Source organism: Pygocentrus nattereri, chromosome 2 (genome assembly GCF_015220715.1).
Source record: "Pygocentrus nattereri isolate fPygNat1 chromosome 2, fPygNat1.pri, whole genome shotgun sequence".
Taxonomy (NCBI): domain Eukaryota; kingdom Metazoa; phylum Chordata; class Actinopteri; order Characiformes; family Serrasalmidae; genus Pygocentrus; species Pygocentrus nattereri.
Window position 1 is genome coordinate 49172446 of NC_051212.1, and position 58875 is coordinate 49231320.

The following is a 58875-nucleotide window of genomic DNA, read 5'->3' on the forward strand; positions in this document are numbered from 1 at the left end:
AAGTGAAGCTTTTAAAATGGGGGGCCATAATTAAAGTGGGGTCCAGGCCAATAATGGCCAGACTATTTCAGATATTTTTGGGCATATGTATCCTTACTGACTAATTTGGCAAGATTGTGTAATAACAGCTTTATGATATAAAGAGTCACACAGCTTGAGTCAGAATACAGTCGTAAGACATTTCAATAGATATGAACAGTACATCAACCAGGTATGAAGGAGCTGGTCCATTTTTGGCTTTGTAGGGAAGCAGCATGGTTTTTAAAATAGTGCAGGCAGCTACAGGCAGCCCATATATTGGAAGTGCAATGTAAATCTTATACAAGCAGAATTATAAGGGAAAATAGCATGTCTAAAATACACAAAAAATTAAAATAAATAAGCAATGGCTTTAGAAATGAAGATTAAACTAGAAGATAAACAACCAGAATGTGGTTACAACGGATGACATTCCAAATGCAAGGGCATTACTATCGGCCAACTACCCCAACTGCCTCCACTCTTCTGGGAAGGCTATGCGAAGGGATTGAAGGGTGTCTGTGCAAATCTGTGCCCATTCAGTCAAAGGAGCATTTGTGAGGTCAGGCACTGATGTTAAATGAGAAGGTCTGGCTTGAGATCATTGTTCAAATCCATGTGCAGGCCACTGGAATTCCTCCACACCGAGCTTCTCAAACTTTATGGACCATCTTTTGTGCACAGGGACACAGTCATGTGTCAGGAAACAGGAAAGCACCTTCCACAAAATGTAAACACAAAGTTGGATGCATATAATTGGAAGGGTGCCGAGTCCAAAACCCAGAAAAACATGCCTGACTCTATCCCTCCTCAACCAAACTCGACTGTTGGCACTATGCAGTGTGGTAGGTAGCGTTCTCCTGGCATTCACTAAACCACATTCACTCTTTCAGTTGGCCCGACAGTGAAGCATGATTGATTGCTTCAGAGAACCTGTTTCCACTGCTCTCGAGTCCAGTGGCGGAGTGCTTTACACCACTGCAGTCAATGCTTGGCATTGCACCTACAGATCTTAGGCTTGTGTGCAACAGCTTGGCCATGGAACCCATTTCATTAAGCTCCTGATGCACGGCTCTTGTGCTGATGTTGATTGCAGAGGCCGTTTGGAATCTGTAGTGAGTCGTGCAGCAGATACTTGCATCGACACTTTGTGTGTTTGTGTCGACAGCTTTGCTGTAGAAGCTGTTTGGTTCCAAGAAGCTTCCATTGTGTCCCAGTGTATGTTTGGCATACCTGTCCCAGTGGTATTTGATTATGGCTACAGAGGGCACAAATGTAGAAAACTGGACTACATACTTTCCTTTTAAGTGTCCTTCATGTGGGAATCTTTATGGGCTCCCTCACATGCAGATGTAATGATCCAATTTCAACTTTGGACTCATAATAAAGGAAATAAAGGACTGGTGTTTATGCTTTATGACTATTAGTAAAGCAGTATTGGTCAGTCTTGTTGAGAGATGGGTGGGATTTAAACTTCTCACTAGAAATAAAATCCAGCAGTTTTTGTCCAGGGCTACACTGAAGACAAGTGACTCAAGAGAAACAAGCAAACATGAAGTCCTTGTCTGTGGCTGTTGTCGTGCTGCTGCTGGTGCTGTCGTTACACTGTGAGTCTTCCTCTTTTTTATTGTGATATAACTGTGAGCTAAACATGACATGCCAGGTGAAGTGTATATACTTTTGGTCAAATATGAATACAGAATGTTTATACCAGTTTTGAAACTGAAATAATGAAAACATGGACTCTCACTATTACTTTGTGGTTCTAGGTGAGGACAGTGTGGTTGAGGGAAAATGCTGTTATAATGGAAACGGACTCTGTAAATCACACAACGAATGCCGGAGGTTTGGGGGACATCCTGCCATTAGAACAGAATGTGGATTTTTAAGGTAACTTAACTTCTGTCACTCTTCATCATTCATTCCACAAATCTATAAGCGTGCGGTCGTCATATCACTGAACTATATTCTTTGTCTTCAGGTGTTGTATATAGCCCATGGCAAGTATCATCAGAGGTTCCGTGGCTCGATCCTCCAAGATCAAACTCTTATAGGACGTCACAAAGCATCAGAAGAAGATTATATTCACTAAATCAGGAAATATTTATTGTAATTATTGTGTTTTTTTTATACATAAACTTTGTTAAAGATTTACTGTAATTCTGATTTTCTGAGGTGTTCAATGCAATCCTTTGTAAATGTTGAATTAAATGAGTTTACTTAAAGAAATAAGACCATGTGGACTATATAATGTGTTAACTGTATTAATCACTCTGTGGCAGTTAATAAATTGTGTTTTACTGATGTTTGTCTGTTTAATATTATATTAAATATAATAATCACCTTCCAAAATGATATCAAAAAAATTTAATAATAATAATAATAATAATAATAATAAAAAAATCAATTTAATCAAAAAAAAAAAATTCCAATCACTGACCTACGCAAGTTTAACGCAAGGACAGATGTGGCCATGAAACATATTACAGCGCACGTTGTTGTGTGGAAAGCAAAAATATAACATATATTACTTCATTTGAGAAATAATGGAAATTCTACATTCTATGAATGGTCCACAACAAGTAAAAACTAAAAAAGTTTTAAAAAATCTTGCACAAGATACAAAAACCTCTAACACTGAAAGTGAAGGTCCATGGGTGATATCACAAAGGAACCACTCAAGGTTGCTGCACAATTTTCAAAATCAGATTCAATGCTTTTTAATATGTTTTTAAGTCCTCAGCGTAACAGACACAATGCAATTTCCACTGCATAACAACACACAGTCAAATATGGCATCAATAACTTTCTATTTTATTCAAACCTTTTGGCAGAAACACTATTTCTACAGTAAACAGAAGTCAGAAACAACTTGAGAGCACTTAACACTACTACTACTACTAAAAATAATAATAATATTCAAATATTCAAAAACACAATGATCCTTACATTCTCAATTCGGTATCAATTCTGCTGTCCTCTCATCCTTCAGTGGCCATTATAGACCACTGGGCTGCTGTTGGCTGGATGCATTGATTGGTGGACTGTTCTGGATTAGTTTAATACACAACATGACTCAGTTATTACACTGTCTTTCCAATTAATTCTAAAGTAAAAACAGGTTGTTTTATTACATGCATAACACGATTCTAGACTGTTATTCTTTGTGGTTTACTCTACTTTTTATGCATTTAATATTGGCTTATCATTGAATTTCATGGACTGATCTGAGGATTCAGCTACCGGTTTGTTTAATATGCACTTGAATCATTTTATTTTTTAAATTAATTAAAATGATTTTTATTTTTAACTATATACTCTGAACTGACAGCTTTAGTTTGGACTTCTTACATGAGCTAACCATCTTGTAGGATTATGAATATGCTTAGATTTCAGACTGAACTTTCTTTCCCCTTTCCATGAGGCTAACATGGCACACTCAGCTGCCTCGAGGATAAACAATGCAGGAATGCATTTAGTACATAGCTTTTAAAGTTATGTTGCTCAGGGTCAAGCGGTACAAAACATTTTTATGTCACTTTACATGGCCACGTTTAGATGAAAGGTAGCTGGCAGAAAACACTACAGCACGGTTCACACAGCTTGAGTAGCCTCTTTAAAAATGTTCCAGCTGTTGTTCCAGACATTTAAATCACTTTGATACTATTTGAAAGTGTCCCTCACTTGTGAGAGTTATGATTAATGTCCGATTATAGCCCTTCGACAACAGCGGAGTAAAGAGAACGCAAAAAGGAAACTAAAGATAAGATAAGATGCCTTTATTGTCATTGCACAGTGTAAAATGAAATTGAGCAGCAATGCAACGGCACTTTCTACACACAAAACAAACATATGGCTAAAATATATCAAGTGCAGATTCAAGAAAAATAGTGTAAAAATCTTAAATATAAAGAAAAAGGACTATAAAACTATATATTCTAAACAGACAATAGACAATAGACAAGTGAGGTAGCAGTTAGTTATTGCACATTCCTGGACAGCTTATAGTTTTATAATATTGCACATCTTAAGAATTATTGCACAGAAAGAATATAGATTATAGATTAGAAACTCGAGAACAAATAGTGCAGTGAATAATAAACAGGACAGAGGTGAAGTGGAACGCTGGAACAGCGTCCAGTGTCCTAATGAAGGCAGTGCCAGTAAAGAGCTGTAGTGGTGCTCAGGTCACCTCTACTGAGCACAGTGTTCTACAGAAAGTCCTTGTCAGTGTGTGTGTTTGGAAGTGTTCAGTTCCCGTACGGCTCTGGGGTAAAAACTGTTTTTAAGTCTGTTTGTCCGGGATGGGATAGACCTAAAGCGTTTACCAGAGGGCAGCAGGTTGAACAGATGATGTCTTGATGGTCAAATGTGCCCTTCAGGATGTTGGGTCAGAAATAGGTCAAGCTTTTTTAGCCAATACATGACTTTTAAGGACCTGCAGGGGACCCTGACTATTATTAAGGGAAATAAATTAGTAAAGTTTGTATTATGACCTGATATTTTACAAAAATACAAGAACACAAACATAACTAAGTCAGTATGTAGACAAAACCAGACAACAAGGCAGTTAGATCCACCTATTCTAACAGATGACACATTTAGAACAGCTTGCATAAAAAAGTTGAACCAGATATTTTTTGCTTCAATATTAAGTGCAACTGTCAAAGTGGTGGCCCCATAAGTGGGAGATTGGAACTTAGATCCCCAGTGATGCCAAAGTCATCCACGGCTAGAAGTCCAAACAAGCATTGCTGGCCTCGCTCTCTCTAGGTGGAGAGGCTGGCTCTCCTTTTTCCCCATTACACTTGAGAACCTACAATGGAATACAGGGTCAAAGTTTTGGTCTTCAGCAACGTCAGTAGCAAGAAGAAGGCATGATGGTCATACATACAGTAGACCAACTTAGCTATAAATACTAAATGAATGCACATTTAAGTCCTGCCAATTCACAATTCATGCTAAAGGGACACAAGTATGGGTTAAAAATGTGTGGACTGTCATTTACAACTGACTATCTAAAAGACTGGCAACTTACTAAATGCAGCAATAGAGTGGATGTACAAACCCAATTCCAAATCAGTTGGGTAGTAGGTACAGTAGGTAAAAGGGAAATCCACAGGAAATCTACTGGAAATCCACTCTCACCTAATCAAACAAAACCAGTACAAAGAGATCATCATCATCATCATCATCATCGTTGACCGCTAGTCCAGATAGGGTCGCGGTAGCAGTTGGGAGAGCAGAGAATCCCAGATGACCCTGTCGCCCGCAACTTCCTCCAGCTCATTCCCGGGGACCCCAAGCCGCTCCCAGGCCAACTTGGAGATATAATCCCTCAAGCAGGTCCTAGAACGACCCCGTGGTCTTGTCCCGGTAGGCCGTGCCTGGAACAGGGGTCATCCGGATCAGATGCCTGAACCACCTCGGCTGGCTCCCCTCAATGCGGAGGAGTAGCAGCTCTACTCTTGAGCTCCTCCTGGATGGCCGAGCACCTCACTCTATCACATAGCGTGTAGCCCGCCACCTGATGAAGAAAGCTCATTTCTGCCGCTTGTATTCGCGACACAAAGAGAATATGTTTCATGTTAATTTAACCAATTTTAGTGATTTTTTTGGAACTTGGAACTTTTTTGGAACGCTCATTCGGAATCTCACGCCTACAACACATTCCAAAAAAAGTTGGACAACCGGTGGTGCAACCATGCTTGGGTGTAAAAGGAGCCTCCAAGAAAAGCTTAGTCCTTTATAAGTGAGAATGCCTTTCCCACTCAATGATCATAAACCTGGCTGTTTACTCCAACAGTTCAGCATGCAGAGGGTATAATAGCGTAACAGGGTCAGCACGTGTGGCTGCTTACGATAACAACAACAAGGAAGCTTTTATTTTATTGATGTATAAAACCACTTTTACATAAACTGTTGGGGACATGACACCATAAAAAGACAGGAGCATAAGTCAATTGTAGGTTTATCTCGGTCTTCTAGTTTTGCTGATTATTCCCAATCCCAGTCTAAGGTCAGTCCAGTATAGTGCATTAAAGACAATTCACAGTCATAGAAATAAAGCATAATATATACATACACACACTCTCACCAGCCACTTTATTAGGTACACCTTGCTAGTAAGAGGTTGGACCCCCTTTTGCCTTCTGAACTGTTTTAATTCTTCGTGTCATACTTTCAAAAAGGTGTTGGAAACGTTCCTCAGAAATTTTGGTTGGTTATTTGAGTTCCTGTTGCCTTTCTATCATCTGGAACCAGTCTGCCCATTCTCCTCTGACCTCTCACATCAACAAGGCATTTTCGTCCACACAACTGACCGCTCACTGGATATTTCCTCTTTTTCGGACCGTTCTCTATAAACCCTAGAGATGGTTGTGTGTGAAAATCCCAGCAAATCAGTAGTTTCTGAAATACTCAGACCAGCCCGTCTGGCACCAACAACCATGCCACGTTCAAAGTCCCTTAAATCACCTTTCTTCCCCGTTCTGATGCTCGGCCTGCACTTCAGCAAGTTGTCTTGACCACCTCTACATGCCTAAATGCATTGAGTTGCGGCCGTGTGATTGGCTGATTAGCTATTTGTGTTAACAAGCAACTGAACCTAATAAAGTGGCTGGTGAGTGTATATAGCCTCACATTTCAAATGTGGCTACTTTAACTGTGTTTTGGTGGCTGATTTAACTGCAGCCGAACTCTAGCACTGCAGATATTACAAAAGGCTTTGGGCTGCTTTTTTTTTTTATTCAATATTCGTTAAAGTAGATTATTTTCTTAATATTTAACACCAACATGATAAAATTAAGCAACAAGAGGTATTTTTAACATTATTATTGGCCCAGTCTGACCAGCTCTGGCTGATACTGTTATTACCTCCAGTATATAAAATGACAGAACAATGTGCTTTAATGTCTGTATACTGACCCCAACACATTTGTTCCCTAAATTAACGTCAGTTATTAATTGTTTTGCATATTTCTTTAACCCCATTTGAGCAAGAGTCTGGAAAATGTCATGGCTGTGGCTTTTTTCCTTTTCATGTCTTAGTCACGTGTGAATCCCACTGCTTCCAAATTTAAATTACAGCAGCAAAGTGTTTTTATCAAGGTCCTTTCAAATCCTTCACATGGCAGATTCTGTTGTCAGTTCTGAACTTTGGACTTCTTATTGCGATGATAGAGGAAATAAGGGGCTGTTGTTGACGAATGCTAAAGGACACGTTCTTGAGAAGCGGGAGGGATCCGAACTCTCCGATGCAAATAAAAGCCGGCCGCTCTTGACCAAACTCAGCCACACTGAGAATCCTGCTGGACGAAAATCAACCCTGTGGAAAGATGAAACCGACAGCAGTGCTTGTTGTTGTGCTTCTTCTGGTGCTATCCCTTCACTGTAAGTCATTTTTTAGCATGTTAGTATTTACTGCACTGAAAAGTCTCTAAACCTGCTTTCTTTAGCATTTATGTTTCTGAAAAACACGTGGAAAAATGATTCAAACGTGTGGCTGCCACACTGGGATACTATGGAAATGTCTAATAGTAAAATTCTTCTCTCTTTCCTGATCTCAGGTGAGAAAAGCCTGGTTCATGGATTGTGCTGCAGAGGTGGACGTGGAGTTTGTAAAACAAGGTATCAGTGCCAGAGAATAGGGGGAACATATGCTTTCAGCACCGAATGTGGCAGGAATGCTGGGTATGTTATTTTTTTCACAGTCACATTTCAACATCTTCCATACAGGCACTGTAAAACAATGACATGATAAAAACAGCTAATCTGTCTCTCTAAACAATCTCCCTCTACACAGATGCTGCACATAGCAGCTCACGCCACGAGAAGACTGATGGCGCCACTTTCTCACTGATGCTTCATGGAGAATTTCTTCTAATGAATTAGAATTAAGAATTATTTCTGCTTTTACATACATGTGAAATGATGATTTAAAAGTGTTGTTGCACCAGCTAAATGTTTTTGTCCTATGTATTTTATTTTTATTTAAAGTGCAGTTGTAGTGTCATTTCTTTAATCTGTGTAGTCAAAAACATCTTTATTCAACTAATATCAAATAAAAATTGTCCTTATTAACGCTTTCTTGATTGTGCACATGGTCTCTTTATTGGTTGCCAGTGTTTTGTTTTCCAGAACACAAGACTGTGATATATTTTAAGAACTCATTGGACATTTAATCAGCTTACGTTCTTATATGCATTGTAAAAAGTGAATAAATCATCCACACAGAGACCCCTTTACCATCATGAATACTGGCTTTTGAACAGTGCACTGATAACAAGCTGAGTGGTCTTTAGCCCGGACGACACAGCGTCCATGATTTCCAAAAAGAATCTCAAATGTTGATTCGTGGGATCTTAGGACACTTTTCTACTTCCCCTCCGTCCATTTTAAATGAGCTCAGGCCCAGAGAAGGTGGCAGCATTTCTGGATCCAGATTACATATAGTGTCTTCTTTACATTTTAGAGTTTTAACTTGCATTTGCAGATGCAGTGATTCACAGACAGTGTTTTTCAGAACTGTTTCTGAGCCTATGCAGTGATTTTCCCTATAGAATCATATCTGTTTTCAATGCAGTGCTGCCAGGGGCCTGAAGATCATGGCTAGTAAATACTGCTTTTTGGCCTTGTTCCTTGCATACAGAGATTTCTCCAGATTCTCTGACTCTTTTAATGTTATTATGTACCATATATGATGAAAAGCAAAAGTTCTTTGCATTTTATGTTGAGAATTTGATCATGCAGTCTTTCACAGAGCGGTGATCCCCTCTTCACCTTTACTTCTGAAAGCCTATCTGAGATGTTCCTTTTATATTCAATCATGTTACTGACCTGTTGATGATCAACCACCAGGTGTTTTTTTAGCATTACACAACTTGGCATAGGCATATATTGGCATATATTTTTCAAACAAAAAAAAACTGAGTTTCAACATTTGACAACTTGTCTTTGTACTACTTTCAATCAAATATAGGGTGTAAATGATTTAAACAACCTTGCATTTTGTTTTTACATTTTTAACAGTGCCCCAATTTTTTTGTACATGGGGTTGTAAAAAAACACTGCCTTTACTAAAGAACTATCTTTTTAAGTGTTTAGGTGTAACTAATCGAGAATTAACTTGGGCTCGCTGCTATACCTGATGTCAGATCTAAAGATATTGAAGGTACTGTATGACAGTATGAGAGTTCCGATGACACTGTAGATAACAGCATGAAAGTAAAGAGGGGGAATCCATGAAATGCTACACCATTACTGAGCAAAATGGTTTTCACTCATTCGCACAGTGTGGTCAGAAAAAAAATACTGTTGACAGTCAACTGTCAGTTATATTATAACAAGTGGAAGTGATTGGGAACAACAGCAATTCAGCCACAAAGTGATAGGCCACGTAAAATGACAGAGCGGGGTCAGTGGATGCTGAGGTTCATTGTGTGCAGAGGTCACCAATTTTCTACAGTCAATCGCTACAGACCTCCAAACTTCATGTGGCCTTCAGATTAGCTCAAGAGCAACGCAGAGAGCTTCATGGAATGGGTTTCCATGGCTGAGCAGCTGCATCCAAGCTTTGCATATTTGACAATTTCATGCTCCCAACTTTGTGGAAACGGTTTGGGGACGGCCCCTTCCTGTTCCAACATCACTGCACACCAGTGCAGAAAGCAAGGTCCATAAAGACATGGATGAGCGAGTTTGGTGTAGAAGAACTTGACTGCTCTGCACAGAGTCCTGACCTCAACCTGATACAGCACCTATGGGATGAATCAGAGTGGAGACTGCAAGCCAGGCCTTCTCGTCCATCAGTGTCTGACCACACAAATGTGCTTCTGGAAGAATGGTCAACAATTTCCCTAAACACACTCCTAAACCTTGTGGAAAGCCTTCCCAGAAGAGCTGAAGCTGTTATAGCTGCAAAGGGTGGGCCGACATCATATTAAACCCTATGGATTAAGAATGGGATGTCACTCAAGTTCATATGCGTGTGAAGCCAGACGCGCAAATACTTTTGGTAGTATACTGTATCTGACATTCAAATAATAAAATTCTGCACTTTCTAACAAACAACAATTAGGCTATGTCCCAGAAATCTACAGTTAAAGACATTATTCATGCTATTGTAGTATAAGACTGGAGGAGCAATTTGGGGTTAAATGTCTTGCTGGAGTAGAAAGACACCTAAATATCTCTGGTTCTTACCCATTTAAATCTTATTTACATATTTCATTTTGACTCTGCACTGCTTCTTGAATGTGTCATTGTAATATAACTTCAATGTGGGCATATCAGTAAATTATCTCTCTTCTGTGTAATTGTTACAAACCCAAAAGAGTTTGGGCAGTCAGTGAAATGCCAATTAAAACAGAAAGGAGTGATTAGTAAATTCCATTTGACCTGTATTCAACTGAAGACACTATAAAAATACAATATTTGATGTTTTATTGCTTTTTTGAAAATATATGCTCATTAGAAATATGATGCCTGGAACACGTTCCAAAAACAGCTGAGACAGGAGCATGTTTACCACTGTGTTACACAATCATTTGTTTTAAGTTTAATAATCATTTGGGGATTGAAGACACCAAATGATCCAGTTCTGAAAGCAGAATTTTAAAAAAATCTTTAACTGAACATCTGCTGAACCGTACAGGACATTCACTGTTATATTTTGTGCTTCAAAACATCTTTTCAATAGAAGACAGGCTGCCCAATCTAGCCCTCAGGCCTTCTTATTATGCTACCATCCTATTGTAACACATGCAGGTTTCTTGGCATAGCCATGCTGAAATAAGCATGGACATCTCTGAAGAAGATGACGTTTAAAAGGCAGTGTGTGCTTCAAAATGTGTGTCTTTCAGCATAAATAATGCTTTTACAGATGTGAGTTACCCATGCTATGAGCACTAATACCACCCCCCACCCCATAACACGTCAAACCATGGCATTTGAACTTTACACTGGTAACAATCTGAACAGACCTTTTCTTCTTTGGCCCAGAAAATGACATCTGTTATTTCCATTAACAAATAACTTTATGTAAGAAATTGGCAGCGTTTCTGGACTTTGTCAATATATGACTTCTGCTGTGTACTGTACTTGCATTTGTGGATGCAGTAAAGATCGGTATGTATCAACAAAGGTATTCCTGAGTCTGGCAGTAATATCATTCACAGATGCATGCAGGTTTTCAATGTAGGGCTGTCTGAGAGATCAAAGCAGTACACATTTGGCTGTACATTAGCTGTGCTAATGTTATACTTCATACTTATTTTAGGCTAAATACTCAAAAACTATGACAGCCACCATGGTGCCAAAAGCTCGTCAGATCAGTATCTGCCCCTTAGTGATATTAATCACAACTGCTATGTTCAAAATTACATCAAGACTTAGTAAATCACTCTATGATACCAGAGATGCAAGTTTTGGGAAATTCTTCTAACTAATATTTCTTCTTCTTCTTCTTCTTTCGGCTGCTTCCTTTAGGGGTCGCCACAGCGGATCATCTGCCTCCATCTTGCCCTATGCACTGCCTCCTCTACTTTCACACCCACCATCTCCATGTCCACCTTCACTACATCCATAAAACTTCTCTGAGGTCTACCTCTTCTCCTTCTACCTAGCAGCTCCATCTCCAACATTCTTTGCCCAATATATCCACTATTCCTCCACAACACATGTCCAAACCATCTCAACCTGGCCTCTCTGGCTTTATCTCCAAACTGCTCCACCTTCACTGTCCCTCTGATCTGCTCATTTCTAATCCTGTCCATCCTTGTCACTCCCAACAAAAATCTCAGCATCTTTCTTCTAACTAATTACTAACCGTCACTAATTGCCGATTAATCATCATCAGCAAGTCAAATTCATCAACAGATCAATTAAAAAGGCCTGTTTTAGTTCAAGTCAGCATTTGCTCAAGTTGTCAGCATTGGTCTCACTTTTTCAGACTGCTTTGTCTCAAGACAAAACAAACTGTGTGCCAATCGCTTGATGCACTGCTATACCCATCTAATATTTATGACCCATTACAATTTGGGGTCTAGCACGTGGCATTGTCCATGCCAGGATGACAAACGTGAACAGCACGAAGCAGACTGGCAGGCATGATGCCACTGAGCTGCAAACAAACAGCGAGAGTTTACTTGAGAGGGTCATAAACTCTGTAAACTTTGATAACAATAGGGCTCAATAAAGTCTTATTACCAAAGTCTAAACGTGTGGATACACCACATGCACACTGCAGGAAATGAAGAGTATTTTTTTGAAGATAATCATACAGACACCCATGTGCAATGAAAATGTGCAAGAGAGAGGCCATGACTTGTACACTATAATAATCCATTTGTGCCAACGAAAGTACCTCGACATTGGGTCGCCCCTTTTCAAATACAAGACATTTTTCAATATTTAATTCCTTAGAACTTCATTTCTGATACTCTCCAGCTTTCTCAATCATTTTACAATCACAGGTCTGTTCATCGTCTGAATACAAGTATGCATGTGTGGCGTGGCGGCGTGGTTGCTCAGTAATTGAAACCAACCGAATGAAGTTGACTACGCCACCCCAGGAACTCACTCCCAGGGAACACTACCATATATATTAAATAGGCCCACAGAGAGCCCTGATTGGCTCACCAATTAACACAAGGAACGGCCAACAAAAGGGGGCACACAAGTGCAACTGAAAGCATACTGCTACAATCTACCCCTGCTTCTGGCATCGTCGCCCCGACGATAAAACAAAAATCCTAAGACCAAGGCCTAAAGAAGGCCGAATCCGAACTAGACACCGAAGCAACTGAACTTATGGTCCCACTGTTCACTGCTCGGGGAAGATGATGAATATTGGGATGTTGATCAGCTGTAGTCCTTAGAGTCCGTCGGGTTACCACATTAATACAGGGCTGCGCTTCTGCAGGAACTGTTGACCTTAATTGCCCGCTAGTATTTGTGATACAAGACTCTTCTGGGAAAACAGCTGTAACTAAAGCAGGGTCGACAGGGGCAGAAGGGCATGGTTGGGGCGAGGGGGCAAACAAGGATGATGGCAATCCTACAGGGGGCTGGGCGGCTTCAGAAACCAAAAGAAACAAATCGTCACTTGTTGGGTGCTCTTCCACAGCCCGACTCTCTTCCTCTAGTAAACCACTTTGTGGAAAACCACGAGGTTCACTCCCATGTCGGTGCTTCAGGAGAGTACGATGTACACACTTTACCAAGTCGTATTATAACAAAAGAGTAATTGTGGAAGACAAGCTGGCCAATCCCTCTTTTGTGAGGGCGGTAAGGTGCGGAGAAGGTTATGCAGGGTTCGATTAAATCGTTCACACTGATCGTTTCCTGCAGGGTGATAAGGAGTAACCGTAGACACCATAGACCCAGCGTCTATTAAACAAGGTACAAGTACTCCACCAATTAGTACATCCATAAGGGCAAGAAGACATTAACCTAGACCTTGCCCCAACTTCACTTGAGCCAGCTGACCCCCCACCCAAACTGTGGCTCTGCAGTTCGGTGGGAATTAGTTTTCCACCAGAGAATGGGATGACCTTCTACCCCCACTAGATGAAGAAACCACCAAAGGAGAAGGCCGACGACGAGGGGGAACCCGTTCCCCATCACAATCCCGGGCAAAATGTCCTGGCCGCTGGCACCTCCTACATATAACAGCACTAGGACGGGGGGGACGAGAGTGTTGTTGCGATCCATGCAGCAGGGTAACACTTTGTTCTTGTTGCTGCCACAAAATCTCCTTTAATTCAGCTAACTCAGACCCCTGCACTTGACCACCAAGAGCCACCCGTGCCCCTCCCTGCACACCATACTGGATACCGTAGGTAGATGGAACTGAATGGCTACGACCCCCTACACCCCCTGGCAATCCCTCCCGTTCCCAACGGATTGCTTCCGCTCGGGCTTCTAACATGGTTGTGGTTGGCTGACGCCGTACCAATTGCTTAAGCTCCCGCCGCAAGGCACCGTCAATAACGTGCTCAGTAAACTGATCACGCAATAAGACATCAGCATTTACCAGTCCCTCAGGTGCAACCTGCGTAACCTTTTCCATAAGGCTCATCAGAGCCAAGGAAAAATCTAATAAAGTCTCTCCTTCCAGCTGTTTCCTTGAAAAGAAAGCCTCCTGTAGAGCCACATAAGGCTGTGAACACCCATACACTTCTCTCAGAGCAGAAATGATCTTAACTGGATCACTCCTCTCTACATTAGAGCGATACTTGATCTCCTCCCTTGCCTCACCTTCTAAGTGATCAAACAAGAAGAAGGCTTGATCGGTGGTCGACAGGTGACGTGCCCGCATGCAGGCCTGCACCTCTTCCACCCAAACAGAAGAAAGAAAAACACCATACACACAAGAAAAAAAAAAAAAAAAATAATAAAGAGTACACGTCTCTGCTTTGGAAAAGTAAATCCTGCCGACTACGCCAGAATGTGGCGTGGCGGCGTGGTTGCTCAGTAATTGAAACCAACCGAATGAAGTTGACTACGCCACCCCAGGAACTCACTCCCAGGGAACACTACCATATATATTAAATAGGCCCACAGAGAGCCCTGATTGGCTCACCAATTAACACAAGGAACGGCCAACAAAAGGGGGCACACAAGTGCAACTGAAAGCATACTGCTACACATGCACACCACGCACCAGTAGTTCTATATTAGTGTAAATAAGCTCACTACTGTGACTAGAATCATCGCATCATGAAAACAGCAAGCTTTAACTGCCCTGGTCCAAGTGAAGCTTTTAAAATGGGGGGCTATAATTAAAGTGGGGTCCAGGCCAATAATGGCCAGACTATTTCAGATATTTTTGGGCATATGTATCCTTACTGACTAATTTGGCAAGATTGTGTAATAACGGCTTTATGATATCGAGAGTCACACAGCTTGAGTCAGAATACAGTCGTAAGACATTTCAATAGATATGAACACTACATTTTCTTTAGTATTAGTATTTTTCGTTAGTATTATTATTCTAATAAAATACAAGTAAAAACGCACTTGTGTGCATAAATTCAAATTTGTGCAAGACTTTTAAAAGCTTTTCAAAGAGATGGCTATTCAAGATGGTGATGCGTTTGACAACTGCCACCAGGTATGAAGGAGCTGGTCCATTTTTGGCTTTGTAGGGAAGCAGCATGGTTTTTAAAATAGTGCAGGCAGCTACAGGCAGCCCATATATTGGAAGTGCAATGTAAATCTTATACAAGCAGAATTATAAGGGACAATAGCATGTCTAAAATGCACAAAAAATTAAAGTAAATAAGCAATGGCTTTAGAAATGAAGATTAAACTAGAAGATAAACAACCAGAATGTTGTTACCAGGGATGACATTCCAAATGCAAGGGCATTACTATCGGCCAACTCCCCCAACTGCCTCCACTCTTCTGGGAAGGCTATGCGAAGGGCTTGAAGGGTGTCTGTGCAAATCTGTGCCCATTCAGTCAAAGGAGCATTTGTGAGGTCAGGCACTGATATTAAATGAGAAGGTCTGGCTTGAGATCATTGTTCAAATCCATGTGCAGGCCACTGGAATTCCTCCACACCGAGCTTCTCAAACTTCAGGTCTTTATGGACCATCTTTTGTGCACAGGGACACAGTCATGTGTCAGGAAACAGCACCTTCCACAAAATGTAAACACAAAGTTGGATGCATATAATTGGAAAGGTGCCGAGTCCAAAACCCAGAAAAACATGCCTGACTCATTATCCCTCCTCAACCAAACTCGACTGTTGGCACTATGCAGTGTGGTAGGTAGCGTTCTCCTGGCATTCACTAAACCACATTCACTCTTTCAGTTGGCCCGATAGTGAAGCATGATTGATCACTTCAGAGAACCTGTTTCCACTGCTCTAGAGTCCTTTACACCACTGCAGTCAATGCTTGGCATTGCACCTACAGATCTTAGGCTTGTGTGCAACAGCTTGGCCGTGGAACCCATTTCATTAAGCTCCTGATGCACGGCTCTTGTGCCGATGTTGATTGCAGAGGCCGTTTGGAATCTGTAGTGAGTCGTGCAACAGATACTTGCATCGACACTTTGTGTGTTTGTGTCGACAGCTTTGCTGTAGAAGCTGTTTGGCTCCAAGAAGCTTCCATTTTGTCCCAGTGTATGTTTGGCATACCTGTCCCAGTGGTATTTGATTATGGCTACAGAGGGCACAAATGTAGAAAACTGGACTACATACTTTCCTTTTAAGTGTCCTTCATGTGGGAATCTTTATGGGCTCCCTCACATGCAGATGTAATGATCCAATTTCAACTTTGGACTCATAATAAAGGAAATAAAGGACTGGTGTTTATGCTTTATGACTATTAGTAAAGCAGTATTGGTCAGTCTTGTTGAGAGATGGGTGGGATTTAAACTTCTCACTAGAAATAAAATCCAGCAGTTTTTGTCCAGGGTTACACTGAAGACAACTGGCTCAAGAGAAACAAGCAAACATGAAGTCCTTGTCTGTGGCTGTTGTCGTGCTGCTGCTGGTGCTGTCGTTACACTGTGAGTCTTCCTCTTTTTTATTGTGATATAACTGTGAGCTAAACATGACATGCCAGGTGAAGTGTATATACTTTTGGTCAAATATGAATACAGAATGTTTATACCAGTATTGAAACTGAAATAATGAAAACATGGACTCTCACTATTACTTTGTGGTTCTAGGTGAGGACAGTGTGGTTGAGGGAAAATGCTGTTATAATGGAAACGGACTCTGTAAATCACACAACGAATGCCGGAGGTTTGGGGGACATCCTGCCATTAGAACAGAATGTGGATTTTTAAGGTAACTTAACTTCTGTCACTCTTCAACATCATTCATTCCACAAATTTAAAAGCGTGCGGTCGTCATATCACTGAACTGTATTCTTTGTCTTCAGGTGTTGTATATAGCCCATGGCAAGTATCATCAGAGGTTCCGTGGCTCGATCCTCCAAGATCAAACTCTTATAGGACGTCACAAAGCATCAGTAGAAGATCATATTCACTAAATCAGGAAATATTTATTGTAATTATTGTGTTTTTTTTTATACTTAAACTTTGTTAAAGATTTACTGTAATTCTGATTTTCTGAGGTGTTCAATGCAATCCTTTGTAAATGTTGAATTAAAGTAGTCTACTTAAAGAAATAAGACCATGTGGACTATATAATGTGTTAACTGTATTAATCACTCTGTGGCAGTTAATAAATTGTGTTTTACTGATGTTTGTCTGTTTAATAATATATTAAATATAATAATCACTTTCCAAAATATTTAATCAAAAAAAATAAAAATTCCAATCACTGACCTACGCAAGTTTAACGCAAGGACAGATGTGGCCATGAAACATATTACAGCGCACGTTGTTGTGTGGAAAGCAAAAATATAACATATATTACTTCATTTGAGAAATAATGTAAATTCTATATTCTATGAATGGTCCACAACAAGTACAAACTAAAAAAGTTTTTAAAAATCTTGCACAGGATACAAAAACCTCTAACACTGAAAGTGAAGGTCCATGGGTGATATCACAAAGGAACTACTCAGGGTTGCTGCACAATTTTCAAAATCAGATTCAATGCTTTTTAATATGCTGTTAAGTCCTCAGCGTAACAGACACAATGCAATTTCCACTGCATAACAACACACAGTCAAATATGGCATCAATAACTTTCTATTTTATTAAGACCTTTTGGCAGAAACACTATTTCTACAGTAAACAGAAGTCAGAAACAACTTGACAGCACTTAACACTACTACTACTACTAAAAATAATAATAATATTCAAATATTCAAAAACACAATGATCCTTACATTCTCAATTCGGTATCAATTCTGCTGTCCTCTCATCCTTCAGTGGCCATTATAGACCACTGGGCTGCTGTTGGCTGGATGCATTGATTGGTGGACTGTTCTGGATTAGTTTAATACACAACATGACACAGTTATTACACTGTCTTTCCAATTAATTCTAAAGTAAAAACAGGTTGTTTTATTACGTGCATAACACGATTCTAGACTGTTATTCTTTGTGGTTTACTCTACTTTTTATGCATTTAATATTGGCTTATGATTGAATTTCATGGACTGATCTGAGGATTCAGCTACCGGTTTGTTTAATATGCACTTGAATCATTTTATTTTTTAAATTCATTAAAATTATTTTTATTTTTAACTATATACTCTGAACCGACAGCTTTAGTTTGGACTTCTTACATGAGCTAACCATCTTGTAGGATTATGAATATGCTTAGATTTCAGACTGAACTTTCTTTCCCCTTTCCAGCAGGCTAACATGGCACACTCAGCTGCCTCGAGGATAAACAATGCAGGAATGCATTTAGTACATAGCTTTTAAAGTTATGTTGCTCAGGGTCAAGCGGTACAAAACATTTTTAAGTCATTTTACATGGCCACGTTTAGATGAAAGGTAGCTGGCTGAAACAGAGTGAAAACACTACAGCACGGTTCACACAGCTTGAGTAGCCTCTTTAAAAATGTTCCAGCTGTTGTTCCAGACATTTAAATCACTTTGATACTATTTGAAAGTGTCCCTCACTTGTGAGAGTTATGATTAATGTCCGATTATAGCCCTTCGACAACAGCGGAGTAAACAGAATGCAAAAAGGAAACTAAAGATAAGATAAGATGCCTTTATTGTCATTGCACAGTGTAAAATGAAATTGAGCAGCAATCCAACGACACTTTCTACACACAAAACAAACATATGGCTAAAATATATCAAGTGCAGATTCAAGAAAAATAGTGTAAAAATCTTAAATATAAAGAAAAAGGACTATAAAACTATATATTCTAAACAGACAATAGACAAGTGAGGTAGCAGTTATTGCACATTCCTGGACAGCTTATAGTTTTATAATATTGCACATCTTAAGAATTATTGCACAGAAAGAATATAGATTATAGATGACAAACTCGAGAACAAATAGTGCAGTGAATAATAAACAGGACAGAGGTGAAGTGGAACGCTGGAACAGCGTCCAGTGTCCTAATGAAGGCAGTGCCAGTAAAGAGCTGTAGTGGTGCTCAGGTCACTTCTACTGAGCACAGTGTTCTACAGAAAGTCCTTGTCAGTGTGTGTGTTTGGAAGTGTTCAGTTCCCGTACGGCTCTGGGGTAAAAACTGTTTTTAAGTCTGTTTGTCCGGGATGGGATAGACCTAAAGCGTTTACCAGAGGGCAGCAGGATGAACAGATGATGTCTTGATGGTGAAATGTGCCCTTCAGGATGTTGGGTCAGAAATAGGTCAAGCTTATTTAGCCAATACATGACTTTTAAGGACCTGCAGGGGACCCCGACTATTATTAAGGGAAATAAATTTGTAAAGTTTGTATTATGACCTGATATTTTACAAAAATACAAGAACACAAACATAACTAAGTCAGTATGTAGACAAAACCAGACAACAAGGCAGTTAGATCCACCTATTCTAAAAGATGACCCATTTGGAACAGCTTGCATAAAAAAGTCGAACCAGATATTTTTTGTTTCAATATAAAGTGCAACTGTCAAAGTGGTGGCCCCATAAGTGGGAGATTGGAACTTAGATCCCCAGTGATGCCAAAGTCATCCACGGCTAGAAGTCCAAATAAGCATTGCTGGCCTCGCTCTCTCTAGGTGGAGAGGCTGGCTCTCTTTTTTCCCATTTACAATTGAGAACCTACCATGGAATACAGGTTCAAAGTTTTGGTCTTCAGCAACGTCAGTAGCAAGAAGAAGGCATGATGGTCATACATACAGTAGACCAACTTAGCTATAAATACTAAATGAATGCACATTTAAGTCCTGCCAATTCACACTTCATGCTAAAGGGACACAAGTAAGGGTTAAAATGTGTGGACTGTCATTTACAACTGACTATCTAAAAAACTGGCAACTTATTAAATGCAGCAATAGAGTGGATGTACAAACCCAATTCCAAATCAGTTGGGTAGTAGGTACAGCAGGTAAAACGGAAATCCACAGGAAATCTACTGGAAATCCACTCTCACCTAATCAAACAAAAAAGGTACAAAGAGATCATCATCATCATCATCATCATCATCATCATCGTTGACCGCTAGTCCAGATAGGGTCGCGGTAGCAGTTGGGAGAGCAGAGAATCCCAGATTCCCAGGAAAACCCCCACCGGGAGGCGTCCAGGGGTCATCCGGATCAGATGCCCGAACCACCTCAGCTGGCTCCTCTCAATGCAGAGGAGTAGCAGCTCTACTCTGAGCTCCTCCTGGATGGCCGAGCACCTCACTCTATCACATAGCGTGTAGCCCGCCACCTGACGAAGAAAGCTCATTTCTGCCGCTTGTATTCGCGACACAAAGAGAATATATTTCATGTTAATTTAACCAATTTTAGTGATTTTTTTGGAACTTGGAACTTTTTTGGAACGCTCATTCGGAATCTCACGCCTACAACACATTCCGAAAAAGTTGGACAACCGGTGGTGCAACCATGCTTGGGTGTAAAAGGAGCCTCCAGGAAAAGCTTAGTCCTTTATAAGTGAGAATGCCTTTCCCACACAATGATCATAAACCTGGCTATTTACTCCAACAGTTCAGCATGCAGAGGGTATAATAGCGTAACAGGGTCAGCACGTGTGGCTGCTTACGATAACAACAACAAGGAAGCTTTTATTTTATTGATGTATAAAACCACTTTTACATAAACTGTTGGGGACATGACACCATAAAAAGACAGGAGCATAAGTCAATTGTAGGTTTATCTCGGTCTTCTAGTTTTGCTGATTATTCCCAATCCCAGTCTAAGGTCAGTCCAGTATAGTGCATTAAAGACTATTCACAGTCATAGAAATAAAGCATAATATATACATACACACACTCTCACCAGCCACTTTATTAGGTACACCTTGCTAGTAAGAGGTTGGACCCCCTTTTGCCTTCTGAACTGTTTTAATTCTTCGTGTCATACTTTCAAAAAGGTGTTGGAAACGTTCCTCAGAGATTTTGGTTGGTTATTTGAGTTCCTGTTGCCTTTCTATCATCTGGAACCAGTCTGCCCATTCTCCTCTGACCTCTCACACCAACAAGGCATTTTCGTCCACACAACTGACCACTCACTGGATATTTCCTCTTTTTTGGACCGTTCTCTGTAAACTCTAGAGATGGTTGTGTGTGAAAATCCCAGCACATCAGCAGTTTCTGAAATACTCAGACCAGCCCGTCTGGCACCAACAACCACGCCACGTTCAAAGTCCCTTAAATCCCCTTTCTTCCCCGTTCTGATGCTCGGCCTGCACTTCAGCTAGTTGTCTTGACCACCTCTACATGCCTAAATGCATTGAGTTGCGGCCGTGTGATTGGCTGATTAGCTATTTGTGTTAACAAGCAACTGAACCTAATAAAGTGGCTGGTGAGTGTATATAGCCTCACATTTCAAATGTGGCTACTTTAACTGTGTTTTGGTGGCTGATTTAACTGCAGCCGAACTCTAGCACTGCAGATATTACAAAAGGCTTTGGGCTGCTTTTTTTTTTTATTCAATATTCGTTAAAGTAGATTATTTTCTTAATATTTAACACCAACATGATAAAATTAAGCAACAAGAGGTATTTTTAACATTATTATTGGCCCAGTCTGACCAGCTCTGCCTGATACTGTTATTACCTCCAGTATATAAAATGACAGAATAATGTGCTTTAATGTCTGTATACTGACCCAAATACATTTGTTCCCTAAATTAACGTCAGTTATTAATTGTTTTGCATATTTCTTTAACCAGATCTGAGCAAGAGTCTGGAAAATGTCATGGCTGTGAATTTTTTCCTTTTCTTTTCTTAGTCACGTCTGAATCCCACTGCTTCCAAATTTAAATTACAGCAGCAAAGTGTTTTTATCAAGGTCCTTTCAAATCCTTCACATGGCAGATTCTGTTGTCAGTTCTGAACTTTGGACTTCTTATTGCTATGATAGAGGAAATAAGGGGCTGTTGTTGACGAATGCTAAAGGACACGTTCTTGAGAAGCGGGAGGGATCCGAACTCTCCGATGCAAATAAAAGCCGGCCGCTCTTGACCAAACTCAGCCACACTGAGAATCCTGCTGGACGAAAATCAACCCTGTGGAAAGATGAAACCGACAGCAGTGCTTGTTGTTGTGCTTCTTCTGGTGCTATCCCTTCACTGTAAGTCATTTTTTAGCATGTTAGTATTTACTGCACTGAAAAGTCTCTAAACCTGCTTTCTTTAGCATTTATGTTTCTGAAAAACACGTGAAAAAATGATTCAAACGTGTGGCTGCCACACTGGGATACTATGGAAATGTCTAATAGTAAAATTCTTCTCTCTTTCCTGATCTCAGGTGAGAAAAGCCTGGTTCATGGATTGTGCTGCAGAGGTGGACGTGGAGTTTGTAAAACAAGGTATCAGTGCCAGAGAATAGGGGGGACATATGCTTTCAGCACCGAATGTGGCAGGAATGCTGGGTATGTTATTTTTTTCACAGTCACATTTCAACATCTTCCATACAGGCACTGTAAAACAATGACATGATAAAAACAGCTAATCTGTCTCTCTAAACAATCTCCCTCCACACAGATGCTGCACATAGCAGCTCACGCCACGAGAAGACTGATGGCGCCACTTTCTCACTGATGCTTCATGGAGAATTTCTTCTAATGAATTAGAATTAAGAATTATTTCTGCTTTTACATACATGTGAAATGATGATTTAAAAGTGTCGTTGCACCAGCTAAATGTTTTTGTCCTATGTATTTTATTTTTATTTAAAGTGCAGTTGTAGTGTCATTTCTTTAATCTGTGTAGTCAAAAACATCTTTCTTCAACTAATATCAAATAAAAATTGTCCTTATTAACGCTTTCTTGATTGTGCACATGGTCTCTTTATTCGTTGCCAGTGTTTTGTTTTCCAGAACACAAGACTGTGATATATTTTAAGAACTCATTGGACATTTAATCAGCTTACGTTCTTATATGCATTGTAAAAAGTGAATAAATCATCCACACAGAGACCCCTTTACCATCATGAATACTGGCTTTTGAACAGTGCACTGATAACAAGCTGAGTGGTCTTTAGCCCGGACGACACAGCGTCCATGATTTCCAAAAAGAATCTCAAATGTTGATTCGTGGGATCTTAGGACACTTTTCTACTTCCCCTCCGTCCATTTTAAATGAGCTCAGGCCCAGAGAAGGTGGCAGCATTTCTGGATCCAGATTACATATAGTGTCTTCTTTACATTTTAGAGTTTTAACTTGCATTTGCAGATGCAGTGATTCACAGACAGTGTTTTTCAGAACTGTTTCTGAGCCTATGCAGTGATTTTCCCTATAGAATCATATCTGTTTTCAATGCAGTGCTGCCCGAGGCCTGAAGATCATGGCTAGTAAATACTGGTTTTTGGCCTTGTTCCTTGCATACAGAGATTTCTCCAGATTCTCTGACTCTTTTAATGTTATTATGTACCATATATGATGAAAAGCAAAAGTTCTTTGCATTTTATGTTGAGAATTTGATCATGCAGTCTTTCACAGAGCGGTGATCCCCTCTTCACCTTTACTTCTGAAAGCCTATCTGAGATGTTCCTTTTATATTCAATCATGTTACTGACCTGTTGATGATCAACCACCAGGTGTTTTTTTAGCATTACACAACTTGGCATAGGCATATATTGGCATATATTTTTCAAACAAAAAAAAAACTGAGTTTCAACATTTGACAACTTGTCTTTGTACTACTTTCAATCAAATATAGGGTGTAAATGATTTAAACAACCTTGCATTTTGTTTTTACATTTTTAACAGTGTCCCAATTTTTTTGTACATGGGGTTGTAAAAAAACACTGCCTTTACTAAAGAACTATCTTTTTAAGTGTTTAGGTGTAACTAATCGAGAATTAACTTGGGCTCGCTGCTATACCTGATGTCAGATCTAAAGATATTGAAGGTACGATGACAGTATGAGAGACAGTATGAGAGTTCCGATGACACTGTAGATAACAGCATGAAAGCAAAGAGGGGGAATCCATGAAATGCTACACCATTACTGAGCAAAATGGTTTTCACTCATTCGCACAGTGTAGTCAGAAAAAAAATACTGTTGACAGTCAACTGTCAGTGGTATTATAACAAGTGGAAGCGATTGTGAACGACAGCAATTCAGCCACAAAGTGATAGGCCACGTAAAATGACAGAGCGGGGTCAGTGGATGCTGAGGTTCATTGTGTGCAGAGGTCACCAATTTTCTACAGTCAATCGCTACAGACCTCCAAACTTCATGTGGCCTTCAGATTAGCTCAAGAGCAACGCAGAGAGCTTCATGGAATGGGTTTCCATGGCTGAGCAGCTGCATCCAAGCTTTACATATTTGACAATTTCATGCTCCCAACTTTGTGGAAACAGTTTGGGGACGGCCCCTTCCTGTTCCAACATCACTGCACACCAGTGCAGAAAGCAAGGTCCATAAAGACATGGATGAGCGAGTTTGGTGTAGAAGAACTTGACTGCTCTGCACAGAGTCCTGACCTCAACCTGATACAGCACCTATGGGATAAATCAGGGTGGAGACTGCGAGCCAGGCCTTCTCTTCCATCAGTGTCTAACCACACAAATGTGCTTCTGGAAGAATGGTCAACAATTTCCCTAAACACACTCCTAAACCTTGTGGAAAGCCTTCCCAGAAGAGCTGAAGCTGTTATAGCTGCAAAGGATGGGCCGACATCATATTAAACCCTATGGATTAAGAATGGGATGTCACTCAAGTTCATATGCGTGTGAAGCCAGACGGGCAAATACTTTTGGTAGTATACTGTATCTGACATTCAAATAATAAAATTCTGCACTTTCTAACAAACAACAATTAGGCTATGTCCCTGAAATCTACAGTTAAAGACATTATTCATGCTATTCTAGTATAAGACTGGAGGAGCAATTTGGGGTTAAACGTCTTGCTGGAGTAGAAAGACACCTAAATATCTCTGGTTCTTACCCATTTAAATCTTATTTACATATTTCATTTTGACTCTGCACTGTAGTGTTTCTTGAATGTGTCATTGTAATGTAACTTCAATGTGGGCATATCAGTAAATTATCTCTCTTCTGTGTAATTGTTACAAACCCAAAAGAGTTTGGGCAGTCAGTGAAAAGCCAATAAAAACAGAAAGGAGTGATTAGTTAATTTCATTTGACCTGTATTCAACTGAAGACACTATAAAAATACGATATTTGATGTTTTATTTCTTTTTTGAAAATATATGCTCATTAGAAATATGATGCCTGGAACACGTTCCAAAAACAGCTGAGACAGGAGCATGTTTACCACTGTGTTACACAATCATTTGTTTTAAGTTTAATAATCATTTGGGGATTGAAGACACCAAATGATCCAGTTCTGAAAGCAGAATATTTTAAAAATCTTTAACTGAACATATGCTGAACCGTACAGGACATTCACTGTTATATTTTGTGCTTCAAAACATCTTTTCAATAGAAGACAGGCTGCCCAATCTAGCCCTCAGGCCTTCTTATTATGCTACCATCCTATTGTAACACATGCAGGTTTCTTGGCATAGCCATGCTGAAATAAGCATGGACATCTCTGAAGAAGATGACGTTTAAAAGGCAGTGTGTGCTTCAAAATGTGTGTCTTTCAGCATAAATAATGCTTTTACAGATGTGAGTTACCCATGCTATGAGCACTAATACCACCCCCCACCCCATAACATGTCAAATCATGGCATTTGAACTTTACACTGGTAACAATCTGAACAGACCTTTTCTTCTTTGGCCCAGAAAATGACTTCTGTTATTTCCATTAACAAATAACTTTATGTAAGAAATTGGCAGCATTTCTGGACTTTGTCAATATATGACTTCTGCTGTGTACTATACTTGCATTTGTGGATGCAGTAACGATCGGTATTTATCAACAAAGTTATTCCTGAGTCTGGCAGTGATATCATTCACAGAAGCATGCAGGTTTACAATGTAGGGCTGTCTGAGAAATCAAAGCAGTACACATTTGGCTGTACATTAGCTGTGCTAATGTTATACTTCATAAATATTTTAGGCTAAATACTCAAAAACTATGACAGCCACCATGGTGCCAAAAGCTCGTCAGATCAGTATCTGCCCCTTAGTGATATTAATCACAATTGCTATGTTCAAAATTACATCAAGACTTAGTAAATCACTCTATGATACCAGAGATGCAAGTTTTGGGAAATTCTTCTAACTAATAATTCTTCTTCTTCTTCTTCTTCTTCTTCTTCTTTCGGCTGCTTCCTTTAGGGGTCGCCACAGCAGATCATCTGCCTCCATCTTGCCCTATGCACTGCCTCCTCTACTTTCACACCCACCATCTCCATGTCCACCTTCACTACATCCATAAAACTTCTCTGAGGTCTACCTCTTCTCCTTCTACCTAGCAGCTCCATCTCCAACATTCTTTGCCCAATATATCCACTATTCCTCCACAACACATGTCCAAACCATCTCAACCTGGCCTCTCTGGCTTTATCTCCAAACTGCTCCACCTTCACTGTCCCTCTGATCTGCTCATTTCTAATCCTGTCCATCCTTGTCACTCCCAACAAAAATCTCAGCATCTTTCTTCTAACTAATTACTAACCGTCACTAATTGCCGATTAATCATCATCAGCAAGTCAAATTCATCAACAGATCAATTAAAAAGGCCTGTTTTAGTTCAAGTCAGCATTTGCTCAAGTTGTCAGCATTGGTCTCACTTTTTCAGACTGCTTTGTCTCAAGACAAAACAAACTGTGTGCCAATCGCTTGATGCACTGCTATACCCATCTAATATTTATGACCCATTACAATTTGGGGTCTAGCACGTGGCATTATCCATGCCAGGATGACAAACGTGAACAGCACGAAGCAGACTGGCAGGCATGATGCCACTGAGCTGCAAACAAACAGCGAGAGTTTACTTGAGAGGGTCATAAACTCTGTAAACTTTGATAACAATAGGGCTCAATAAAGTCTTATTACCAAAGTCTAAACGTGTGGATACACCACATGCACACTGCAGGAAATGAAGAGTATTTTTTTGAAGATAATCATACAGACACCCATGTGCAATGAAAATGTGCAAGAGAGAGGCCATGACTTGTACACTATAATAATCCATTTGTGCCAACGAAAGTACCTCGACATTGGGTCGCCCCTTTTCAAATACAAGACATTTTTCAATATTTAATTCCTTAGAACTTCATTTCTGATACTCTCCAGCTTTCTCAATCATTTTACAATCACAGGTCTGTTCATCGTCTGAATACAAGTATGCATGTGTGGCGTGGCGGCGTGGTTGCTCAGTAATTGAAACCAACCGAATGAAGTTGACTACGCCACCCCAGGAACTCACTCCCAGGGAACACTACCATATATATTAAATAGGCCCACAGAGAGCCCTGATTGGCTCACCAATTAACACAAGGAACGGCCAACAAAAGGGGGCACACAAGTGCAACTGAAAGCATACTGCTACAATCTACCCCTGCTTCTGGCATCGTCGCCCCGACGATAAAACAAAAATCCTAAGACCAAGGCCTAAAGAAGGCCGAATCCGAACTAGACACTGAAGCAACTGAACTTATGGTCCCACTGTTCACTGCTCGGGGAAGATGATGAATATTGGGATGTTGATCAGCTGTAGTCCTTAGAGTCCGTCGGGTTACCACATTAATACAGGGCTGCGCTTCTGCAGGAACTGTTGACCTTAATTGCCCGCTAGTATTTGTGATACAAGACTCTTCTGGGAAAACAGCTGTAACTAAAGCAGGGTCGACAGGGGCAGAAGGGCATGGTTGGGGCGAGGGGGCAAACAAGGATGATGGCAATCCTACAGGGGGCTGGGCGGCTTCAGAAACCAAAAGAAACAAATCGTCACTTGTTGGGTGCTCTTCCACAGCCCGACTCTCTTCCTCTAGTAAACCACTTTGTGGAAAACCACGAGGTTCACTCCCATGTCGGTGCTTCAGGAGAGTACGATGTACACACTTTACCAAGTCGTATTATAACAAAAGAGTAATTGTGGAAGACAAGCTGGCCAATCCCTCTTTTGTGAGGGCGGTAAGGTGCGGAGAAGGTTATGCAGGGTTCGATTAAATCGTTCACACTGATCGTTTCCTGCAGGGTGATAAGGAGTAACCGTAGACACCATAGACCCAGCGTCTATTAAACAAGGTACAAGTACTCCACCAATTAGTACATCCATAAGGGCAAGAAGACATTAACCTAGACCTTGCCCCAACTTCACTTGAGCCAGCTGACCCCCCACCCAAACTGTGGCTCTGCAGTTCGGTGGGAATTAGTTTTCCACCAGAGAATGGGATGACCTTCTACCCCCACTAGATGAAGAAACCACCAAAGGAGAAGGCCGACGACGAGGGGGAACCCGTTCCCCATCACAATCCCGGGCAAAATGTCCTGGCCGCTGGCACCTCCTACATATAACAGCACTAGGACGGGGGGGACGAGAGTGTTGTTGCGATCCATGCAGCAGGGTAACACTTTGTTCTTGTTGCTGCCACAAAATCTCCTTTAATTCAGCTAACTCAGACCCCTGCACTTGACCACCAAGAGCCACCCATGCCCCTCCCTGCACACCATACTGGATACCGTAGGTAGATGGAACTGAATGGCTACGACCCCCTACACCCCCTGGCAATCCCTCCCGTTCCCAACGGATTGCTTCCGCTCGGGCTTCTAACATGGTTGTGGTTGGCTGACACCGTACCAATTGCTTAAGCTCCCGCCGCAAGGCACCGTCAATAACGTGCTCAGTAAACTGATCACGCAATAAGACATCAGCATTTACCAGTCCCTCAGGTGCAACCTGCGTAACCTTTTCCATAAGGCTCATCAGAGCCAAGGAAAAATCTAATAAAGTCTCTCCTTCCAGCTGTTTCCTTGAAAAGAAAGCCTCCTGTAGAGCCACATAAGGCTGTGAACACCCATACAGTTCTCTCAGAGCAGAAATGATCTTAACTGGATCACTCCTCTCTACATTAGAGCGATACTTGATCTCCTCCCTTGCCTCACCTTCTAAGTGATCAAACAAGAAGAAGGCTTGATCGGTGGTCGACAGGTGACGTGCCCGCATGCAGGCCTGCACCTCTTCCACCCAAACAGAAGAAAGAAAAACACCATACACACAAGAAAAAAAAAAATAATAATAATAAAGAGTACACGTCTCTGCTTTGGAAAAGTAAATCCTGCCGACTACGCCAGAATGTGGCGTGGCGGCGTGGTTGCTCAGTAATTGAAACCAACCAAATGAAGTTGACTACGCCACCCCAGGAACTCACTCCCAGGGAACACTACCATATATATTAAATAGGCCCACAGAGAGCCCTGATTGGCTCACCAATTAACACAAGGAACGGCCAACAAAAGGGGGCACACAAGTGCAACTGAAAGCATACTGCTACACATGCACACCACGCACCAGTAGTTCTATATTAGTGTAAATAAGCTCACTACTGTGACTAGAATCATCGCATCATGAAAACAGCAAGCTTTAACTGCCCTGGTCCAAGGGAAGCTTTTAAAATGGGGGGCTATAATTAAAGTGGGGTCCAGGCCAATAATGGCCAGACTATTTCAGATATTTTTGGGCATATGTATCCTTACTGACTAATTTGGCAAGATTGTGTAATAACGGCTTTATGATATCAAGAGTCACACAGCTTGAGTCAGAATACAGTCGTAAGACATTTCAATAGATATGAACACTACATTTTCTTTAGTATTAGTATTTTTCGTTAGTATTATTATTCTAATAAAATACAAGTAAAAACGCACTTGTGTGCATAAATTCAAATTTGTGCAAGACTTTTAAAAGCTTTTCAAAGAGATGGCTATTCAAGATGGTGATGCGTTTGACAACTGCCACCAGGTATGAAGGAGCTGGTCCATTTTTGGCTTTGTAGGGAAGCAGCATGGTTTTTAAAATAGTGCAGGCAGCTACAGGCAGCCCATATATTGGAAGTGCAATGTAAATCTTATACAAGCAGAATTATAAGGGACAATAGCATGTCTAAAATGCACAAAAAATTAAAGTAAATAAGCAATGGCTTTAGAAATGAAGATTAAACTAGAAGATAAACAACCAGAATGTTGTTACCAGGGATGACATTCCAAATGCAAGGGCATTACTATCGGCCAACTCCCCCAACTGCCTCCACTCTTCTGGGAAGGCTATGCGAAGGGCTTGAAGGGTGTCTGTGCAAATCTGTGCCCATTCAGTCAAAGGAGCATTTGTGAGGTCAGGCACTGATATTAAATGAGAAGGTCTGGCTTGAGATCATTGTTCAAATCCATGTGCAGGCCACTGGAATTCCTCCACACCGAGCTTCTCAAACTTCAGGTCTTTATGGACCATCTTTTGTGCACAGGGACACAGTCATGTGTCAGGAAACAGCACCTTCCACAAAATGTAAACACAAAGTTGGATGCATATAATTGGAAAGGTGCCGAGTCCAAAACCCAGAAAAACATGCCTGACTCATTATCCCTCCTCAACCAAACTCGACTGTTGGCACTATGCAGTGTGGTAGGTAGCGTTCTCCTGGCATTCACTAAACCACATTCACTCTTTCAGTTGGCCCGATAGTGAAGCATGATTGATCACTTCAGAGAACCTGTTTCCACTGCTCTAGAGTCCTTTACACCACTGCAGTCAATGCTTGGCATTGCACCTACAGATCTTAGGCTTGTGTGCAACAGCTTGGCCGTGGAACCCATTTCATTAAGCTCCTGATGCACGGCTCTTGTGCCGATGTTGATTGCAGAGGCCGTTTGGAATCTGTAGTGAGTCGTGCAACAGATACTTGCATCGACACTTTGTGTGTTTGTGTCGACAGCTTTGCTGTAGAAGCTGTTTGGCTCCAAGAAGCTTCCATTTTGTCCCAGTGTATGTTTGGCATACCTGTCCCAGTGGTATTTGATTATGGCTACAGAGGGCACAAATGTAGAAAACTGGACTACATACTTTCCTTTTAAGTGTCCTTCATGTGGGAATCTTTATGGGCTCCCTCACATGCAGATGTAATGATCCAATTTCAACTTTGGACTCATAATAAAGGAAATAAAGGACTGGTGTTTATGCTTTATGACTATTAGTAAAGCAGTATTGGTCAGTCTTGTTGAGAGATGGGTGGGATTTAAACTTCTCACTAGAAATAAAATCCAGCAGTTTTTGTCCAGGGTTACACTGAAGACAACTGGCTCAAGAGAAACAAGCAAACATGAAGTCCTTGTCTGTGGCTGTTGTCGTGCTGCTGCTGGTGCTGTCGTTACACTGTGAGTCTTCCTCTTTTTTATTGTGATATAACTGTGAGCTAAACATGACATGCCAGGTGAAGTGTATATACTTTTGGTCAAATATGAATACAGAATGTTTATACCAGTATTGAAACTGAAATAATGAAAACATGGAGTCTCACTATTACTTTGTGGTTCTAGGTGAGGACAGTGTGGTTGAGGGAAAATGCTGTTATAATGGAAACGGACTCTGTAAATCACACAACGAATGCCGGAGGTTTGGGGGACATCCTGCCATTAGAACAGAATGTGGATTTTTAAGGTAACTTAACTTCTGTCACTCTTCAACATCATTCATTCCACAAATTTAAAAGCGTGCGGTCGTCATATCACTGAACTGTATTCTTTGTCTTCAGGTGTTGTATATAGCCCATGGCAAGTATCATCAGAGGTTCCGTGGCTCGATCCTCCAAGATCAAACTCTTATAGGACGTCACAAAGCATCAGTAGAAGATCATATTCACTAAATCAGGAAATATTTATTGTAATTATTGTGTTTTTTTTTATACTTAAACTTTGTTAAAGATTTACTGTAATTCTGATTTTCTGAGGTGTTCAATGCAATCCTTTGTAAATGTTGAATTAAAGTAGTCTACTTAAAGAAATAAGACCATGTGGACTATATAATGTGTTAACTGTATTAATCACTCTGTGGCAGTTAATAAATTGTGTTTTACTGATGTTTGTCTGTTTAATAATATATTAAATATAATAATCACTTTCCAAAATATTTAATCAAAAAAAATAAAAATTCCAATCACTGACCTACGCAAGTTTAACGCAAGGACAGATGTGGCCATGAAACATATTACAGCGCACGTTGTTGTGTGGAAAGCAAAAATATAACATATATTACTTCATTTGAGAAATAATGTAAATTCTATATTCTATGAATGGTCCACAACAAGTACAAACTAAAAAAGTTTTTAAAAATCTTGCACAGGATACAAAAACCTCTAACACTGAAAGTGAAGGTCCATGGGTGATATCACAAAGGAACTACTCAGGGTTGCTGCACAATTTTCAAAATCAGATTCAATGCTTTTTAATATGCTGTTAAGTCCTCAGCGTAACAGACACAATGCAATTTCCACTGCATAACAACACACAGTCAAATATGGCATCAATAACTTTCTATTTTATTAAGACCTTTTGGCAGAAACACTATTTCTACAGTAAACAGAAGTCAGAAACAACTTGACAGCACTTAACACTACTACTACTACTAAAAATAATAATAATATTCAAATATTCAAAAACACAATGATCCTTACATTCTCAATTCGGTATCAATTCTGCTGTCCTCTCATCCTTCAGTGGCCATTATAGACCACTGGGCTGCTGTTGGCTGGATGCATTGATTGGTGGACTGTTCTGGATTAGTTTAATACACAACATGACACAGTTATTACACTGTCTTTCCAATTAATTCTAAAGTAAAAACAGGTTGTTTTATTACGTGCATAACACGATTCTAGACTGTTATTCTTTGTGGTTTACTCTACTTTTTATGCATTTAATATTGGCTTATGATTGAATTTCATGGACTGATCTGAGGATTCAGCTACCGGTTTGTTTAATATGCACTTGAATCATTTTATTTTTTAAATTCATTAAAATTATTTTTATTTTTAACTATATACTCTGAACCGACAGCTTTAGTTTGGACTTCTTACATGAGCTAACCATCTTGTAGGATTATGAATATGCTTAGATTTCAGACTGAACTTTCTTTCCCCTTTCCAGCAGGCTAACATGGCACACTCAGCTGCCTCGAGGATAAACAATGCAGGAATGCATTTAGTACATAGCTTTTAAAGTTATGTTGCTCAGGGTCAAGCGGTACAAAACATTTTTAAGTCATTTTACATGGCCACGTTTAGATGAAAGGTAGCTGGCAGAAACAGAGTGAAAACACTACAGCACGGTTCACACAGCTTGAGTAGCCTCTTTAAAAATGTTCCAGCTGTTGTTCCAGACATTTAAATCACTTTGATACTATTTGAAAGTGTCCCTCACTTGTGAGAGTTATGATTAATGTCCGATTATAGCCCTTCGACAACAGCGGAGTAAACAGAATGCAAAAAGGAAACTAAAGATAAGATAAGATGCCTTTATTGTCATTGCACAGTGTAAAATGAAATTGAGCAGCAATCCAACAGCACTTTCTACACACAAAACAAACATATGGCTAAAATATATCAAGTGCAGATTCAAGAAAAATAGTGTAAAAATCTTAAATATAAAGAAAAAGGACTATAAAACTATATATTCTAAACAGACAATAGACAAGTGAGGTAGCAGTTATTGCACATTCCTGGACAGCTTATAGTTTTATAATATTGCACATCTTAAGAATTATTGCACAGAAAGAATATAGATTATAGATGACAAACTCGAGAACAAATAGTGCAGTGAATAATAAACAGGACAGAGGTGAAGTGGAACGCTGGAACAGCGTCCAGTGTCCTAATGAAGGCAGTGCCAGTAAAGAGCTGTAGTGGTGCTCAGGTCACTTCTACTGAGCACAGTGTTCTACAGAAAGTCCTTGTCAGTGTGTGTGTTTGGAAGTGTTCAGTTCCCGTACGGCTCTGGGGTAAAAACTGTTTTTAAGTCTGTTTGTCCGGGATGGGATAGACCTAAAGCGTTTACCAGAGGGCAGCAGGATGAACAGATGATGTCTTGATGGTGAAATGTGCCCTTCAGGATGTTGGGTCAGAAATAGGTCAAGCTTATTTAGCCAATACATGACTTTTAAGGACCTGCAGGGGACCCCGACTATTATTAAGGGAAATAAATTTGTAAAGTTTGTATTATGACCTGATATTTTACAAAAATACAAGAACACAAACATAACTAAGTCAGTATGTAGACAAAACCAGACAACAAGGCAGTTAGATCCACCTATTCTAAAAGATGACCCATTTGGAACAGCTTGCATAAAAAAGTCGAACCAGATATTTTTTGTTTCAATATAAAGTGCAACTGTCAAAGTGGTGGCCCCATAAGTGGGAGATTGGAACTTAGATCCCCAGTGATGCCAAAGTCATCCACGGCTAGAAGTCCAAATAAGCATTGCTGGCCTCGCTCTCTCTAGGTGGAGAGGCTGGCTCTCTTTTTTCCCATTTACAATTGAGAACCTACCATGGAATACAGGTTCAAAGTTTTGGTCTTCAGCAACGTCAGTAGCAAGAAGAAGGCATGATGGTCATACATACAGTAGACCAACTTAGCTATAAATACTAAATGAATGCACATTTAAGTCCTGCCAATTCACACTTCATGCTAAAGGGACACAAGTAAGGGTTAAAATGTGTGGACTGTCATTTACAACTGACTATCTAAAAAACTGGCAACTTATTAAATGCAGCAATAGAGTGGATGTACAAACCCAATTCCAAATCAGTTGGGTAGTAGGTACAGCAGGTAAAACGGAAATCCACAGGAAATCTACTGGAAATCCACTCTCACCTAATCAAACAAAAAAGGTACAAAGAGATCATCATCATCATCATCATCATCATCATCATCGTTGACCGCTAGTCCAGATAGGGTCGCGGTAGCAGTTGGGAGAGCAGAGAATCCCAGATGACCCTGTCCCCTGCAACTTCCTCCAGCTCATTCCCGGGGACCCCAAGACGCTCCCAGGCCAACTTAAGATATAATCCCTCCAGCAGGTCCTAGAACGACCCCGTGGTCTTGTCCCGGTAGGCCGTGCCTGGAACACCCCCACCGGGAGGCGTCCAGGGGTCATCCGGATCAGATGCCTGAACCACCTCGGCTGGCTCCTCTCAATGCGGAGGAGTAGCAGCTCTACTCTGAGCTCCTCCTGGATGGCCGAGCACCTCACTCTATCCCATAGCGTGTAGCCCGCCACCTGATGAAGAAAGCTCATTTCTGCCGCTTGTATTCACGACACAAAGAGAATATATTTCATCTTAATTTAACCAATTTTAGTGATTTTTTGGAACTTGGAACTTTTTTGGAACGCTCATTCGGAATCTCACGCCTACAACACATTCCGAAAAATGTTGGACAACCGGTGGTGCAACCATGCTTGGGTGTAAAAGGAGCCTCCAGGAAAAGCTTAGTCCTTTATAAGTGAGAATGCCTTTCCCACACAATGATCATAAACCTGGCTATTTACTCCAACAGTTCAGCATGCAGAGGGTATAATAGCGTAACAGGGTCAGCACGTGTGGCTGCTTACGATAACAACAACAAGGAAGCTTTTATTTTATTGATGTATAAAACCACTTTTACATAAACTGTTGGGGACATGACACCATAAAAAGACAGGAGCATAAGTCAATTGTAGGTTTATCTCGGTCTTCTAGTTTTGCTGATTATTCCCAATCCCAGTCTAAGGTCAGTCCAGTATAGTGCATTAAAGACTATTCACAGTCATAGAAATAAAGCATAATATATACATACACACACTCTCACCAGCCACTTTATTAGGTACACCTTGCTAGTAAGAGGTTGGACCCCCTTTTGCCTTCTGAACTGTTTTAATTCTTCGTGTCATACTTTCAAAAAGGTGTTGGAAACGTTCCTCAGAGATTTTGGTTGGTTATTTGAGTTCCTGTTGCCTTTCTATCATCTGGAACCAGTCTGCCCATTCTCCTCTGACCTCTCACACCAACAAGGCATTTTCGTCCACACAACTGACCACTCACTGGATATTTCCTCTTTTTTGGACCGTTCTCTGTAAACTCTAGAGATGGTTGTGTGTGAAAATCCCAGCACATCAGCAGTTTCTGAAATACTCAGACCAGCCCGTCTGGCACCAACAACCACGCCACGTTCAAAGTCCCTTAAATCCCCTTTCTTCCCCGTTCTGATGCTCGGCCTGCACTTCAGCTAGTTGTCTTGACCACCTCTACATGCCTAAATGCATTGAGTTGCGGCCGTGTGATTGGCTGATTAGCTATTTGTGTTAACAAGCAACTGAACCTAATAAAGTGGCTGGTGAGTGTATATAGCCTCACATTTCAAATGTGGCTACTTTAACTGTGTTTTGGTGGCTGATTTAACTGCAGCCGAACTCTAGCACTGCAGATATTACAAAAGGCTTTGGGCTGCTTTTTTTTTTTATTCAATATTCGTTAAAGTAGATTATTTTCTTAATATTTAACACCAACATGATAAAATTAAGCAACAAGAGGTATTTTTAACATTATTATTGGCCCAGTCTGACCAGCTCTGCCTGATACTGTTATTACCTCCAGTATATAAAATGACAGAACAATGTGCTTTAATGTCTGTATACTGACCCAAATACATTTGTTCCCTAAATTAACGTCAGTTATTAATTGTTTTGCATATTTCTTTAACCAGATCTGAGCAAGAGTCTGGAAAATGTCATGGCTGTGAATTTTTTCCTTTTCTTTTCTTAGTCACGTCTGAATCCCACTGCTTCCAAATTTAAATTACAGCAGCAAAGTGTTTTTATCAAGGTCCTTTCAAATCCTTCACATGGCAGATTCTGTTGTCAGTTCTGAACTTTGGACTTCTTATTGCTATGATAGAGGAAATAAGGGGCTGTTGTTGACGAATGCTAAAGGACACGTTCTTGAGAAGCGGGAGGGATCCGAACTCTCCGATGCAAATAAAAGCCGGCCGCTCTTGACCAATCTCAGCCACACTGATAATCCTGCTGGACGAAAATCAACCCTGTGGAAAGATGAAACCGACAGCAGTGCTTGTGGTTGTGCTTCTTCTGGTGCTATCCCTTCACTGTAAGTCATTTTTTAGCATGTTAGTATTTACTGCACTGAAAAGTCTCTAAACCTGCTTTCTTTAGCATTTATGTTTCTGAGAAACACGTGGAAAAATTATTCAAACGTGTGGCTGCCACACTGGGATACTATGGAAATGTCTAATAGTAAAATTCTTCTCTCTTTCCTGATCTCAGGTGAGAAAAGCCTGGTTCATGGATTGTGCTGCAGAGGTGGACGTGGAGTTTGTAAAACAAGGTATCAGTGCCAGAGAATAGGGGGGACATATGCTTTCAGCACCGAATGTGGCAGGAATGCTGGGTATGTTATTTTTTTCACAGTCACATTTCAACATCTTCCATACAGGCACTGTAAAACAATGACATGATAAAAACAGCTAATCTGTCTCTCTAAACAATCTCCCTCTACACAGATGCTGCACATAGCAGCTCACGCCACGAGAAGACTGATGGCGCCACTTTCTCACTGATGCTTCATGGAGAATTTCTTCTAATGAATTAGAATTAAGAATTATTTCTGCTTTTACATACATGTGAAATGATGATTTAAAAGTGTTGTTGCACCAGCTAAATGTTTTTGTCCTATGTATTTTATTTTTATTTAAAGTGCAGTTGTAGTGTCATTTCTTTAATCTTTGCTGTCAAAAACATCTTTATTCAACTAATATCAAATAAAAATTGTCCTTATTAACGCTTTCATGATTGTGCACATGGTCTCTTTATTGGTTGCCAGTGTTTTGTTTTCCAGAACACAAGACTGTGATATATTTTAAGAACTCATTGGACATTTGATCAGCTTACGTTCTTACACGCATTGTAAAAAGTGAATAAATCATCCACACAGATAAGCTGCACATACACTGCTGCCTAGACTTCCAGGTGATGTGTTTCTACCACTTAAAATATTTAGTTTTAATTATTTTTAAGTGACATGGCACTTTGGTAGTAGGCAGTTCCGGCCAAAATGTCTATCCCAGTATGATTGAAATCTCTCATGGTTTTGGTATATGTATATAATTTAACCAGTTAATTTGCTTTACTAGGCTTATTTTTGTAGATTAACAGCAGCTTATTATTTATCCTTCACTTTTATATAAAAGTCATTTTTAACAACCAAAGTTAATCTGAAATACTTTCATATTGCAAAATAGTAAAGACAAAATATGAATATGAATAATATACATGTATATAAACCTTTATCAATGCTGCTTTCTATCATGAGCACCGCAGGCCCAGCAAAAAGGATGCTAAATTTTGAGACATGGCTAATTCGAATAAGAGGCCAACTTCAACTCAAGTCAAATGTCAAGTCATTCGACTGCCATACATTTGTGCGTTTGACCGTCAGACACCGCATGAATTCGGAAAATATTATTCACTTTTTAGAACCAGCTCATCAACGACTTGCTGCAAGCACAAACCCCGATAATGTTATCAGAAGCTGACCAAGTCATTCTGCTCCTTTTCAGTGGTATAACAGAAGCGCTCTGGTGTCAATGTTAGGCTAACCCTAAAATACCGGTCATTTGTTTATGTCCGCTGCCTTGAAAACAAAGTAAACTACAGATGACAACAAACTAGACCACGGGAGGTGATGGTGGGACAGCTGCCGTATCATTTTCAATTGAAAAGTGCCTGAAACATCCCTGACTCAGCTATTCAGCAAAACGGTATAACGTTAGTGCTTATTTGTAGCATATCAGACAAAATTCTTACCTGAATAAGAATTTCAACTGCCAACTATTGGAATAACTGTTCAATATTTTCAAATATTCTTAACTGCTCCAGTTACGATTTATTCTTGAGTGAATCTGTGATAAAATGAACAAAAAATCCACATTGGCTTTTACGTCTTGCATGAAATTCTGTGAAAGAATTAAAATAAATTGTTTTATTTATTATATTTTTGGATTAAGTTAAACATTAACATGGATACACAGTGAAGGGGCAAAGTCCACTCTCTTGCAAGAGCATGAATGCTTATAAAAAGTGATGAATCATTTTCCAAGGTCTTAAAATACATGAACACATGACCAGTATGGCTAATGTGTGGCCTAGTTGGATCCTTGTTGTATAGTTTGCTAGATAATATAGACAAAGCAGGATCTGAAGGTATATAATGTGATATAATGTAATCATCTATCTTTTCAGAGTAAAACATGCTTAATCTTCAAAAAGAACAAAAGGATATTACTTAGGTTTTGCAAAGCATCTCTTCTTTGTTTGGTTATTCTGGGAACAGGAGTTCAGCATTTGTTCAGGAATGTGAAATTTGTGTTATGAAGCTACAGTACAGTGTTCCCTCGCCACTTCGCGGTTCACCTTTCGCGGACTCGGTGCATCGCGGGTTTTCAAAAAATATTAATGGAAAAAATATATTGCGGATTTTCGCTACTTTGCGGGTTTTCTGCGGAACTCGATCTGTGGAATATATATATTTGAAGAATTTTTACATCAAAAGGTATAAAAATACATTAAAAATATTCATTCTAACAATAAAGGAATGTTATAAATCACTACGATTTACAGTAAACAGTGCATATTTACGTGCATATTTTATATTTATAGGCTCCGGCACCCCCCCCCCGCGACCCTGATGGAGAAGCGGCTTAGAATATGGATGGATGGATGGATGGATGGAGAATTACTTGGAATGCAATCGTTTTACACTGCTTTACATTGAACATTAAGAACTACAGAGAACAGGCGGGGAGTTTAAAATCTGACCAGCAGAAAATATCACACATTTACATACAGAAAAAAATGAATAAATAAAAATACACAAATAAAAGATAATAATAAATGATTCATACAACAGCTTCTCTATAAGTGTAACGCCGTGGAGCGATGATGAGGTGAACGCATAGGCTGAGAGAAGCAAGATTTATTAGGGGCAAATCCATAATCAGGGTCTAGACATTCCAGGGTAAAAGAGCCAACATGGAGAGAACGATGGGCAGACATGACAACAAGGAACACAGACTAAGCACAAATACAGAGACTAGGAAAAAATAACGGCAGCCAGCAGAACAAACACCCAACAATACAATACAAACAATACAAGACAAAGACCAATCAAAGACCAGCCACATAACAGGGGAAAACACAGGGACTAAATACAACAGGGTTAAACAAGACACAGGCGGTTACAGTCAGGGGCAGGGTCTGGAAACAAGGGGGCAGGACCGGGAAAAAACAAGCAAACTAAACAAAAGCACATGGACAAGACCAAAACAAAACAAAAGCACATGGAGGACTGGGAGGGGCCAATCGTGACAATCAGGACATAATGTTAATGATAATGAGGTTTTAATTAAGGCTTTACTCTTCATTCCATACAGCCCAAGTTAGACACTTCTGACTGGTTTATTCACTACGCATTAAGCTTTCGTCATTGTGACTTTTACAAATACATAATTACAAATGCTACCAATAATAAATCAAGAATTCAAGAATAAAAAAAAAGAATTTAGATGATTATTCATGCAATTTAGATGATTAATCATCATCGGGATATTTTTTTTTCTGAAAAACTTAAAATATAAAATCAGACACTTCTTCTGCCCCCTGGTGGATTATCAGTGTACTGATAATGCAACAATTATTAATGATAGTCACACAACAGATATCCAATTATGTAGTAATACAAATCATAATGAACATATCCAGAAGTGGCTCGTTTGGGCATTACTGAAAAAGAATGATAATGTATTTGCATTTGTAATGCATTATAATAGTAATAATAGTTGATGAAATACATTAGAAATCAACCATCATAACCTTGTTGAAATAACTACAGCACAAATAGAACAGCGTATATAAGAAGAGCCACTCTCTGAACGGCTTTCAGACCATTTAAGCACTCAAATGGTTCTTTAAGTTGTCATGGTTCTACAGTCATATATATAAAAGTTTATATAACCCCCAGTGAAATTATGTTTTGATGTAATTTTTATTGATATTCAATGAAGGAACCTAAATGTGCTTTTTAAAGTAATGTTGGGACAAAATATTACAATTAAAATAAAACATAAAATGTAAAAAATGTGCCATCATTTTTATCAAGTTAATAAAAAATTACTAATGTGTAAAAATATAAACTTATTTTTACTTTGAAAAGCAACAAAACGTCATTTGACCAAACGTTTGCATGCAACTGTATACACACTGTACATCTCTGTACTAAGAACTGTTGAGTGTGCTGTATTTCCAATGTTTATATTATCTACAATAACCTATAGCCTCTTTCACCACTTACTGACTTGTCTTTTTCACTTTTCTTTTTCTCACTCTATTCTTCTTCTTTTTTCCTCCCTTCCCTTGATTTTTAGAGCCCTGCCGTGCTTTAGTAGACTTAACCGACCCTTCTGGTTCATGCTGTTTCTTTGGTGCTGCAGAAACTGCTGACTCTTGAAGCCACCTGCTGTTCGCTGGTAGCTTGGGCGGTGTCGGGGGATATGCCCCCTCTCCGTTCCCCTCTGCCGGTGAATCTGATGTCAGTGTAGCTGTGCAGTGTAGCTCCTTTTTGCTCTTCTCTGCCTCTTTTCTTTCCTTATCCTTAGCAACCTTACTCATGGCTCTTTTGGTCCAGTCCCTGTTCGGATCGGAGCAGATTTTGTTTCCGCTTCGAGTCTCAAACCTGTGAAAAGAAACTCATTTTTATTAAATGATGATTTTATTAAATGAGAGGAAGGGAAGTAACCCCTACTTTCAGAATTATTGAACTGTATCATACATAATGATATACTTAGCAACTCTTACTTTGCGTGCTTCTGTGTTTTCTATGGTTATATAAAAGAAGTATCCATTCAGGACAGGATTCCGATTTACTGAACAGTGATATATTCCTATTCATCGGTTTGCTCATTGGTAGTTCATGACACAAAATAATACATTTTCATTTTACTTTGTTATATGAGGTCCCTTACACTTCAAAATGATTACGATTACAGCATTAATAAATCAAGGTAACACAGAAGAAGAGCACTTTTAAAGGCATAGATTTTTGCCTCAACACTAAAAAAAAAAAGCACACTGCATACACATCATATTAATAAAGGGGTGTGATAAAGCCCAAGACACGTCTATTTTTGTTTTGTTGTTAAATAATAAATAACGGAAAAGCAACTGTGGCTCTCTTGCTTAATATGGAACTATGCATGTGTTACTTTTGCCAGTAACGGACACTTTAGTTGAATTTCAGCGATCACATGTCACTGTTGTTGGAACAAAACCTCGCATCTCCAAAATGTTAACTTTACAGGAGAAAGAAAAAACTTACATTACTTGTAATGTAAGTCAATGGAACCAGAATTTTTTCCAAGTAATTTTGGGCCATTTCTTGTGGTTCATTCATCATGAAGTTCATATACAATGTAAAGGGTAACAGGCATTTTCAAATTATGTCAAAAACTGAAAAACGTCAAAAATGGAGATACGAGGTTTTCTTCCGACAACAGCGGTATGTAAACAGAATCATATTAACATCATTATTTTCTTCAAACAACCTTCCAACAAATCTAATAGATACTAGAAGACTTACACGACTGCAGTGACTGGACACAGTCCTTTGTCCTGCCATCTGTAGTCCAGAATATTATCCAGACGGACTGTGATACGCGATACTCTGAGGCAGCAATTGGATGGACGTCTACTTTCTGTGAATGACAAGAGCCTGTTAAACATGCCTACAGTCATTTTTATTAGTCCAAATAACGAGCGTGCCATTAGAGTTTAAATGAACAGCATCCATAATTTACTAAATCAATTATTTCTTGTGAACAGTGAAGATTATAGAGCCAGCTGTACAGTTTCAAACCCAGAGAGAAGTTTTATCTTACATATTACAACTTTGGTCTTACAAATCTAGGCCATACCACAAAGCGTATGAGTGGTATGTACTCACACAAATGAAACTTACGAGCCAAGGCGCTGGAGAACGCTGCGACGCAGAGGAAACAGACAGCTAGATGCAGGTTCATCTTGCATGGAGATGAATCGTGTAGGCAACTGTACTGACTGCTCTCGGCCCATCGGGGTCTTATCACAGGGTGGGGGTGGGTGGGACCTAAATAAACCTACACCTTTCATAAGTATAAATGACGAATGGAAAATATGAACAGTTCAAAAATAGAAATTGCCCCGTCAGGTGGACTGAAATCGAGAATGGAAGAAAAGGGGTCACGGACCGCTCATGGGCGCATGAACATCTCAAGTGGTTGGTTTATGTCCAAAACTCCACAAGGTTTACTGAACTTTCAAATGTGCCATTTTAAAAGCTTTTGATTATTTCAAGAAATGGAACTTCAAATTACATTACAGGCTCTCTGGCAGAACATCTATTCAATGTTCCGGCTTACAGTTAAATGTGATATTCTGTCATTAAAATGCTTTAAACTGGCCTTAAGTTCTATGGTCCACTTGCATTTTTTACCATCTGCAAAATATACAATAATGAACACACTGACATTTCTTTGTCTGGCAGACATTTTTATCCAGACTGACTTTCAAAACAGTGCAAAGGAAAAATGGACCCAAAGTACCAAGAGAGTCTCTAAGGACCTACGACTTACAAGAGCTTAATGTAGTTAATTAAAACGCAGACTATGAAGGAAGGTATTAAGTTAGGCTTTTTATAGAATAGTTCTCTGAAAAATTGTGGGTGTGAAACCACCGACAGACATGGGGGGAAAACATGGGGTCTCCCATAAAACCACATACACTACAACCTCGCCGCCTCGTCTTCATTTGCTGTACTTCACAGATAATGTTACACTGGGTCCCATATATGATTGGGGCCTGTTTCCCCTGCTTGCTATCATCCAACCATTTTTTCAGCTAATCATCATTCCTTTTTTATGTTGAGTGTGTTAGAGCCGGGAAAACTGTAGTATAAAGCCACTATACAATATAACAAATGGCGCCAATGTCGTACACGTCTATAGCCTGTTAGAAAAGGGCTACATTTGACAGTAACGGCATTCTACCAGTGTAGAAATCCATATGAAATCCAATCTGAAAGCTGGGAAAGAAATATATAAAGTGATGCAATGTTTTTTTCATAGGAGGCTTAGTTCCAGTTCTGAAATCTGAATGGATGAGCCTCATAAACACTTAATTTACACGAATGACCACGTATACATCAATTGAATTTAATACGGATATGCCGAGTAAATACTGTCGCTCTCGAAAAAAAGAACTCAAATCTCCATTTTTTACTTTTTTTTATTACATAATTTGAAAGTAGCAGTGGCTGTTTACAACGCATCAATATATCATGGTAAATAGACAGAAATGGTCCTAAATTACTTTTAATTAAATCTTTAACATCAACTTATATAGAACGTTTAGCAATTTAGTTGGTAAGTAAGGTTACTTTTATGGAGAGCTACAGTTTTGTTCTAAAACAACAAAAAAAAATTCATTCAAAATGCTGTACAACTAGTAGAGTTAATTAGAAGAGGTTTACAAAGAATAACAGCTGATGTATAACACACTTCATCCAAAAATAAGTTTTTATTTCTGGCATGTATGAAAATAATATAATTGATATTTCTTAGATGAGTGAAGTCCAATCCCAACAATGTATATCATGTGAAAAATAAACCAAAAATGCAGCATTTAATGCTCTTTATTTGGAACAACCTTTCATCACCAGGTTGCCTGGAAACGTTGTCTACTGTTAACACTGTTCATCAGAAGAACTGTATTCCTTTGTTTATAATTGGTATTTTAGTGCATTGTATACTGATGTTGGGTTTTTAAAAGCAATACGCCTCTTGAATCCTGACACTACAGTGATTTACCAACGTTCATACCGTCTTATAACACAAACTTTATTGACCTTTCTTTCTGCAAGTACAGAAAACAGATCACATCTGATATGAGCTTTAGTCAGCTTTAGATAGACAGATAAAGCTGCTAAAGCTGTTCTAATATTAGAATGACTACTTCTATGCAGGAGGGGAAAACCCTTGTGAGACTCGAGCTAAGTACTTATTCTCACAGTGTGGTTAGAAAAATACACGCAAATGCTGCCATACAACGTCAGTATCGTACCAACACGGCGAGTTTCACTGCAGGTTCCTCTCAGCTGGGCCTCAGCTACCTTTTCAGTGTACTGAAGACCTTCGTGTAGGAGCCTGAGTAGACCATGACTGCTCTGGACCTCCTGTGTTCAGTGCCAACTAGAAATTTTAAAAACGAAAACAGATTCTAAAAAGTCAATTTCTAAACTGGGAGCCTTGATTAACTCGATAGACGCTTCAATTGAATTTTGTATTGATGTGCCAAAAATACAGGGAATAACCTTTAATGTTACCTGTAAACTGAGACCTACAAACCCACCATTAATGTTCGGTCTTGTTTGCTCATGGAACTGTATTGGGTGCTATTAATAAAAGTAATTTAAATTAATGACTTATTGAACAATTATTGGTGTATATCTCTGCGTCACTCTAGCCAAACCAAAAACAACTTTCCAAGCTTGTACACCCCCTCATTAAACAACAAGGTCAGTGGTATGGGCTTTTTCCTCCTTACTAAGCGGAATGCACATAATCTGGTCATGTCAATGTAACCGCAATAAAAGAAAATAGGACACTTGCTTCCCACACAAGGGCAAGACTTAAAAACGCTTATTAGATTCAACTTTCAAGTATTTTGTGCAACAAGAGGATCCCCACAACAAATCATTTCATTTGTGGACTGATGCGTATCTGCATGACTGCCCAGCACAATCAAATAATAAAAAATTATATAATAACCACAAAAACATATTAGAAAATAAACGCTTTATTATAATTGATAAATTAAGCCATTTGAAGATTTAATAACAAAATATACAATATATGTGTGTCACAGAAAACATTCAAAACAATACAAAGAAAAGCTTAAATGTAATAACAACAATAATACAAACAGAATATCACAAATAAAGTGCAGAGTCATAAAATCAGTTGTGACGTACATAAGCTCGTCAGTCATATCAAGCAAGAAAGGTTCCGTTTGTTGTCGTGCTGTTACTTTGCATGACAGGTGGCAACGATGTGGTTTGGTGCGCCATTCTTACGAGCTTCGTTGGCTGGGGATTATTCTTCTTGTCCAGATAGGCCATGGCCCTTACTGCCCATGGTGAGGAGGGATCAGAGCAGAGTAGGTTTCCCCTCTGAGTTATAAATCTACGAAGAGAAATTCATGACATTACAAAAGATCCATAACAGCACAACGTACACATTCGTAAAATGAACCGTATGTCTTTATGGAGTCTTACCTCACAGCATACACAGGGCATAAGGGTTTGTTCTGGATCGTGTACTTCGAGAGCTGATCCACATACACTTTTCTCTCAGACGTTTTCATGCAGCAACCCACAGGTGGACGAGCTTCACTACCTGTAAAAGAGAGAAGTCAAACATCTTTCCAAACAACCGTCTCATGTAGAAGACAATTACAAAGTGAACTTGTGTCAAACTTACCCTGTTTTGAAAGAAGCAGCAACACGAGAACTGCGGCTGAGCAGCGGAGAACAAGTGGCAACTTCATGTTGACAGGTCAAGTGATCTTCAACGGTCTGAACCTCTTTTGAGGAGCAGCCTATTTAAGCCCACCCTACAAGCTTCAGCGGAACAAACAGCAGCAAGTTTCCTACCATTGGTGCGTCTACAGAACCACCTTTTTACACTGTGGGTTGTGGGTGTGAAAGCCACTCAAAGCCACCCATGGAATAGGGGCAAGGTTCCGCTCCATATTAGTAACAGCTTACATAAGTATCCAGATGGTGGTGGTGCTCACAGTTACTTAAAAGAACTTAAAGAATAGTTTTATATTATTTATGTTCACAAAATATAAAAACATCTCGAAACAAAGATAATAATTGGTTTTATCCCAAACAACCAACTCATAGAAATAGGTAGTATTACTGAGCCAAAAGTTAAAAAGTATAAAAACATAAAACTACCATCCAATAACGTCCACGACATTACTGTTAGATGCACTGCCAGTAAAGTCTATGTTCAAAAGTTTTGAACAACTTTTCAGCACCTTCAAAGTTCACTGGCTTCCTGGTTTTCTAGGTCATGGTGCTTTGTTCTCGTTTTCTAACCACAGATTAAGGACCCCAAGTAAGTATCAGCAAATGTGTAAAAATGCCCCTTTCTTGGAGGTGACATGTTCTTCAGAAAAGGGAAAGTACACCTGTATGTGTGCCTGTGACCAAGTTAGGCTCTTGGCTAAAATGTATAAAGATCAGCATTTTTTTTGTCTGTTTCGACACTGAAGCATTCATGTTAATTGTAACTATAGCAGCGACACAGAAATGAAGACTGCTTGTGTCATCTTTTCATTATTTGTATCTTGTCTCCTTCCTTATTGGAAAACAAGACTTTTTCATTTGCTGAATGGAAAAAAAATATGGTTCTATTGCTAAAATATTTGATAGGCTTCACTTCATTTGTTGTATTACATACATTTGAGTATTTAGTGAAATATTTAATACTCCTCAGATAAAAAACAAAAAAAGGTGAAACCACAGAAACAACGCATTGATGTGCTTTTCATTAGGCGATTTTGATTTGGCAAGGAATACAGTAAGACATACTCAAAGCATTCTCATTAAAAAATGCAAACCTGTACCCATTTATTGTCTTTAAATGAAAAGAGCTCTCCTTTTTTTCTCAGCCCACCAAAAACTGTGGCCTATAAAAAAGTACGATGGCAGAGTACTGTAGGCATGAAAGATGCAGGGTACGTGGGTTCACCACAGACAGTCATGCTGAGTGGGAGCTTTCATTTCAAAACACCATCCCAAAGGCCTCATGTGACCGTTTTAAACTAAACTGGCAAATGTTGCTGCTCGGCCATGAAAACCCATTCTATGAAGCTCTCTATGCTGTTCCTGAGCTAATCTGAAGACCACAAGAAATTTGGAGGTCTGTAGCGATTGACTCTGCAGAAATTTGGTGACCTCTGTGCACTATGCACCTCAGCGTCTGCTGACCCCGCTCTGTCATGGGTCAGGTGGGTAACCACTTCATGGCTGAGTTGCCATTGTTCCTAATTGCTTCCACTGTGTTATAATCCCACTGACAGTTGACTGGAATTGACTGGAATATTTAGTAGTGAGGAAATTTCACGACTGGACTTGCTGCACAGGTGGCGTCTGATCACGGCACCACGCTGGAATTCACTGAGCTCCTGAGAGCGACCCATTCTTTCACTAATGTCTGTAGAAGCAGTCTGCAGGCCTAGGGGCTTGGCTTTATACACCTGTGGCCATGGAAGTGATTGGAACACCTGAATTCAATGATTTGGATGGGTGAGTGAAAACTTTTGGAAATATAGTGAATTATTTTTGACATATCGCTCACACCTGCTTTGGACACTCTGAATTCAATACGTTTTGTTTATTTATTACTTTCTAAGTAATAAATTCTGATTCCAGTAATGTTTTATTTTTTTAAAAGGCAAGTAAAATTACTCAAATATTAGTGAAAAATATTAGTGTCTATTTCCTTCACATAGATTAGTATTTAGCATTTAATTTAGGGTAGTGTTTTGTTTTATATCCCTTCTTTATGTGACAGGTTTAAGTCTATTAGGCAAGAAATGATGCTTATCTAGATTTGCTGGATTTGGATGGCCGAGGTTTTGAAGATGTTCTGACTCTTTCCACTACTTTAATACATTTTTACCACTAAACATTCAGAATATTCTGTGTATTTGTAATATTTCTCAGATATTTTACTACCAAAAGAAAATATTGATTAATCGAAATGATCTAATTCAATATTCAATATTTCTAAAGCAATATTTTGAATGTCAGTGAGATGGTGTGTCAGGTGTTCTTGATGGTGAAGCAGTGGAGGTTTGAACATCTATGCATTTGAATTAGGTTTCCAACATTTCTTTAAAATAAACAGGGATTACTTTGACTATATTGTAGTCCAAATTGACCACATTATAGCTAAAATAATGCATTTTGAATATGGTGCAGTACAATTTTCATAGTACATTAACCTGCTAAAAAGCAATAGCGATAGAGGTTCCTAAGACCACTTTTGAGCTCAATATATTTGGTAACCTATTTTATTTAAATACTTCTGGATACAACTCATTCAAAACGAGGATTCTGGCAACTAGTACAGAACTGGTAAATGGTCCCAGCTTCAAAAAACTTTAAAAATGATTAACTGAAATTCCTACACTCGTGGCAGCAGGTCTCATGTTTCAGTTTTGCAAACACTGCACATTTCATTCAATGTTAAGCAGTTAGCAACAAAAACTGCAAGCAGTTACTTATTAAATGTTCTCCAATTCAGTGTTTGCTTTGTGATAAGACCCACACTGAGTTTCAAAGTGAAATACAACTTTGCTCAAACATACTGGAAATCTTTAAGAGCAAAGCTATCAAACTTTAAAACACTTATTTTTAAGGGTTTTCTTACATTTTTAACACATTCCACATAAGCAAAGAGGCTACACTGAAATAACGGAATGTTGCATTAGGTGGGAGACAAAATGAGCTTTTCAGTATATTCTGGAAAGTTATAAATCCAAGTTTCTAAGGTTCACTACATAGCAGCAGCACTACAATGCATGCTAATGGGAAAAGGCTACTGGGTTAAGTCTACGTCCATAAGTCGCGCTATACATTGTTTGCTTTCTATTAACTGTACTGAGTGAACAATGCTGAAATTTACTGTGCAGTTCAAATGCCTCAAATGCCGGATAATGCCTGAGGACTTGAGTTTCACGCAACCCCGCAACCTATATAGAGTGACAAACTAGAGCAGAGGAGTGCTGCAAGCGCAACATATACAGGTTGTGTGGGTTCGTGAAAAGCCTTTACTCTGAGCAGTGGAAGTGGAACAGAGAGCGGAAGCTTCGTTGTAACCACACATCTTGGAGATTTCACATGCTTCACATATCACATCTCTTTGATCAAACATTTTAAACCAATATTTCTCTCGACCGTCAATTCACCTTCACCGCAAACAATATGGTGTAAATTCGGGAGTAAACAAAGAACATGAGGAGCCTTGCATGAGGTGTACAAAGCGCCCCCTAAGTTAAGAACAGCAGAGATGAGAACTTTCCGGGAGAATATATTCTAGTCCAGGAGTATGCAATTAAAACTTGCCAAGTCCAGTTACATCAAACGCCTTGCTTACAAAGGTCCAGATGGACAAACTATCCTAAGTAAACGGCAACCCGGTTACCTTGTTACCTTTAAATGCTTGACTACTAATGATTTGTCCAGGCGACTAATAAAATAAATAAATAAAAAATGCAAATTAACGTACCTGTAATCTTTCTCATAGACATTTTGTTACCAAGAGACACTTATTCAAGACTACTAAAGCACTAGTTTTAACAAGCTTCAGCTAGTCCAGAACGCTGCAGCCAGAGTCCTCACAAGAACCAGAAAGTTCGACCATTTTAGCCCAGTTTTATCAACCCTGCACTGGTTACCAGTTAAATTTCGCATGGATTATAAAATTCTATTATTGACTTATAAAGCTCTAAATGGACTTGCCCCTCAGTACCTGAGAACTTCTCTCCTACTATGAACAACTTAGATCAGAAGGTGCTGGCTTACTACTGGTACCTAGAATGAATAAAACTACATCAGGGGGGAGAGCTTTCTCATACAAAGCCCCCCAGCTCTGGAATGACCTTCCTGTTAATGTTCAGGAATCAGACACAGCCTTTTTAAGTCATTTCAAATGTGGACTGAAAGCCATGAAATTCAATCATCCATAGCTCTCTACTTACTTGCCTTTTTAACACATTCCACATAAGTAAGGAGACAGTATGGAAATACTGAAACAGTGCATTAGGTGGGAAACAAAACCTAAGCTTTTTTTTTTAAAGGTATTCTGGAAAGTAATACAAGTTTCTAGGGGTCAGTAGATAGTAGCAGGCTCTAATGCGAGCTAATGGGAAAAGGCCACCTACTGGTTTAAGTCTACATCCATAAGTTGCACAACACATTATTGGTCTGGTTTCTGTTAACAGTAATGACTTAGGTCAAATACCTCACAGGCCGGATAAAGCCCAGAGTCTTTAGGTTTTACCCATGCTTTAACCTATATAGAGTGCCAAACCAGTGCAGAGCAGTGCGGTACGTGCAACAGATACAGGCTGAGTGGGTTCATCAAAAGCCTTTACTCTGAGCTCACAGTCGAAGTGGAGCAGAAAGCGGAAACTTCGCTTTGACCACACATCTTGGAGATTTCACACACTTCACATAGCAGCTCACTTTAATCCAAAGTTTGAAACCAATCTTTATCTCGACCATCAATTCACCTTTACTGCAAACAATATGGTCTAAATTTGGGAGTAAACAAAGAACATGAGGTGCCCTGTGTGCAAGGCACCCCCTAGGTTAAGAAACATGCTCTGTGGTGAGTAAGCAGAGCTAAGAGAGAACATAGTGCAGTTCAATTAAAACTCACAAATTTCCAGTTACAATGAATTTTGTGCTTACAAACGTCCAGAAAAACTAATTAACATAAGTCACGGTTAGCTTTGAATGTTTAACTATTAATTAGTCCAGGTAACAAATCAAATAAGACACAAATATATTTTCACCCATTTTATACATTTATTAAGTAAGGATCAAAACTAAGGCCAATATGGTTTGTTTAAAAAAATAAATAAAAATGTTTACGAAAGGAAAAAGTCTTAAAACTTGAAAGTATCTTTAAAAGCTTGTCCAAAGAAGAGAAATATCTTTTCATAAGGTTAAATTAAATAAAAAAATAAAAAATAAAAAGATATTTTTAATCGAGCGTTTCTCACTCAGGCACCGTCAGGAATGGCCCAACACTCACAGTGGCGTTCATGCTTAATGTTTCCACTTTGACCAGTGCTTCACTAACTCTGAACAGATGAGACACATTGCTTTTGAACTTGAAACATGATGCAAAATGCTGAGTTTGTTCTTTTTAAATTCCATTTTTATTACTGACTTCCCTCTTTTTAATAAAATGAAAAAAGCTACCAGACAAGTGTTGTAACAGGACTTCACTTGGAATAAATGCAGTTTATGAAAGGGTAAAAATATGGGCCCTTTAAATGCTGCAATGTCAAATATATTTTACCATAAAAGTGCAAGTGGGTGTGTTAGGGGCTTTTTCTCTGTTAGAAGTTACCTCATTTCAAGTGGTTACCATCAACATCTATTTCATCACAAAACTTGTCTGTAAACTTCTCCTTTCCACGGTAATTCTTAAAATAGCAGCCTATCACATCCCCTTCGTCTTTTTTTCTTGAATGAATCCATGAAAGCATGAAAGTTAAGGGTTCAACTCAGTGAATCATGTACACAGTGCTGCTTGTAAGTCTGTAAACCCTCTGAATTTCTACAAAAATATAACAAAATTTTAATAATTTATTTAACTCATAATTAAATAGAATCCAGTAAAACGAATTTCACAAAAAAATATTTTTTTTTCCCTTTCATTTAACAAACAAAGTGATCCAACATTAAATGTACTTGTTGGCAAAAGTATGTGAATCTCTAGAAATATTAGTTTGGTATACATGAGGAGTCTTCACCATCAAAGTCTGGTGTGTAAAAATTTTTTAGTGCATGTTTGTCAGAGATCTCCTTAGACATAACATTTGCCAGTGCTCATTAGGCTGGAAGAAGTTTCCAAACAAATCATTCATTTGTTCAATCATTCAACAGTCATTAATTATCCACTGTCAGGCAGATGGATAGATGGAGAACACAGCACTCCCGTCCTTCCCAGGAGTATGGTCATCCAACAAAATTGACAAGCCTAAAGGTGTAGATTATTCTGGGACATCAAAAAGAACCCAAGGGTAATATCTAAAGATCTGTAGGCCTCTATTACACTGGCCAGGTTTTCATGAATCCACAGGCAAACTAGAATAATATGTATAGAATGACAGCATGGAGAAAACATCTGTCCAAGAACATCATTACTGCCTGTTTAAAGTTTCCTAAAGACCACCTGGATGAGCCAGGAGACTACTAAAACAATGTTGTGTGGACAAATAAGGCAAAAATGGATCTTAATGGCTTCAATTAGAGAAGTTATGCTTGGCAAAACTGAACGCTACATTCCAGCATAAGAACTCTGAAACACAGAGGTGGCAGTATAATGGTTTGAGGCTGTCTTGCTGCTACTGAACCAGGACAGTTTGCCAGTGTTTAATGGAGCTATGAATTCAGGACTGTCAACAAATTCTGCAGAATGGTGGGACATCCATTCATGAACTGAACTTCAACAGAAGGTGAATCCAGCAGAAAGAAAACATCCCTAAAAACACCAGTTAATCTACAAAGAAAGGTTAAAGCAGAAGAAATGTTGCAGTTTGGAAATAGAGGGAGAACGTAAGGTGAGACGCTCCTGCAAGAAAGCTAACCAACATAAGAGATGAAGCGGTTCTGTAAAGTGAAACGGGCCAAGATTCCTCCAAGCCAATTTGCTGCAACAGTTACAGGAACCATGAGGTTGAAGTCATTGTTGATTAAGGGGGTCATACCAGTTCACACACTTTTGCCAACAAAGTCATTTAATGTTGGATCACTGTGCTCAATAAATGAATGAAACATTACACACTGTGTTATCTCACAGGTTAATACCTATAGAAAGTCTACAAGAAGATGAGATTGAATGGTGGATCCATAAAATGCTGCACACCTCCAGTTCAGACAATTTAACACACAGTTTTACAAAAACGAAGAGCTCTTGAATAATAAACACAATTAAGCAGGAGTTGGTGTCTTCTTCACCAGCTATTCAGCAGAACAAATTTAGGAAAAGAAGCTGTCGAATAAGAAGCCAACATCACATCACAGACAAATTGGTAGGCATGCAGTTTACCTCAACCCTTAATAAGGATGTACTAAAATTCACTCAAAAATTGAAAGTGTCTTGCTGACTTATATAATGCTGTGTCCAAGCCAACACCCCTAACTTTACCTACCAGACCAATCAGTGCATATCTAATTTGGTACTGCACTGCTTTTCCAGACTATTTGTTGTGCTAGTAATGTTATGTGGTTTGAGATGGAGAAGTAATGCTGCTGGAAATCTCATTTAGATTTCACTTTTCATTTGTGGTCACTATAGCAACAAATCAAATAAAATCTAATCAAGTACACTGGTTAATACACCTTAAAATGACCAACTTACTGTATTAACTGTATTTGCTGGATCAGCTTTGGCTACTGCCACAATGGTATGGTAACTCAGAAATGCTATGAACAATCTTATAATTATGTAATGAATGTGTGCTTTGTTATCATAATGCTTCATATCTTTGTTGAGTTCTCGATATTGGAGGCCTCAGATACAATTATGGACATACAGGACTGAAAGTCTACAGTAATAAAATGGTCTGATGTAACTTAATGGAAGTGCATTGGCCTCATAAGCAAAGTGCTGTAGCCATCTATACGAGGCACTTGGACCATGTAATAGCCCACTAACCCTCAAGATAATGTCTTTCAGGTTATGCCAGGACACACACTTTCCATAAGCTACAAAAATATAATGAGTATTGAGTTATGTAAGGTTGAATAAGGTTCACTGTTCATGGAGACTCATCTGAGTGAAACATCATTTAAGTCAGGCTGCTGGGTCAGTAATACTCACAGACTTTCTTTGTCATTGATTGAAATGCAAGGCAGTCCATGCACATCCAAACAAATGATACAGTCTGATATGAAATGATCTCTTATGATGCCCTGGATATTCTGTTGTAACTCCCCATAGGATAAAGCAATCTGAACCAATGAGGTGACCCAATAGGTTTGCACCATGAAGATGCTCCATACTGTAGACCAGCATTCTTACTATATTGGTGCACTTTGTAGTTCAACAATTACAGACTGTAGTCCATCTGTTTCTCCGCATGTTAGCCCCCTTTCATCCTGTACTTCAGTGGTCAGGATCCCCACGGGCCCTCACAGAGCAGGTACTATTTGGGTGGTGGATCATTCTCAGCACTGCAATAACACTGACGTGGTGGTGGTGTGTTAGTGTGTTTTGTGCTGGTATGAGTGGATCAGACACAGCAGCGCTGCTGGAGTTTTTAAACACTGTGTCCACTCACTGTCCACTCTGTTAGACACCTCTATCTTGTTGGTCCACTTTGTAGATGTAAAGTCAGAGACAGAAGCTCATGTGTGTCAGCATAGTTTGCGTTGGTCATCCTGTAGACCTTCATCAGTGGTCAAAGGACGCTGCCCACAGGACACTGTTGGCTGGATATATTTGGTTGGTGGACTGTTCTCAGTCCAACAGTGACACTGGGGTGTTTAAAAACTGTCTGATCCACTCAGACCAGCGCAACATATGACACCACCACCACGTCAGTGTTACTGCAGTGCTGAGAATGATCTACTACACAAATAGTACCTTCTCTTTGAGGGTCCATGGGGTCCTGACCACTGAAGAACAGGATAAAAGGGGGCTAACAAAGTATCAGAGAAACAGATGGACTACAGTGTGTAATAGCAGAACTACAAAGTGCACCTATACAGTAAATGGAGCTGATAAAATGGACAATGAGCGACAAGGCGGTCATAATAGTATGCCTGATCAGTATAAGCCAGTGTAACATCTACAAAATCAGCACAAATCAGTTTACTTATAAACCATGAGAGACACACCTTTATGTGTATCTTTACAGGAGGTATAAATCTTAAGCCTTTAGATATTTACTGCATGCATGTTTGCCACTTTGATTCAGGGTCTGCTTTTGTTGTAACGCTGTTTGAGAACTCCCTGCCCCTACGCTTTGAACAGTCTGTAGTTGGCCGTATTTGCGTGTTTGTCAACTGACCCATTTTTCCCCCTTTATCAATTTATCAATATTTGACTAGACAAGTAGGTGGTCACATGATGAGTACCCATCTGGTTGATTACTCATCTCTAACCCCCACCTCACCACATTATGTTTTATACATAAGACCTTTGTACAGGGTCGGTGGGGAAAAGGACTTTGACATTTGTGTCACCCAACGAGGGCACAGTCAGTTGTCTTCTTGGGAACTTGTCGCAGACGGCAAAATCTACGGCTAAAAAGTCATGGCAGAGGTATAAATGAGTCAGCATGCATGGGTTCACCACAAATGGCCCCCTCCCTAAGCTTCCAGTGCATCGGGCAGAAAGTGGAAGCTTTCACTTAAACCACAGTTCCCAGCCGGGGTCGCTTCTTGGGTCAGTTTATAACCTTGCACACCTCTCTGTCATCAGTGCCAGTAGCAAACTGGTTTAGTCACAAACTGTATACGCTGATCATCTGCATTCATAAAGTTTGTCGGTTTGAAAAAAGGTTTGAAAAAGAGGTCATAAATAAAGTGAGAGTATGTTTTGTTGTCATGGTGGTATGTACCTGCTGCCCCCTAGCTTCACAACACATGGCGCATAAGACATCCACTGATATATCTAGACCAAGTTCACAATGAATTACAGTCTTAGAGTTTGAAAACATTCTTAAGACTGCTAAAAACTGAAAAATCTAATTACTGGCTCAAAGATGAAGAAAGCAAGTTTAATCTGGAGACTAAAATTTAAACTGATTTAAGCTGGCTATAAGGTCAACTATAAGGTCATCTGCCTAGTGTCATAAATGTAATAAGAGTCCTTGGCCAAGACTCCTAACACTACCTTCGCCTAAATGTGTAAAATGATCAAACTGTAAGTCGCTCTGGATAAGAGCATCTGCCTAGTGTCAACTGTAACTGGACATAAACTGTGATGTGTGGCACCTGCTAACTAAGCTACCTTCAGCTTGGCTAACCTACTAAACACCACAGATCAGGTTCGATTTTGTCTTTGTCCTCCCAACACTCTTCAATTGACTTTGATCTCTTGGGCATGAGTTTTTCTTGTCAACACTTGATCAGCAGGACTAACCTTAACTTACCTAGTCGAATAACATCCAAACTCTATGGAACAGGTTTACCTTCACCCGTCATGTTCCTCTGACACCAGTTGGAGACTTCGGTAACACTATTTGAAGGTTACCTACATAAGGGCTTTATGACGCATTCATAAGCACTGAACGTGTTTATGAAGCACTACTTGAACATTTATTAAGTGCTTATGTCGGTTCTCGCAACCTGACATAAGATGTTTTATGAAATAAATGACATTGTCCTGACATAAGAATAAACATTGAACATATTTACAGCACTAAATATATTTAAACACTATACATATTTGCATCAATCATCCATGCCATGGAGCGAAGAAGGGGTGGTTTCCAGGCATATTTAACCTGATTTCAGTACAATGATCTTAAGAATGCTGACATAAATAGTCATGTATAGTGTTTTAAATATGTTTAGTGCTGTAAATATGTTTGTTTATTCTTATCATGACAGGACAATGTCATTTATTTCATAAAACATCTTATGTCAGGTTGTGAGAACCGACATAAGCACTTAATAAATGTTCAAGTACTGCTTCATAAACACATTCAGTGCTTATGAATGCGTCATGAAGTTCTTATGTAGGTAGCCTTCAAATAAAGTGTTACCAAGACTTCTAATATCTCTAATATATTCTATATAGAATCTCTCTAAACTTGTGTCAGTGTACCTACAGTTAGCCAGAATAGATCCTGTCTATGAAGCAAATGAAGCGATTATCATGTCAGCTACACTTTGCCAACCAGCTTTTCTTGCAAAGTTTAGACTGGTGGTTTGAAATTTATCGAATGGTGGATTGAAAACTGCACTGCATTCACTTCTGTGGTGACCCAGTAATTGAACTGGACTTTTTTTGCATAACTGACTTTGAAATAACTCTTAAATAACGCTTCTGTAACTTATGTTACATAAACCAATCCTGGTAATATGTAGTACCATATACCATTGTATATTCGGTTTTGTATATTCTGAGTATGAAAAAAGTGGATACTGCCCGACCCTAGTTACATGGTCATTATAAAGGCTGCTGTCCATTTAAGAAAGCAGCAATTCCAGTTCTTTGTAAGTATTTCATGACAACAAACACCATGATGCTGGAAAAACAAACATTCAGTAACAGTGGACATGGACCCCAACTTATAAAGTCCATGAACCACCCATACTGCAAAAAGTCAAAGCAAACGATTTCTTCTTTTTAAAAACTTAAAGCATAAAACAATATTCTATTCATGCGTGGAAATTCCCACTAAGGAGGTGATGCCATGAAAAACTCTCCATAGCCTTATTTCTCCTCTCACATGTTCACATTAGTCAGTGGTCACTTCTCTTTTTAAAGGGCAAAGCTTAGGAAATCATTTTATTTGTTTATTCAAAAGACTGTATTAACATTGTAATGAAATGTCACTGTTGTAGGACTTACTGACTTCTATATTTGCAAAATTAAATGCGTTGAAATGAGCACTGGTCACTAGTCCACTGAATGACCACCTTTTCCATTGAATTAGGGTGCATTCACAATTCAGGGTTTGTTTGCTGCACTAAAACTTAGGTATGCTGTTACTATGTGATCAAGTGTAAAAGTTTTGTTAAAACCAAGAAGTTGGAATTTTTAAAAAAGTTTTTTATGCATAGTGATTACACATTATAAATGCATTACCTATACATACTGTACTTACAAAGCAATACAGGAACATTTATGTTAAGGTTATGCCAATTATCACAGACATCATTTATGAAGTAAATTACACTGACTGAAATTACAGGCTTTAGCACTTTCACAGTGGCCATAAAATGCAATTCTCGTCTCTTTTTGGGGGGTTCCTTCATTGAATTATGCACTTTTTCTTCAATAAACTTGGTAGG

General features: G+C 39.3%; 2 protein-coding genes and 6 long non-coding RNA genes across 8 annotated transcripts; 6 read left to right on the forward strand and 2 right to left on the reverse strand.

The window, feature by feature from the left end:
- The first annotated feature begins 1475 nt into the window (after positions 1 to 1475).
- LOC119264819 lies at positions 1476 to 2322 on the forward strand. The gene is made up of 3 exons (XR_005131233.1): positions 1476 to 1625; positions 1788 to 1908; positions 2000 to 2322. It is a non-coding gene; the product is annotated as an uncharacterized LOC119264819 (long non-coding RNA).
- A 4926-nt stretch (positions 2323 to 7248) lies between these two features.
- Positions 7249 to 7943, forward strand: LOC119264759. Its single transcript, XR_005131196.1, has 3 exons — positions 7249 to 7410; positions 7587 to 7710; positions 7823 to 7943. It is a non-coding gene; the product is annotated as an uncharacterized LOC119264759 (long non-coding RNA).
- An 8466-nt stretch (positions 7944 to 16409) lies between these two features.
- On the forward strand, positions 16410 to 17240 carry LOC119265003. Its single transcript, XR_005131329.1, has 3 exons — positions 16410 to 16539; positions 16702 to 16822; positions 16917 to 17240. It is a non-coding gene; the product is annotated as an uncharacterized LOC119265003 (long non-coding RNA).
- A 4774-nt stretch (positions 17241 to 22014) lies between these two features.
- LOC119264989 lies at positions 22015 to 22709 on the forward strand. Its single transcript, XR_005131316.1, has 3 exons — positions 22015 to 22176; positions 22353 to 22476; positions 22589 to 22709. It is a non-coding gene; the product is annotated as an uncharacterized LOC119264989 (long non-coding RNA).
- Positions 22710 to 31203: 8494 nt separating this feature from the next.
- LOC119264995 lies at positions 31204 to 32034 on the forward strand. Its single transcript, XR_005131319.1, has 3 exons — positions 31204 to 31333; positions 31496 to 31616; positions 31711 to 32034. It is a non-coding gene; the product is annotated as an uncharacterized LOC119264995 (long non-coding RNA).
- A 4899-nt stretch (positions 32035 to 36933) lies between these two features.
- LOC119262651 lies at positions 36934 to 37628 on the forward strand. Its single transcript, XR_005129793.1, has 3 exons — positions 36934 to 37095; positions 37272 to 37395; positions 37508 to 37628. It is a non-coding gene; the product is annotated as an uncharacterized LOC119262651 (long non-coding RNA).
- Positions 37629 to 40386: 2758 nt separating this feature from the next.
- LOC108440636 (C-C motif chemokine 2-like) lies at positions 40387 to 43093 on the reverse strand. Its single transcript, XM_017719593.2, has 3 exons — positions 43015 to 43093; positions 42637 to 42751; positions 40387 to 41733 (listed from the first exon to the last, which is right to left on the reverse strand). Exons 1-3 carry the CDS (start codon positions 43073 to 43075, stop codon positions 41349 to 41351), a joined length of 561 nt encoding a protein of 186 aa, XP_017575082.1. The 5' UTR covers positions 43076 to 43093; the 3' UTR covers positions 40387 to 41348.
- Positions 43094 to 45871: 2778 nt separating this feature from the next.
- Positions 45872 to 46664, reverse strand: LOC108440638 (C-C motif chemokine 2). The gene is made up of 3 exons (XM_017719595.2): positions 46571 to 46664; positions 46366 to 46486; positions 45872 to 46273 (listed from the first exon to the last, which is right to left on the reverse strand). Exons 1-3 carry the CDS (start codon positions 46635 to 46637, stop codon positions 46081 to 46083), a joined length of 381 nt encoding a protein of 126 aa, XP_017575084.1. The 5' UTR covers positions 46638 to 46664; the 3' UTR covers positions 45872 to 46080.
- Between the last annotated feature and the right edge of the window lie 12211 nt (positions 46665 to 58875).

What these genes read in the sequence shown, in the direction of transcription:
- LOC108440638 (XM_017719595.2), bottom strand. Translation starts at nt 46,637, where the DNA reads ATGAAGTTGCCACTTGTTCTCCGCTGCTCAGCCGCAGTTCTCGTGTTG. An exon ending in GCTGCTTCTTTCAAAACAGG is followed by an intron (nt 46,487 to 46,570) that starts GTAAGTTTGACA and finishes TCTCTTTTACAG; the next exon opens with GTAGTGAAGCTCGTCCACCT. An exon ending in TGCCCTGTGTATGCTGTGAG is followed by an intron (nt 46,274 to 46,365) that starts GTAAGACTCCAT and finishes TTCTCTTCGTAG; the next exon opens with ATTTATAACTCAGAGGGGAA.
- LOC108440636 (XM_017719593.2), bottom strand. Translation starts at nt 43,075, where the DNA reads ATGAACCTGCATCTAGCTGTCTGTTTCCTCTGCGTCGCAGCGTTCTCC. An exon ending in GTTCTCCAGCGCCTTGGCTC is followed by an intron (nt 42,752 to 43,014) that starts GTAAGTTTCATT and finishes TGTCATTCACAG; the next exon opens with AAAGTAGACGTCCATCCAAT. An exon ending in TGTCCAGTCACTGCAGTCGT is followed by an intron (nt 41,734 to 42,636) that starts GTAAGTCTTCTA and finishes TTCTTTTCACAG; the next exon opens with GTTTGAGACTCGAAGCGGAA.